The sequence below is a fragment of the Nelumbo lutea genome, chromosome 7 (assembly GCF_056320005.1).
Source record: "Nelumbo lutea isolate HS-2025 chromosome 7, American lotus-T2T, whole genome shotgun sequence".
Taxonomy (NCBI): Eukaryota; Viridiplantae; Streptophyta; class Magnoliopsida; order Proteales; family Nelumbonaceae; genus Nelumbo; species Nelumbo lutea.
This window is the reverse complement of record NC_142690.1, coordinates 45317339-45389427: the sequence shown is the minus strand read 5'-3', so window position 1 is coordinate 45389427 and position 72089 is coordinate 45317339. Positions and strand designations below refer to the sequence as shown.

Sequence of the window (72089 nt, the reverse complement as noted above, 5' to 3'; positions counted from 1 at the left end):
TCGCCTCTTCAGCATGGGCAGATAAGTCCTAGTCTCCTCTTCGACATAGGCGTGCTAAGACCTAGTTGCCTCTTCGGCATGGGTGGTAAAGTCCTAATCACTTTGGCATAGGCAACCAAAAACCCAACTGCTTTAGCATGGGTAAATAAAGTGGAAGGTATGAAGATAGGTTGGGCATATACCCTACAGTGTCTATTCAGTTCGGCTTACAGCGAGACCGAGTAACTCCTACTCGGCCCTATTTATAGTCAACTCGACTAGGTTTCAATGGTTGAGATCTATGCGATCTGACAACTCCTATCAAAATTGGTTGCATGCCTCCTAAGATCAAAACCGAATAAGCATGCATTTTGACATCCACAAAATTTATAAAACAGCGTGACATTCACGCATATCCGGTATGCGATCTCGGCTCTTATCGGTTGAGATAAATGGGTCATGAAGGTCCAATCAAAGAACCACCCTCCAAACCACCTAGAAGTCATGCCAGATCCACCTGGGCTCACCATGAACTCCCCACACCAAGTCAAGACCAAGGCATGGGGAGTGGGGGGCAATTAATGAAGGGTGATTTGGCCCGACCTAGTATGCAAGGGATATGTGGAAACGACCTGCTAGCCAAGTGCCAGATCAACATTTGAAGACACCCTAGTAGAATGGGGGACCTCAGGTGCTCGTTCACTTCGGAGCTCGGAGCACCTCAGTACCCACTTGTGTCGAGGTGTCAAGTTACTAAACTAAGAAGCTCAACAGTCGTCTTCGAACTTCTTGGGATCATGTCATATAATGGGTCAGCCTTATCCTCATCCCGCCTGATCGGAGGGAAATGAATAACCTCAACGATTGGCATGTTACTCTCCTACTAAAGTGGAACTGATCCATAAATCATGGGACAAAGGTCCCAGGAATGTTTCATGAGGCCTATGGAAGCCCATCTATATAAAGGCATCAACACCCAGGACCCAAGTACACGCAATTATTTGATCACTAGCATTTGAGTACTCAAGTATTCAGCTCGCAATCATAATATAGTACTGACTTAAGCATCAGAGCGGCCTCGCCAGGTTAGCCACCTTGGATTCTCTTATTCTCAATCTTGTAGCTTGGTCCAACTCGCCACGTGACTAAGGTCCAAGTCCTCTTCCAGCTAGGAGCTTCCAAATCGCATACTATTTAGAGATTTTGGCCTAACAACGGTTGATGGGTAGGGGAGTTTCCATTGATTTTCGTCATGGATAGTTTGCCTTCAAACAATGTGGGTTTGTGTGGAAGAATACCGGGAGACTGGGGGAGAGGTTAGGTAGAATTTCAAAGGTAGATCTCACTAGCCGGTTGACGGTGAAAGTTCCAATGGTAGACATTTGTAGATAAACGAGAGTGAGAGGGATTGTCTTTCGAGTATGACTCTTGTCTGATGCCGAGAGGAGGATAAACAGTTTAGGTGATGACTACCGATAGCTAATGGAGAAAAATAGGGGGTCCTAACCGGTTAAAAGAGACCAAGAATAGTGAAGGTGATCAGCATAGATCATGCAGGGTGAGAAGAAAGAACAAAATTGGTGAGAAATCATGAAGAAAATAGTAGGAGAACTAGGTGGGTGTTGCGGCTGTGAAGTCTCCTCCGTGGTTAGAGAACAAAGGTGGACGATGACTGAGAGTTATGTGAATAGGGAGAAAGGAAGGGAGAAGAAAAGAAGAGGAGAGAAAGGAAGGAAGAAGAAAGAAAAGGGAGAAAGAGAGAGAAAGAGAGAGAGAGAGAGAAAGGTCAGATGTTGCTGCTTGAAATTGCAATGGTGGGAAGTAACAGGGGAGAACAAAACCAAGAAGAAGAACAAGAAGAAAGAGAGTGAGGAGAGAGGTGTGAGGTAAAGTGGGTTGCCACCACTATCGAGAGGAAAGGGAAGATGAACAATGGTTCTCATGATTTGAAGGGAAGAAGAAGAATAAGAGGGGAGCTAGTGGTATTTTTGTAATTCATGGAGAGTTTAGGGGTAATTTTGTAATTTTATAAATTTGGGTAAAAATAGGTCCAAGGGTGTTCAAGTTGGGTTTCAAATCCAATGGTGGGTGGTTTTGAGTAAAAAAATGGAGGGTTAAGATAGGTCTGACCACAGAGAGGGTTTGTGTGTGGACCCATGAGATTGACCGAAATGGAATCTTTACAGATGAAGGGGTAAATTGGGATATTTTTGGTTGAAATCTAGTAGGTGGGGTTTTTGGATGTTCTGGGTTGATTCGTGGGATCGGATTGGACCAACAAGGCCTGGTGATGCGAATAAAATTTATCGTATTATTATCTATGAAAATTCAGTCTTTCTACACTTAATTTACATTTAAATGGACTCATTACTCTTGTATTTCAGTTCAGGGCATGAAAGAAGGCATCAGGAGAAAAGCAAGGCAAATCGGATGATTTTTCATAGTTTCATCACTGATCAGTAATTGGGGCCTAACTCACGTATCCGAGATCCGATTAGGCTGATTCAAGACTCACTGGAAAGATAAGAGAGAAAGATACAACTTTCATGTTTTGGGCTTTCGCAGATTCGGCCTGCATCGAAGTCAAATCAGGGCCCGAAGTCGGGGAAAATTCGTAGGAAGGCCCAATTCGTAGTTGAAGCCCAACTGGCAGAAAAGACTTGTAGCAGCCCAATTTGCAGAGGAAGCCTAATACGAATAGAAGAACAAGAAACTAAGAAGAGTCCTACCAGATTTAAATTTGTGATATAATTCTAGAAAGTTAAAGATTGAGATCATTAGATAAGAGATAAGATAAGATAGGATAGGAGGAGTTTAACCTGGATTATCTATTCTAGAGATAACTCCAAGTGGTTGTAACAACCCCCCTCCCAAAACTATATCAAGGGTTGGGCGAACTAGCTTTAGGCGTCAATCAATAATTGAATTAAACAATTACTGAAGTCCCTTTGAAGTGAATCAAGAAAATCATCAAGAAACTTCAAGAAGAGAGGAGCAACCAATCAGCAAATCAAGAAATCTTCAAGAAGGAGGTGGCGGCAAGAAGAAGAGGAGATCTTAGCACCATGGGCAAATTCATGAGTTCTTTCTTTCCTCTTGTTTGCTTTATTTCCTTTATCATGAACTGATTTGTTTTTAGCTAGGGCTGTGGAAAGCCTAACCATGATAATGAATATATTTTTATCATTATGATTTATCCAAGATGATGATAGTTTATGAATTATTTGCTTAATGCAATTAGGAGTGGTCATCTCTTAATTGATTCGGTTTATATGAATGAATCAGGAGATAAATTTATATATTCAACCAAATAATTCATGGTGTGAATTGAATGGTATATAGGGATATATACACATGATTCATCTGAATATATGGGTTTTTCTTGCACTTAATGCATTCCTATCATTGAGAACTCTAGTTGAGGGATCGAGGGGTTACATGATAGAAATAGATTTAATATATCTTGGGAAAAAATATTAAATAAATTTGGGAAAAACTTCAACTTATGAAAATGACAAATTATTTTGGTTAATCTCATCCATTAATATTCATTAGAATGGTTAGGTGGACCAATGGTCCTAGCGATTTCACTCATTGCATATTCGATTATTGATTGCCTTTGCTTTTATTTTATTTTTCTATTTTTATTTTCAGTAGTTCTTACTCTTAAATCTAAAATTCTATTGTCCAAATAATTAGGGAAGGCTGTAGTTCTAATACTTATTTTGTTAAATCCTTGTGGGAATGATATTTTTATACTACTTGATAACTAGTGCACTTGCTAGGGTTACCTCCAGCATTTACAAGCCCACAATTCAGGCCAATAATTTTGAAATCAAGCCTGCAATTATCCAAATGATTCAAACGAGTATTCAATTTAGTGGGTTACCAAGTGATGATCCTAATGCACATATTGTTAATTTCTTAGAAATATGTGATAAATTTAAACATAATGGAGTTAGCGATGATGCTATTAGGCTTAGATTATTTCCATTTTCATTGCATGATAGAACTTTATCGCAACCCAAAACTTCACAACCCAACTTCATCACAACCCAGAACTTCATCGCAATCCATAACCTCATCGTAACCCAACTTCATTGCAACCCAAAATTTCATCGCAACCCAGAATGTCATTGCAACCCAGAACTTCATCGCAACCCAGAACATCATTGCAACGCAGAACTTCATCGCAACCCAGAACTTCATCGCAACCCAAAAGCTCATTGCAAAATAGTTCAACCTCATTGCAAATTAGAACTTGCTCATCACACCTCATTCTCGGTCATCGCACCTAGATCACACACATCTACACTTTCCATGCCCGTTTGTCTAATCACACCCTCTGTTGTAGCACGCTAAGTGTCAACTACGACTAGCCTTTAGTATAGCAAAAAAACCGTATGGTTCCCATCTGCCAGGACCCAAATTTTTTTCATTTTTTTTTGTTGGTGTTTTTTCCTTTTTTATTTTGTTTCTTTTACTTCCTCTTCTTTTCCTTTGTGATCTCTCAAAATTTGTAGTTTTTGCTTTCTATATAACTGAATGTGTTTAGCTTAGTTGTGGTTAGTAGAACATTGCATTTGTTTCTTATATTTTTCCTTCTCTTTGTTTTAAAGCTTTGAGAAAACCTAACTTCTACTAGATCCCCAAATGTGAAAACTTAGATGAAGGGATAAGAAATCCATCACATGGATGTCCAAAGATTGCGGAATAAGGGGGCGAATTTCAAAAATTTTTCTCTCCCTTCAATTGGGAATCGAATTCCCCATTTAGAAAATCATATTTTCAATGATCATTCTTGGACCACAAACTGAACCACATCTGAACCAAAACGAGTAGGGAGGGATAATACCTGATACAGAGAAGCAGTATCTCCCAATGGAGGTGTTCACGCCCAAGGAAGGATCCAAAATCTGCTCCCACTGAAGATGGCGCAGTGCAAGGTGGAGCAGAATCCGCAATGTTCTTCCAAAAGAACTTGACCCTTCGTAAGAATCACCTGGACGGCTTGTGAATACAACTCCCACCAATCTTTTCTCCAAAAGATTGATATCAAGATCAAATCCTGATTTCTCCCAAGAACTGGAGATCGAACTACTGTAGGCAGTGGCTGCAGGAAGGAGGCGGCAAGAGAGTATTTGCAGGGTGCAGAATTCTCTCTTCTAGTAATCTCAGCTCTGAAGACAAGGATCTTTGGATTGCTTTTGCATGTCTAAAGGATGCCGCCCCCTCTTCCTTTTATAGACTTAAAAGGGATCAGCTCCTAATCCCATTAGGAGATGCTAACCCAAATCATATTTGGATTAGATGTCCCTTTAAGTGATAAGGGATAACCCTTATCTTATCTGTAGATTAGATCAGTCATCTCCTAATCTAATTAGCAGGTTTCCAGATCTAAATCTTATTTAGATATTGGACTCTCTAAGTGGATATGGTGTGGGCCCAATCCTATCAGCTGATCCATCTCAGAATTTGTCCCTTAAGTGACTAATCAAATTAGCCCAGTTCAAAATGGGCTTAAGGCTCATTTAAGGTTATATATTCATTTAACCTTCCAAGCTGCTACCCAGTTGGGCTTCCTTGTATGGCGTGGGACCCAAACAATGATCTACACATTGGCCACATGGGTTCAGCCCAGCCTTTGTTACAAGGCCTGGCCGAATACACTGTTATGTATAGTGCACCCCCTGAAACCCATCAGATGGGCTCTATGGGCCCAACACTTACCCTAAGTTGTCCTTGGGCTAAGCCACCTTGTAACACCCAGGGACTGTGGGCAGATGCAAGATTAGCCCATCAGGTATTATTGTCAATGGTCTTACACTTAACGTCTCAACCCATAATGATCATACACTGCCCGACAAGAGAGGACCTCTCCCTCGGCTGCAAGGAACAATGTTGCACTCTCTGCTTTAATGGATCCCAGGAATTAAAACCTATTTGCAAATATTTCGAAACAATAATATATATACTTTTATATCTCATATAAAATATATTTTGCAAAACAAATCTCAATGATTGAAATCGGCTACCCGCAGTCTTGGTTTCCATTAGTGAGAGTGCATCCCGACCATTACCTTTGTCCGACAAAGGGGCTGATCCTATCACTATGATCACCCACTGAGATGAATTCTTAGACTGTCCCAACATACCCAGGTTTTGACCCCCGCTAAGGATCTCACTGAATGGTACATCAAAGACAGCCTAATCCGACACCCAGTGCAGTATCATAATCGAGTCTAGGGGTCGGGTGTAACTTTCCAGTTTTTCCCATCAATCTCCAAGGTCTAGGGCAATACTGGAAACCTGGTCCAGTTCAAAGATTCAATTAATCCTACACTGTATGTGCCTAGGGTCTCACCCTGGCAGCTGAGACAGGCCACCCCAACCGACTTGGTGGCATGAGTCTCATTAAGTGTCCCCAAACCGACCCACTGGCTATGAACATTCTAAACTAACACGAGTCTCATTAAGTGTCCAGTTTAAGGGTATTACACAGAAACATACCAAGGAAACATGAATCAAATATGCACTTTTATTCATTTACAATAAACTCATAAAGTACATCATCTTGATTGAACCTAAGGGCATACAAAACTGTCTAACATTAGAAATTTGTAGGATAGCTTGAAAATTTAAACATGTGTTTGCATTCTCCCCTTGCTCTTTTTTGTTTTGTTGCTTTCCTATTCAATTTTCTTGCATGCTTGAACACTCTCAATTACACACACACTCATGTAAATAAAATTAGAATCCCATTTCACCTATTAGAGGAAGGGTAGTAGGTGTGTGCCCCTTGGATTTTGGTCCTTAAAGGCTCCACCAAAACCTTCAAACTAGCCACTAACCAAAGAAACCCATTTGTCCATGGGTGGAGGTTTCAAGGCTAGCAACCTTGTTGGAACCTTAAATTCTAGAACTCCCCCAATAACTTCATGCATTACACCTAGAGTGCCGATAATAGGAGCCTTAGATGGAAGTAGGATAGAAGGGCCTTAGCATAATTAGGACTAGGACAATAAAAGTATTGCTCTATATGGATGCCATCCTTGGAAGTAAGATCAAAACAAACCTTAAATCCCTTAAAAGAATAGACTTAATCTAAAAAAACATCAAAGTACTCTTTAAGATATCAATGTTACACCCAAGGTCTAAGTTTAAAAGCTCAATCAAATCTAAAATCATGATTAAAATCAATTAAGTTCTCCAAATCTAAAGATCCCATTTGAAATACTTATAAAAGAAGAGCCTATCTTGCCGCTCAAGGTGTTGTTCTTGAGGTTATGTAGATGCATGCCCTTATGAGATTAGCTCTTGGGAAGAAACATCAAAAGGCCAATTTTGACCTCTTATGTGCTTCATCATGTGTTCATCTCAAGGCTAAGTAAATGCATGAGCCTATGAGCTCAACTCTTGAGGAGTAGCACCAAAAGACCATTTTGACTTCTACTATTGTTCATCCTATGACCATTTCAAGGCTAAGTAAATGCATAACTCTAAGAGTTCAACTCTTGAGAAGTAGCATTAAAAGACCATTTTGACATTCCTTATTTCTTGGAGTATTTAGTAGGTATGCAAATGGCAAGAGTCTAACCCTCTCTTGACCAATATCAAAAGATACTTCATCTCTTAGTTGGTGCACTTTAACTTTTCCCTATAACTTTTGAATTCTAAGATGACTAGTAGGTATGCATATTGTAAAGGGCCTAACATCCCTTTGATGAATACTAAAAGATATTTTGCAAAACCTTTGTCTAGAGGTATCTAGTAATTACAAATATGACTAAAGGATTAGTCATCCTTTAATTAGTATTAAACGATACTTCATTGGTGTACGGGTTCTTTTATTTAAAAACTAAGGGTGTTACAATAATGGCCTATTAACCCTCTTATTGTTTTTGATAGAAAATGGATCAACCCTTTTCGAATATTCAGGATGTTGTGCACCACTTAAAGACCGAATTCTTGCAAAAGCAGATGACATTAGAGTTATTGGAGGGACACCTGTTGGAAAATGTTATGAACTTATCACTAGTACATTTGGAATTGCCAATGATTAAGGTGGCTTTTGAATGTTGGGATCCAGAAAAAATGGTCTTTTCTTTTGGGGAAATTGAGATGTATCTGACATTAAAAGAAGTAGCTTATCTCTTGCAAATGCCCATCAAAGATAAAATTGCCTTCCCAATTGCCAAGCAGGGGTACAAAGCCGACTTGTGCCAATTCTTAGCATGCAAAAAGCCCTAACTATAGTTGGCAAATGAAGAATTCATTACAGTCCAGTTTCTTCTAAACTACAGCACTCAAGTCCTCAAATTAGATAAGCTAGAGAAAAACAGGGAAGGACGAAAAAATGCCTTGTTCATGGTCATCGTAGGACATCTCCTCTTCCCACCTGGCTGCAAAAGGATTCATGCAAGACTTGTCACAGTGCTGCATCAAATCAAAAAGCATCATCAGTCACCTTGGTTCCCATGATCTTAGCAAAAATTCTAAGGGGTCTAGCCAAATTGCAGAACATGGAGCATGGCCTTTCCATGGATCCCTCTAGACCTTGCAGCTGTGGTTGATACAACATTTGCCGCATTTGGTTATCCACACTGAAAAGTTTTTATCTCAACCTACATACAAAGTAAAAGAAATATTGAACACTAATCCACAAGCAGCAGCCTTGACAGAGAAACAAAACTTGGCGTTATTGCAAAGGGCTGCAAAAGGAAAGGTTAATTGGAACATTGGGTTGTCTATCCAAGAAGGGTGCAATCAACCTCACTTAGACACAAAAGGAAGACAGAGCTTGGTTCTAGCAAGCTTATATGGATCAGCACCATACATCCCAGTACGAGTCCTAAGGTAACTAAGCTTTTTACAGTTCATTCCAACCATTGATGACATCAAAGGGGACATGGTTAATTTCATCACGTATTGTGGGAACATGGAAAGGAGGTTCAAAGAGAATTGGGTTTCTAGTAAAAATCAATTTTGTACCTTGTTGCCAAATTCAAAGCTGATGTGTGATCATACATATAGGGATTGGATTTGCAATCAAATTTTAACGTCACCTCTGGCACCACCACCCAAGTTTCCCACCCCAGTAAGGCCTCCATCCAAAGGTACCATATCAAAGGAATCTCTCAAGAGCCCTTTAGATGATCCATACGTGAAAGCAACACTAGAACTTCTTGAGAAAAATAGGATAAATGAGGAATAGGTAATAAGGATCAGGAGGCACAAAGTTTCTATAAGGAAGCAGATAAGAGAGCACATCAAGCAAAAGCAAAAATTGGAAATAGAAGAGTTAGATTTAAGGAAGGAAATCATGGGATTAAAAGAGAGATTGAAAAGTCAAAGGAAAAAGTTGAGTGAAGCCCAAGCAAGTCATTTTGAAACAGTGAAGAAATTATCAGAGGCACTTCAAGAGAAGCAAGGTTGGAAGTGAAAACCAAGGAAACTTGCCTCCAACTCCATTAACCTAGGAATGAAGCTACTAGTGCCAACATCAGATGTGAAGAGTTAATCAATCGCATGGAAGCATACACAATGCAAGTGCCAAATTGAATGGCGATACTCGAAGGCACTTTGACTTACTATGGCATCGGCATTCCTCCCATCTGATCAAGATTGCTGTATTTCCTTTTCTTTTTGAAAAAAGTTGATGTAATGAACATTAATGAAGGAACTATCTTTTGTTTTGGGCCATTATTGTCTCACTTAAATACTACATCATCAAGTCAGCAAAATCAAAAGTCACAAAATGAAGCATTAAATAACAAAATCATCAAATTCATTGAATCAACTCATCAAGTATCAAATTTGGAAAATTAACTCATCAAGATCAAAATCAAAGTGTCAAAGTTGTTAAATCAACTCATCAAATAGAAAAAATTAAAATCAAAGCATCGAAATCAAGCTAAGTTGTCAAATCAACTCATCCAATCAAAGCATCAAAAATCAAAATCAAGTTTATCAAATTCTTCAAGTCAATTGGTCGAATATAAAAAATCAAAATCAAAGCATAAAAACCAAAATTAAGTTTATAAAATTCATCAAATAGAATCAAAATTAACAAATTCATCAAAATCAAAATAAAAAATCAGTAATAAAAAAAATAAAAAAAAACAAAAAAAAATCAAATAATCTCATCAATTATTGAAAATTGACTACTTTGTCTTCTCTCATGCAACTAGTGAATAATTTTTTACTTACTCCAGGCCAACCCGATGACCAATAGAATTGTGACATGTTCCTTCACCCACACCATGGCAACCGAAGGCATGAACTCAAAGGACTCAAGGCAGTAAGACACAACTAATGTGGAGATGCTACACCCGCTATTGTTTCATATAGTGAATTTCTCCGTCTTCAAGAAAAGCTTTTAGAAATGTCTGCTCAAGTGGATTCACTCTCAGAAAGAAATTCTACCAACCCCCAAACCACTGTCCAAGCTCAAACATTTGCCATCCCAACCACTATTAGGATTCCTACCCCGTTCGTATTCACCATAGGTATCACATTGTCGACTCTAGGCCATAACCTACCGTCTTCATCAAGCAACCTACAGCTCCAATAGTCAACCAAGATGATGACTTTGAAGAAGAAGACCCTCGTGTCTCCCAGTCTATCCTTCCACTTAGATAGCCTCGCTTGTAAATGATCCTATGAGGGAAGAAATGGAGAAAATGAAGGGAGAAATTACTAAAAATTAAAAGGGGTTCATAACTTGGGAACCACAAACTTTAAAGAATTGTGCTTGTACCTTGATGTAGTACTCCAAAAAAAGTTTAAATTACCTGAGTTGGAAAAGTATGATAAAAAAGGTTTCCCTTAAACCCACCATAGGATCTTCTGTGCAAATATGTTCCAATATGGGTAAGATGAGAGGTTCCTTATCCAAGTGTTCCAAAAGAGTTTGATAGGAGATGCACGAACCTGGTTCATCATGTTGGACACTACAAAGAAGAAGTCATGGAATTAAGTTTCTAAATCCTTTTTGGACCATTACTCCTTTAACATGGACTTGGTTCCCAATTAAGCCGACTTAGAAGCCTTATCACAAAAGGAAGGAGAAAATTTTCTTGAGTATGCATATTGGTGGAGGGAGATGGCATTAAAACTAAGGTATCTGATGCCTAAAGAAGAAATGGTAAGGATGTTCATAAAAACATTAGGCGAGTCATATTATTCAATGTTGATTGCCTAGCCTCTTAAGGATTTTAATGAGGTTGTTAGGGGAGCTACCAGGATCGAGGAAGCTATAAGGAAAGGAAGAATCAATCCCTCAATTAAGGGAATTTTCCCATTCCAAACCATTGTTAGAAAACCCCCCATCAAGAAGAAGTCAGAAAATGAAGTGCATGTTGTTTCCCCATCCTCTCACCAACCAATCTGGCCTAACTTTGTTGCATCCACTTACTCTAGCAATCCCCGACTACCATTTTACTTACCTACACCAACACTGCCAATGCCTATCACACCCCAACCATTTCAGCCAGTTCCAAATTCATGACCATACCAACCACCTACTCTCTAGCAGCCACAATTGATAGCCAACCAGAATTCTCATTTCCAAAAAGAGAAGAGGATAGAATTTACCCCATACCATACCCTCACTCTCAATTATTTACTACATTAGTCAAAGAAGGGTACTTAAGCTTGCTGACGTGGAAGCCACCGCTGGAACCTAAGCCAAGAAGGTATGATGAGAATGCCCACTGTGCCTAACACCAAGGTCCAAGGTACATGACCAATAGGTGTTGGCAACTTAAATATGCAGTTCAAAGATTGATTAACAATGGAAACATCACCTTTCAAGCAGAGCAACTGAAGCAACAACTAATGGAGATCACTAGAAATCCCATGCCACCACACAGAGTAGGACCAAGCAATAGCATTCATTGCATTGAAAAAGGTAAGCAGTTCATGGACCCCATAATACCTGTGCCATGCATTCAACCACCGTTCAACACCATTTGCACTATCAGACATCCCTTATGCATCCTAGTCCCTTCCACATAGTCTACTTTCACTCCTTGCACTATATCCAGTAACAACCTCCCGTGAAAAGCCTTTGTCATTCCCTACCCAGAACTTTGTGAAGAAAATTCACCCAAAGTCCCATGGAACTATCACACTGAGACACCAATCTATACTCAGCCTCTACACTTGACCTAGCCATAACCGGTTGCTTCTTGCTTTTCCCAAAGATCAAGTTTCCACCTACGAAGGTGCATTCCCCTGACGTAGATCTCCTATCATCTAAACACCCTACCCATTCTACATTTGTATAGGATTTTAGTTTCGAATTTTCATGGTTTGAAAAAATAATGCCTCTTCCAGGGTGCTTCTTTAAGTATGCAAGTATTCTCTCAATAGCTTTCCAGTGTTGAACCTAAGGTACATGGATATACTGACTCACAACACTGATGACATAGAAAATATCTGGTCATGCCATACACAAATATAGAAATCGGCCTACCATTCTCTGATATCTCCCCACATCTTTTACCAACTCTCCATCCACAACATTAATTCTATGGTTTGGATCAATAGGAGTGTTAGCTGGTTTGGTTCCCAACTTCCCAGTTTCCTATAGTAGGTTAAGAACATACTTTCTCTGAAAAATGAAAATCCTATGCTTGGATCTTGCAACCTCAATCCCTAGGAAGTATTTGAGCTCACCAAGATCTTTGATCTCAAATTCTTGCTACAATAGCCTTTTAAGAGCATTAATTTCTTCTAGATCATTTCTTGTAAACACTATATCATCCACATGTACAATTAGAATTGACACTAGAGTGTCTCTCCTCCTCACAAAGAGGGTGTGATTAGACTAGTTTGTGTGTACCCAAAACGGATAAGTACCCCTCTGAACCTGTTAAACCAAGCCCTAGTTGATTATTTCAAGCAATACAATGATTTTTTGAGTTTGCACACCTTTTCTCTACCAATATTTTCCTAAAAGCCTATTGGAATGTCAATATATACCTCCTCCTACAAATCACCATTGAGGAATGCATTTTTAACATCAAGCTGAAACAGAGGCCATGAGTTGATTGCTGCTAGAGATAACAGAATATGAACTGAACTCATCTTAGCTACTAGTGCAAAAGTTTCCAAATAATCAATGCCATATATCTGAGTATACCCTTTTGCTACTAACCTTGCCTTATACCTCTCTATCCTGTCATCATTCTTATACTTCACAATGAACACCCATCTACATCCCACTATTTCCTTGTCTGGAGGAAGATCAACTATTTCCCAAGTTTGGTTCTTAACCAAGGCTTACATTTCCTCTTGCATGGTTGCTTTCCACTCATGTTTGGAAAGAGTTGATGAACCTACAATCTATCTATAATTTTTTAGGACTGTAGCATGGATTTTTATGCCAATTTTATTAATTTTTGGCTTAATTTAGCTTAATGCTAAGAATAAGTTTCAGGGGTAATTAATTCAAGAAAAGAAAGGAAAAAGGCAAGGAAAGAAGGTTCAAAAAGACCAAATTCAGCCCAGCCCAGTTGTGGAAACAAGAGAAAGCACTTCGTCCCAAGAAGATCAAGTGGACTCCTTGAGAAAATCCAAGAAAAGAAAGCCTAGCTAAGAGTAGAATTCGGCCCATCAAAGAAGGCCCATTCTCAGCCCAAAAGAGCAGCTCAAAGAGAGAGCCTAAGCGCAGCCCAAATAGTAGCCCTTAGGAGGCTTTCAAGAGAGCTCTAGAAAGATCAAGAAAGGGGTATAATACACCCCATTCTAGAGGCTTCAAGAAGGGGCAAGAGCCCCCTTGAAAAACTATATATGGAGGCCTCTAGGAGGGGGGAGAGGTGTTCAATTGCTTGAGAGGAAGGCTCTCCCACTCTTAGAGGTTCAGCCACCTTGAGAGAAGAGAAGAGAAGAAGGCTAAGCGCAAGGAAGAAGAAGAATAAGGGCTGAAGGAAGTTCAAGTCAAGCAAGCAAGAAGAGAAGGTGAGTTCAAAATTGGGGGTTTGTGATTCAGAGATCTTTTGTAATAAATCAATTGTAGCTTTATTCTCTTTTGATTTGAATTCAGTTTCTTTGTTATATTTTCTTTTTTCTTTCTCCTTCTCCCATTCTTCCTTGATGTATTTCAGCTTGTAAAATTTCAGTTCAGCAATCTAATTCTTCTTGATTTGTTCAAATGGTCATGAATTGTACTTGAAGTTTCTTGAATAAGGGTGTTATTGTAGATTAATTCGGCCAACTAACCTTCAAAACTCATATATGAATTCTCTGATCTGAGATTGCAAAATCTGAATTGCTTGAAAGAGAATTCAGATCTGCAAATTTCAGATTGGCCAAATAGATCTAAAGCTTGGAATTCCTAGAGTGCTTGAGAGAGACTCTAGGAATTCAGATCTATTATTCAAGAACTAAATTGGATGCAAGATTAGAGATAACTTACACAATTCAGTTGATGATCAATTTAGTTTTGAATTGATACCTTAGTTGTGTTTGAAGAAATGCATGCATGAGGATTAGATCCTTAATAGAGATATGGGGATCATCACTCATGCATAGATTGAACATGCATCGAAAGAGGCTGTTCATGAGCTTGGGATCTGACCAAACCAAGGCTCAATCATGATTTATTCGAATGATCCAAATTGATAGATTGCTGAATTCTAAGATTAACATTTACTGCTTACTCTTCTAACCTGATTTGAAGGAAATTGGGCCAATGATTTAGATAGATTTTAGTTTAGGATTTTTAGCTTTCATTAAAGTTTTGATTTTTTTGTTAATCAGATAAGAAGTACTCAATTTAGTATTTATACTTATTTCCTAAATCCTCGTGGGAACGATACTTCACTCACTACTTTATTACTTGAACGGCTAGTGCATTTGCTAGTGTCACAATGAGCCACATCAAGAGCCTCAGTAATGTTCCTAGGAATAGACACAGAATCTAGGGAAGAAAGAAAAGTTCGGTAGGAGGGTGATAAGGCACTATAGGAAAGATGGTGTAAAATGCAATGGGCTATACATTTTCTCTTTCCTCTATGAAGAGCAATGGGAAGATCAAGGTCAGTGGGATCAGGTGAAACAATAGTGTTAGTTATAGAAACATTATCATTAGAAGAAATGATAGGCTTAGGCTCAAGGGGAATACCTGGAACTACATCTGGGGAATCTAGAGCTTCAGAAGGACTAATGGAGAGTGGTGCAGTTTGTGGATGTATGGAGTCAACCATCATCTGCTGGTTCTGCTCAGGTACAAAAACTGATGAAGGTGTTGCTAATGGGGATGTTGGTGAAGGCACAAAGGAAATAGGAAAAGGAATAGACTATAAGTTCTCCTCCCCAAAACTCTCCCCCTGAGGAAAACCACTTGAGAAGTAGAAGGTAGATTAAAAAAATGTAACATCCATAGTGACAAATTTGCTCCTCGATACAGGGTCACAATAATACCCAAGGAAAACATATTTGTTGGCCTTAGGATCCAATTTCTTGTGATGGGGGCCAAGAATGTGAATAAATGACACAACCTAAAACCCTCAGAGGAATGTGAAACATCTTTGCATCTAAAAAAAGAAGGTTGAATGGCACCTTAAACCCCAAAATACGTGAAGGAACATGGTTAATCAAGTGTATAGCTATAAGAACTACATCTCTCCAAAAATGGACATGAATTGAAGTGCATATAGTAAGACTTCTTGCTACTTCCCCAATGTGTCTAATTTTTCTTTCTACTATTCCATTCTGTTGTAGTGTATGTGCACAACTACTTTGATGAATTATACCATGCTCCAAAATGTATGTTGTGAAGTCCTCAAAATACTCTCTGGCATTATCCGATCTGAAGGCCTTAGTTCTTATTCCAAATTGTGTGAGAACCATTTGATGGAATTGTCAGACCAAGTTAGGGACTTTATCATAGGATCTCATCAAATATATCCAAGAATACCGTGTGTAATCATCTACAAACAGGAGAAAATAATGGAAGCCACCCATGCAAGGAATATGATACGGTCCCCATACACCAGTGTGAACAACATCAAAAGCAAACACACTTCTTTTATCACTTGGTTTAAAAGAAAGCCTATAATGTTTTCCCAACTGGCAACTCTCACACTCCAAGGTAGATAACTGAACAAACTCAAAAAACTTTGGAAACAAAAATTTTAAAGAACTGAAAGAAAGATGCCCCAGCCGATTATGCTAGAGCATAATCTGACTCATTGATTCAAATCTACTATTGTTGTTGCAACTAATATGATGACTTTGATATCTCAAAATCTCATCCAGAAGGTAGACTCCGCTCACCTAACGACCTCTTCCAATCAACTTCTTCACTCCAAATTCTACAAAACACAATTACCAAGAAGGAAAGCCAGTGAACAATTTAGAATTTTTGTCAAAGAACTAACTGAAAGTAGGTTAGTATGAAGTTTAGGGACATGTAAGATAGAGGATAAAGTAATATCATTGGTCACTTTAACTATTCCCTTCCCAGGAATGGGAATATAATAACCATCTATTATAGAGACTCTATCTCTATCAGAGCACAATTGATAAGAACTAAAGAGGGTAGGGGTTTAGTCATGTGCTCAGATGCTCCTAAGTTGTGGATGGAGTTTTCAACAAGTATCTCTAATATGCTTAGGCTTCTTATAGTAATCACACACCAAGTCCTTATCCTCCATCCTAGTCTCACTGCTCCCCATACACCAAGCCCTTAGCTCCAATCAAATTGATATATCTTTTGACTTTTATTATAAATGAATAAAGTACATAATTGATTCATGCCATTGTGGTGTGTTTCTGCGTAATACCCTTAAGCTGGACACTTATGAGACTCGTGTTAGTTTAGAATCTTCATAGTCGTTGGATAGATCTAGGAGATTTATCCTACCAAGGCTAACACTGATGTGCCGCCAAGTTGGTTGGGGTGGTTTGTCTTAGCTGCCAGGGTGAGACCTAAGGTACATGCAGTGTGGGTTTTCTTGAAACCCTAAACTAGACCAAATTCTAGTATTGCCCTGGACCTTGGAGATAGATGGGCAAAACTGGAATGTTACACCTGACCCCTAGACTTGATTATGGTACTACAGTAGGTGTTAGATTGGGTTGTCTTTAATATGTCAATCAGTGAGATCCTTAGAGGGGGTCAAAGTTTGGGTATGTTGGGACAATCCAAGAGTTCACCTGAGTGGGTGATCATAGTGACAGGATCAGCCCCTTTGTCAGACAAAGGGAACGATTGGGGAATGCACTTTCTCTAATGGAAACCTAAACTGCTGACAGTTGATTTCAAACATTAAAATTTGGTTCTACAATATATATTTATAAAAAGATATACATACATATATATATATATATGTATATATATATTATGGTTTTAAAATGTTTGCAAAAAAGTTTTAATTCTTGGGATCCATGTGAGTAGAGAGTGCAGCATTGTACCTTGCAGCCGAGGGAGAGGTCCTTTCTTGTCAGGCAATGTTTAATCATTATGGGCTGAGAGGTTAATTGTAAGACCATTGAGAGTAATACATGATGGGCTAATCTCGCATCTACTCACAGTTTTTAGGTTTTCATAAGGTGGTTGGGTCCAAGAACCATTTAGTGTAAATGTTGGGTCCATTAAGAACCCATGGTGATGGACTCAGGGGTTCATTGTCTCCTACAGTGAATTCAGTCAGGCCCTGTAACAAAGGTTGGGCTGAACCCATGTGGCTGATGTGTAGATCAATGTTAGGGTCCCTCTCTATACAAAGAGAGCCAACTAGGTAGTAGGTTAAAGAGTAAGTGAGCACATAAACTTAATGGGCCCAAGGCCCTACTCGAACCGGGCTTAAGTTAGTTAAATAAAAGGGGACAAATATAGTTTTAAATTGATTAGGATTAGCTGAAGGATAAGATAAGTCTTATCCATTTATGAGTCCAGATCCAAATATAAGATTTGGATTAGGAAACTCTCTCCTAATTAGGTTAGGAGGCTGATCGAGAGAAGGCTATCAATAGGGGGTGAATTCTTCAGTTTATACACAACACAATAAACTACAAAATTCTTCCCAGTTATTGCCGCCCCTACCCAGTTCAATCTCTACCTATGGATCTGATCAAGAAGAGTTCTTGATATTGTTTCTTGGTAGAAGAAATGAACTAAAGGCATGCTCACTAGCCCTTGCTCGATTCTTGCTGAAGAATTCAAGTTCTTTCTAAAGAACCATCCTGCTGTTCCTGCTTCACTACACAATGTGTCATCTTTAGTGGAAGTGGGTTTTGGTCTTTTCTTTGGGTGTGAATACCTGTGTTGGGAGTTACTACTACTTCATATCAGGTATATCTCTCACTTCCTATTGGTTTCAAATCTGATCTACTTTTGGATTCAAGAATGAACCTTGAAAATGCAGTTTTCTAAATTGGGAAAATGATTCTTGGATGGGAGAAAAGAAATTTTTGAAGTTTTGCGCAACCTTCTTATAGGGTTTGGCCATCCATATAATGGATCTCCCATCGCTTCACCATGGCCGACTGGTCAATCCCAAACTGTCTCAACAAGACATTCCTTCTGTTTTCCTCTCTAGAAACAAAGGCATAGGCTTGAGAGAGTGTCACATTCTCCCAAGAGGATATGCTGGCTTACAATGTTGAATTCAGGGTTCAGCCTTGCCAAGAACTCAAAAACCCTATTTTTCTCTACCAGTTTCTAATAGGTTTCTGCATCATTGACACTTTTTCATATCACAGTTTCTAAGTGGTCTATTTCCTACCACAGGGTTTTCAACATGGAGAAATACATAGCAAGAGGTTTATCTCCCTATTTTATACTAATCACTTGATTTATTAGCTAATAAGCTCTGGCTACATTTTGTTTCTGAGAATAGGTTTCAGTTACTCCATCCCAAATTTCCTTAGTAGTATTCACCCACAAATTTTTTTTTCCAATGTGAGGTAGCACCGAATTACATAGGCAGGACATCACCATGTAATTCTCTTGTACCCACCGAGAGGAATCTATATCTGGTTTCCTTTCCACCCCAATGATGTACCCTAACTTTCCACAGGCACCGATAGCCATCTTGGCAGATTGTGACCATTCTAAATAGTTTGTTCCATCCAGTTTTATACTAGTAATAATTTCAAACCCAAAAGTATCATTACCACTTCCAATACCCAGTCCCATGGTACTGGTGGATGTCAGCTTAGTATTCCAATTCTCCATCTTACTTCAAATAGTTTAATAGACTGAAAGAAGAAAGTTGAGAGCTTCCAAGAACAATTTTAAGACATACATATTGAAACAAACCCGTCCAGGAAAAGAAAAACCCTAATTGGAAGAAATCTCTCTCCTTCTAGTGTCTCCCAACAGAGAGAAGGCTGAAATAACACTCTAGAATGCTAGAAAGGTCCAGAAAACTAACCGCCCTCTACAGAATAATAAAAGAAATCAAATGATACCTGTGCACCCAAAATCAGATCAAGAACAAAGAGTCCAGCTTTTCTAGGACTCTTCCCCATACTCCAGTTCCTCTTGATTTTGATGCCAAGATGAAAATCACCTTCCTAATGACTCGATCTCACCAAAAAATCCAATAACTGGGCAATTAAAAACAAACCGATCAGCCTCTTCTTACTTCATGCAGTTGGCTAATCTATGGCTGCATGAGAGCGATTCAAGAACCCTAAATGAAGCTCTGATACCAAGTCGAAATCTACTGAATTAAATATATATATATATATATAACCATCACTTTGAGCTAGGTTTCAGATTTATCACTACACCTCATTGAGTGTTCAACAACATTTTGTCCCTTTGAACCTTAGCTATCATAATTTTTTTTTCTTTTCTTTCCCCAACTTATTGGTGTGAGTGCATTTTATGCTCCATCTCACACAAGGTATTTTCTTCTTTCTTCTTTTTCTTTTTTTTCTTTTGGTGGGAGTGCATTTTATGCTCTATCTCACACTCTTTTTTTTTCTTTTGGTGTGAGGGATTTTTATGCTCCATCTCACACTGGTCACAGGCTTGAGGCAGATAACAATACTCATATTCCAAGTTGCTAGTTTTACTATTCAGCTCGGAATAGCAGAGTCAATTCTTTTGCAGTTGTTGAATCTCATGCATTAACAGTTTAGATGTGAACTAGCTCGAATGACCATTAATAATGCAATCAAGTCCTCATACATATAAAAGTAGTTAGGGCTGATTATGACGAAAGTCATATTCAGCTCCCTTAACCTCAGGCATTGTGCTAAGTTGGATCATTCACAAGAATAAAAACTGACACATACAATGGTCTCCCTCAATTCATTCTATTCCCTCTTTGGCTTATCATTGCATGTATACAAGTGTTGGGCTGATTGAGGTGTATGGCTACAGCCCAACTCGCCCACACTTAAGATGAACATTGTTCTTAATGTTCCTAGTGTTAGGGAGCAACAGTAAATCCAACAATGAGGTTAAGTGCATAAAGAGTAGTCTCAAGTAAGGAGGGGGTTTAGAGAACTTCCCTGAAGTTCCTTTTGAATCCTACAATAGCTCTTTTGATAGGAAGCCTCTAGCTGCTAAGAATCACATCAAACTAGAAAGAAACTTCAGCAATTTTTTTCAAATAACATCCTAAAAAAATAACTAACTAAACTCAAATGCTATGAATGAGAAAAGTAGAAAGCAAATAAGACAATTTATGACTAAGCATCTGAATTGGAATGTCTCCCAACAGCCTCTTGTTCTCTTGGATTCACCATGGTGTTGCTTGGTAGAGTGCTCGGTACCTTGCTGAAATCATTTGTGCCAACTACCCAACTTGATTCTCCAAGTTCTTTATTGATGCTTCGTTATTCTGAAATCTTATTTCAGTACTAGCTATGAACTTGGTCATCAGCTCCTCTATGTTAGATTTATGTTTCAGCAAATGGAAATTTTGGTGGAAGGGCTTCGGTACATGTTGATTTGGCCATGGCTGGTTCGGGTGGCCTCTCCATCCGGGGTTGAAGGCATGATGGCACTGACTGTATTGCTGCTTTGCAAAGTTGCCAACAAAGTCTACCTATTCCATGGACTATTGATGAGACTGAAAAGAACCCTATTTTTGTCCCCTAATTTTCATCATTTTACACTACTTTAGCAGTTAAATGTACTCATTACTCTTGTATTTCGATTCAGAGCAATAAAGAAGGCAATTGGAAGGAAACAAGCCAATTCGGGTGATTTTGCACAGTTTCGGTGACAGTCAGTGATCTGGGCCTAACTCACAATTCCGGACTCCAAATTTGGAAATTCAAAAAGCATTAGAAAGAAGAAAGAAAGGCCCACAAATTTTGTGTTTTGGATTTTGACCAATTCGGTCTACATCGAGTACGAAACTGGGCCCGAAGTCGGAGTAAGTTCGCAGCCAGGCCCATTTAATAGTTGAAGCCCAACTCGCAGAAGAACCTGGAAGCAGCCCAAGTAGCAGAGAAGCCCAACTCGGATGCAAGAGTCTAGAGTCCTAATTCGAATGTAATCTCCCAAGAGGGAAAGAGTCTTATTAGATCTAAACTTTGAATGTAATACTATAAGGATAAGAAGGTTGAGGATTAGATAAGAGATAGGATAGGATTAGTTCAAAGAAGATCAAGACTCCCTAAAGATAAGATGATCTCTTAGAAGGAGTTGGAAAACAGCCCACTCCTTTGGCTATATAAAGAGGGGGGCAAACCAGCTCTAGTATCACTTATTCTATGATCCAAGAGATCATCAAGAGGCCAAGAAGATCAAGGAAGCAGTTCGGCTATGGAGAAGAAAGGCATGGAGATTGCGAAGATCATGAATAGTTAAGCTTCTTTTTCTGGTTCAAGGAGGGAGGTTTGATTATGTCATTGTAATGTTCTATAGTTACTTTATTTTCTTGATTTCTAATTCAAGTATTCATTGATTCTTGTGCATATTCTTATTGGATGTTGATGTTAATTAGTTTCACAAACTGAATTAATGTTGATTTTCCTATTGCTATCCATGATTTCGGTGATCCGTAATTGTCACGAATAATGGTACAAGTAGCAATTAGGTTGATATCTTTTTGGGTCAATTGTTCATGACAGCCTTTGACCAATGTTTTATCATGGTTCAACCTAAAGGAATTGATGGAACAAAATTCAATAATTGCAGCTATCTCAATTATTGTTATTTTGGTTTAACTGTTTTCATAAATCTTAATGCTATCATTGTTTAACATGGAACACTATGTACCCAGTTGAGTAGTGATAAGTGTTGATCGAATGCTGGGTTTGGTCAACTGAATTAGGAAAACACAAGGTTTATTATGGCTATCCTAATAAATCTAAGGTTAAATGCTTGAATTGCAAGAATTCTGAAATGTACCTAGGATTGATGTCCAATCGATTCAACCTGAACCCTTGAACCAAAATTCGGTAAGACTGATTTTCTCTTGTTTGCTTAGTTTGTTATTCTTTTAATTTTAGTTATTAAATTTTCCCACACAATTACTTTATCCATTCAGCTAAGAGATTACTGATTTGCTCCTTGTGGGATTCGACCTAGTACTACTTTTACTAAAAATATTTTATTGTGGGACTAGTACTAATTTTGAGGGCTTCGACAAACCCATCAACTATATAAACTGATTGCCCACTTGGCATTCAGTGCTGATATGGCCTCCCCCACACTTGTCACAAGTCATGGACTGCACATGCATGGTTGCCATCTGTATCCCATCAATTTTCTTGCTAAGTGCACCTATTTGTGCAAATAGAGTTGTGTATGTGTCCACATTGTGAAAACCATGCTACTTCCTCACTTGTGCTCTTTCTGAATGTCATTGGTAATATTGGCTACCATCTCCTCTATAGGTGCATGGGCCACTTCAAGGGTCTTATTGTTGATGGAGCCCCTGACTGCAACATCTAGGATGGTCTTGTTGGCTTCGATTAGGCCATTGTAAAACATTTGCACTTGCAAACATATAGGAAGTCCATGGTGGGGGACATTCCTTAACATCTCCTTATAACGCTCCCAAGACTCATTCAAAGACTCCATCTTGTTGAAATAAAATAGTGATGTCATTTCTCATCTTTGCTGTCTTGGATGGAGGAAAGTATTTGGAGGAGAATCGGCTAACATCTCATCTCAAGTGGCTATAGATCCGGCTGGTAATGAATTCATCCAAGCTTTGGCCTTGTCTTTCAATGAAAATGGGAATAACCTCAGCCAAACAGCATCATCACTCACTCCATTATTTTTGAAAGTGTCACAAATCTCCAACAAATTGGCTATGTGAGAATTCGGGTCTTCATGAATCATGCCACAAAATAGAACTGTGTTTTGGATCATCTGAATTATGGCTGGTTTGGTCTCAAAATTATTAGTAGTTATGGTTGGTCTTACAATGCTTAAAGCACCCCCAGTAAGGGTTGGTTTGGCATAATCCATCATAGTCCTTGGTTCGGCCATCTCTTCAATTTCAACTCTAACTTGTCTAACAGCTCTTAGGCAGATGTGGAGGGTTCTTTCAATCTCCAGATCGTAAGGGACTTCCTCCAGTTCAGGTCTGCTTGTCATAAACTGCACAAGTCAAAGCAATAAAAAGACTAATGTACACAAATCAGAAATGTAAATATTTAACCAATTAGCAATCCTAAGAAAAGGGTACTGTTAAACACTAATATAACAACAATTTACAAGGCAAAGAGAACAGAATGCTATCTCAAATGAAAAGCTTCAAGAAAAAGATCAATCGGCCGGCTGAAAACTATAGTAGACATATCTAAAATCTGATGTACAAGATTGCAATCAGAGAATTAACCTATCAAATCAAGAAAAGTGCATACTACCAGAATTATAACAGTAACCTAAGATAGAGAAAATCAGCAAGAAGCACAATCAGCAATCTACAAAACATAAAAGCTGAATGCCAGCTAAAAGGAAAAGAAACCTACAAAATTCTATTAAATCAGAAATCTATCAACTCAGAAATGAAATCTATAACAGCAGCCTATAGAATTCTACCTTCAAAACACAGATCTCACTTCTATCAAATCAAAAAAGTAACCTATAGCATCAAGAAGCTACATTCTATAGAAACAAAAATAGCAACCTAAACTAGATGCCTTCAGCGATGAGCAAGAAATTTGTAACTACTGAAACTAGAATAGCAAACTAAGATAAAGGCAATTAACAATAAACAAAAAATCTACTTCTATCAGTAAGGGAAATACTATATCTACAAATCTGAACCTAATATATAGAAAAAAAAATCAATTTAACTAGTAGAGAATTAGAAGCATTCGGCAAGAAAAAAGAGATTACCTAAATCAGTAATGTAGGTTAATGTGTGCAGATCTGAACTGTAATGTATAGAACTAAAAATCAGCTACACTACTGAACTAGAATAGTAGACAATCAAGTATAAGAAATAAAACTACCTAAATCAACAATAGAGGTTAATGCACACAAATTTAAACTACAATCCACAGAGTTAGAAATTAGATTAACAGTGGCTAATAGTTCCTAATATTGCTACAATAAGTCCCCAGAAATGGCACCAAAAACTTGATGTATAATTGCTACACTAGCAAATGCACTAGCCGCACAAGTAATAGAGTGATGAATAGAGTATCGTTTCCCATGAGGACTTATGCAGCAACTACTAATAATATATCAGCCTACTCTTATCTGATTAGCCGAATTGTAAAACTAATGCAAATCTAAAATCCTAACTACAAAATTATCTCTAAAGAATTGAATCAAACACCTTGCGTGCAAACTGAGAAGACAAGTTAAATATGCACAGAATTGATAAAACAATTAGTTCTCTATGTCATTCGAGTAGATTAGGATTCAGCCTTGGATTGGTGAAACCCCAAGGCAATGAATAGTCTCTCTCAAGCGCATGTTCACTCTATGCATGAGTGATGATTCTTATATCTCTATCAAAAATCTAATCCCCATGCATGCATTAAGATATATCAATTCTAGGGCATCATTTCAGCTGAATGAATACCAACCGAATTGTGCAAATTATCTCTAACCTTGCACTCAATTCGGTTCTTGATTAGCATATCCGAAATCCGAGAGTCTTTCTCAAGCAATCTATAACTTCCAAGAATCAAGAACAATTTGGCCAAGCAGAATTAAGATTGCCTAAATTCTTTCTTAAGCAATTCAGACTTTACAAAATCAAGATCTGAAATTACAAATCAACAGTTTGGCTAGTTGTTCTACAATCAAATTTCTATTCAAGAAACATCAAGATTGCATCTAATCCATTTGAATGAACCTAGAAAGCTAACTACAAATCTGAATTTATAGAAATCATGCTTCAACTACAACAAGAAAGAAAATTAATGGAGAGTTGAACATGAAACCTTAGCTGATTTCAATTAGCAATGGCGCAAAATAAAAGGAAGAAGACAACCTAGATTGTTCTCCTCCAATGGATTCTTCTCCCAAATTTGATTTCAGCTTCTTCTCCTCTTGAAGTTGCTTGAATCTCCTTTCTTCTCCTCTCTTGCACCTATCTCTCTCTTCTCCCTCCAAGAATTTGACTCAAAGAGTTTTCTCCACAAAAGGGCTTGAATCAAAAAAATTTCCTACCTTCTCCCAACTGGGAATCATATTCCCTAAATTTAGAATACAATATTCAAGGATCCTACTTGAACCATAATCAAACCAGATCTGTACCAAAAGATAAATGGGAGGAATATACCTGATCCGGAGAAGCAGTATCTCCCAAAGTTGGTGTTCACGCCCAAAGAATGCTCCAAGATCCGTTCCTACTGAAGATGACATAGCTGTGAATGGAACAGAACCAGCAGGGTGCATCCTACACACTGGATCCTTCACAAGAATCCTCTGGAAGTACTAAACGCTGAATCTTTTTCAGTCTTTCTTGCAAGACTGATGTCAAGAACAGATTTCTTGACTTTCTTTTCTGCAAAGATCTAATCTTGCAATGGCAGATGACAGCGGCAGGAGGAGATCTGCAAAGATCTACCTTCTGAATCAGGACGTCCCCTCTACCAACGATCTCCCGCAGTACATGGTACTTTCTCTCGATGTGCTTCGACTTCGAGTGAGCCCGAGGCTCTTTAGCCTGGGTGATCGCTCCATTGTTGTCACACAACAACGGGATGGGAGATGTGCTGGATGGAATCGCTCCCAATTCGTGTATGAACTTCTTCATCCACACGGCTTCCTTGGCAGCTTCACTTGCGGCAATGTACTCGGCCTTGGTTGTGGAGTCTGCAGTGGACCCCTGTTTGCTGCTTTTCCAGCAAACAGCACACGATCCTATCGTGAAAACATACCCAGATGTAGACTTTCTATCATCTAGATCCGACTGCAAATCGACATCAGTATACCCTAGCACTTGTAGTGAACTACCATCGAATACCAGACAAAACTCTTTTGTCCTTCGAAGGTATTTGAGTATGTTCTTCACAGCAGTCCAATGCTCCTGCCCTGGGTTTGCCTAGAATCTGCTTACCACACTCACCGCCTGAGCAATGTCAGGGCTAGTGCACAGCATGGCATACATGATGCTCCCTACGGCTGAGGCATAGGGAACGTCTCTCAAGCTCTCAATCTCCTCAGAAGTCTTGGGAGACATCTTCTTGGAGAGAGTGACTCCGTGCCTGAAAGGAACGTTTCCTTTCTTGGAGTTCTCCATGCTGTACCTCTTGACAATTTTGTCAATATAAGCAGCCTGGGATAATCCAATTATCCGCTTCGATCTATCTCTATAGAGTCGAAGACCCAGTATGTATGAAGCTTCTTCAAGATCTTTCATGGAGAACTGCTGTGATAGCCATACCTTGACCGAAGTCAACATTCCTACATCATTCCCAATGAGTAGGATATCGTCCACGTACAACACCAAAAAGGTGATCTTATCCCCACTGGACTTCCTGTAAACACAGGGCTCATCCGGATTCTGCTCAAAGTCAAACGTTTTGACTGCAGAATCAAAACGGATGTTCCAACTCCTAGAAGCCTGCTTAAGTCCATATATGGATCTATTAAGTTTACATACCATGTGTTCCTGACCAGCAGCAATGAAGCCTTGCGGCTGCTGCATGTAGATATCTTCACTAAGATCTCCATTCAGGAACGCGGTTTTGACATCCATTTGCCAAATCTCATAGTCATGGTACGCTGCTACAGCTAGCAGGATCCTAATGGATTTAAGCATGGCCACGGGCGAAAAAGTTTCCTCATAGTCGATGCCTTCTTTCTGAGTATACCCTTTCGCCACCAAGCGAGCTTTAAAGGTCTCAATCCTGCTATCGGGGCCCTTCTTCCTCTTGTAGATCCATTTGCAACCAATTGCTTTTACCCCGGGGGGCGGATCCACTAGAGTCCAGACTCCATTGGTCTCCATTGAGTCCATTTCAGCCCTCATGGCCTCCACCCACTTCTGGGAGTCTATGTCTAACATAGCTTCTGCGTAAGTCACGGGATCCTCATCACTAGTCAAGGTTTCCACCAGGTAACTATCCTGGTCATAACCATATCGGACTGGTGGTCTGGATACCCGAGTGGTTCTTCTAGGTTGGTAATTACCTGGAATTTGTGGGACATCTCCCACTGCTCCTGAGCTCTCCTCATCAAGAACTATTTCCTGACGATGGGTGTCCAGGATGTAATCGGATTCTAAGAACTGGGCGTTTCGACTGCAGAACACTTTCTGCTCACTCGGGTCATAGAATAGATAACCCACTGAATCCTTTGGGTAGCCTATAAACAGGCAACGACTGGTTTTAGATTCCAACTTGTCCGCACTTGTTCTTTTAACGTGTGCAGGACAACCCCAAATCTTCAAGTGTCTTACACTTGGCTTCCTTCCGGTCCAAAGATCATATGGAGTTTTCGGAACTGATTTGGTTGGAACCCGATTCAGCACGTAGATAGCAGTCTCTAATGCATATCCCCAAAAGGATGTGGGTAATTGTGAGCGTACGAGAAGTGACCGGACCATGTCTAACAAGGTCCTATTCCTCCTCTCTGAAACACCGTTGAGTTGAGGTGTAGTAGGAGGAGCTAATTGTGACACTATCCCATTGGCCTTTAAGTAGTCCCTGAATTCGTCAGAGAGATATTCGCCACCTCGATCTGAACGAAGGGCCTTAATTTCTCTCCCTAACTGTTTCTCGACTTCCTGTCTGAACTCTTTGAACTTTTCAAATGATTCAGACTTATGTCTCATTAGGTACACGTAACCATATCGTGAAAAATCATCTGCAAAGGTGATGAAGTACACGTGTTGATTGTGTGTCCTAACACTCAGGGGACCACATACATCAGTATGTATTAGGTCAAGTGTGCCTTCAGATCTTTCAGGCTTACCATCAAATGGCCACTTAGACATCTTACCTTGAAGGCAAGGTTCACTAGTGGGAAGATTTTCTATAGTTAGAAAATCCAAAGGACCATCCTTTACCAACCTTGTGATTCGGTCAATACCGATATGGCCAAGTCGGTAATGCCAGAGGCACGTGGGACTTACTGTATCACGATTCCTTTTCTTGGGAATTTTGACCGACGTAGTTTCGGTTAAGTTAGTTTCCAGAGAAGGATGTAGAACATAGAGACCGTTCTCTTGTTCCCCGCATGCGATGAATTTATTATTCCGTTTAACAGTAATCACATTACTAAAATAAACAGTATATCCATCAGCACACAGTTTTGAAACAGAAATTAAATTTCTTCTCAAGTTCTGTACATAAAGACAATCTTTAAGTACAAGTATTCCTTCTTTAAAAACTAATTCTACGGTTCCTATTGCTACTGCTACAACACTTGCAGTTGTTCCCAAGAATAGTGTCACTTCACCTTCACTCAACCTTCTGCTAACTTTGAACCCTTGCAGTGAGTTACACGCATGAGTTGAAGCCCCGGAGTCAACACACCAGGACACAGAAGTAACTAACATGTTAGTTTCTATGACACAAGTTTCGATGTTACCTTTCTTAGATTCCAGGTAGGCAGGACAATTCCTCTTCCAGTGGCCGGTCTGCTTGCAGAAGTGACAGACATCAGATGCCTTGTTCCTCTTCTGCTTCTTAGGATTGGCAGCCTTCTTCTGAGGCTTCTTTGCCTTTCTCTTTTTCTTGCCCGATTTGTTAGCTTCAGCAAGCATAACTACAGGCTCATCCTTCTTGAGTAGATCCTCGGCTCTTTGCAACATATTGCTGAGTTCCTGGACGCTGACATTCAGCTTATTCATATTGTAGTTCATTGTGAACGTATTGAAGGAAGAGGGCAAAGAATTGAGGATGGCATCCACTTGTGTGCCAAGATCTAGCCCGGATCCAAGAGCTTCAAGTTCATTAATGTAACCCATCATCCGAAGAAAATGGTCATGAACATTCTGCCCTTTGGTCATCTGCGCGGTCATGAACAATTTCAGGACCTTCTGTCGAGTAGAACGGTTCTGCTCTTCATACATTGTTCTTAGACTATCCAATATGTCCTTGGCTAGTTTGATCTGATCGAACTGCCTCCGTATTGAGTTGTCTAATGAGGCAACGACAAAGCAGCGGGCTAGGGAGTTCTTATCCTCCCACCCTTGGTAGTCCCTTCTACGGGCCTCAGAAGCCCTATCACCCGGATGTTCCGGGGCAGGATTTTTCACTAGCTTGTCTAACTTTTCGGAAGTTAGGACCAGCATAAGATTTCTGTACCATTCGGCGTAGTTTGGTCCCTTTAGCTTGTTATCGTCCAGAAGCTTTGCAAATTGACCGTTTGCCATTTTCTGATAAAATAGCAAAATCATTAGTCCACAACCTTAGTTTGATTCATGTTACCTACATAGATATGGATTTTAATCTATGTTCCATTCCCATTTGTTCATCTCTGAGATTTCCCTCCTTTCTCAGTGATGGAGATCACGAAATGTCTCTGGAAATGTGGGAAATCACATGGGGTGCATGAAGCCAACTGTTTCAGCTGCATAACCTCACCACCTTTCTGTGATGGATCATATCCACTCATCAAATGAGTTTTCCTTTGGCCTCTGTCAGACAAGGTTCAGAGCCGTTTTCAGGTAAACCTTTCTGTCCAGTGAGTGCTTACCCATCATATTCAGGTTACGCCAAGGTACCGTGAGAGAGTTCCCATTTTCTGGTGAAGCCCCTCCCACAACGGTCTATGACACCCCTATCATCTTATGAAACGCTCTAATAGATCCAACAGCAAATGGATAGCCCAATTTTATGGTGCGTTTCCTCATTACTGAAGGACCCATCATTGTGCTAATGACGGAAGGCCTTTAGAGAGTCCATCATATGGGTCTCCCTATCACATGCATTCATATTTGCTAGAGGGAACAAAAACGCCCTAGTTTTAATTTAGGTCAAACCAGAGTGGCTCCCACTAACATTCATAAAGTCAGATTTCTGGTGGGCCTTAATCGGCTAGGGGTTCCGTACGCATCCCTTTTCAGGGTTATGGGGCCCACCAAGCAAAGAGGGGTCATCCAATGACCTTGAAGGACACTATGGCAATGATGTGCATTTAGCCATGGTGTGTGCAAAAGCCACTAACGAGTCTTCATGGGCCAAGTACTTATGGCCCATGGTCGCAGCACATCAAACATCCAAACATCACATGTAAAGGAGGAATTGATCCAATCAATTAACTGCTGTAAAGGCCATTGAACAGCCCATTTAAAATATAAGTCATTAACAATTAATGACTACTAGGTGTATGGGCTGAATCGCAGATAGCAGTTCAGCCCATACAACTTATCTCACAGTAATGGGCCTTTTGTAGTTTTAACCCTTTAAAACTGGGCTTTACAGGTGGGCCGAAGTAATCCTTGTAATTGAACATCAGATTTGGAACAGAAAGTGTGAGAAATACTGACTGAAAAATAGTCCCTATCGAACCCCAGATTTGGTCCAAACAGTTTTGGTCCAATCTAGTCCGAAAGGATCCAAAACTGATTTTCAATTCAAGAATTAATTCATGAAAGATCTGAAATTAATAATTTTGATTTCAAACAATCACAATTCAAACTATGGACTGTTCGCACCACCTGCAAAACAGAGGTTAATCACAAGGGTTGCAGTTTCACAAACTGCAAATCGCAAAAAGCGATTTCTTCAACTGCAAATCTCCAGCGCCGCCTTCTTCTTCCTTCTTCTTTAATCAAGAAAAATAATAGAAATCCTATTTCTATTAATTACATTCTTGATCAAATCCTATACATTCAGTCTAAAATAAAAAAAATTATTTACAAACCGAATATAAATAAATAGAAAGAAAAAGTGTGCGCAGACTATCTGCGCCAAATCTGCACTGTGATCTCCAGGTTCGAACTGTCCATTAAATCAAAATAAATAAAGAACAATTCTAAATAAATTTTGGATTTAATAAAATTATTTTCAGATCAATCACCCTTAACAAGAAACAGTTTCTTGAAATAAAGAAAACAATCTGCGCAAATCCTGAAAGAACACCTTCTATCCATCTACGCAGGGTCAGATCTGATTTTCTTTTGGTTCAAGATTCGAACCTGTGGCTCTGATACCACTGAAAGAATGGTAGGATCCATCTAATGGACGCCATAAAGGTTGCGGAATGGGTGGGCGAATTTCAAAAAAATTTCCTACCTTCTCCCAACTGGGAATCATATTCCCTAAATTTAGAATACAATATTCAAGGATCCTACTTGAACCATAATCAAACCAGATCTGTACCAAATGATAAATGGGAGGAATATACCTGATCCGGAGAAGCAGTATCTCCCAAAGTTGGTGTTCACGCCCAAAGAATGCTCCAAGATCCGTTCCTGCTGAAGATGACACAGCTGTGAATGGAACAGAACCAGCAGGGTGCGTCCTACACACTAGATCCTTCACAAGAATCCTCTGGAAGTACTAAACACTGAATCTTTTTCAGTCTTTCTTGCAAGACTGAAAAAGATTCAGTGGCTCATTGTGACACTAGCAAGTGCACTAGCCGTTCAAGTAATAAAGTAGTGAGTGAAGTATCGTTCCCACGAGTATTTAGGAAACAATTACCAGTACTAAATTGAGCACTTCTTATCTGATCAGCAAATAAATCAAAACTTTAATGAAAGCTAAAAAAAATCCTAAATTAAAATCTATCTAAATCATTGGCCCAATTGCCTTCAAATCAGGTTAGAAGAGTAAGCAGTAAATGTCAATCTCAGAATTCAACAATCTATCAATTTGGATCATTCGAATAAATCATGATTGATCCTTGGTTTGGTGAAACCCCAAGGTCATGAACAGCCTCTCTCAAGCGCATGTTCATCCTATGCATGAGTGACGGTTCTTCTATCTCTAGCAAGAATCTAATCCCCATGCATGCATTTCTTCAAACACTTCTAAGGCATCATTTCAAATCTGAATTGATCACCAACTGAATTGTGCAAGTTATCTCTAACCTTGCACTCAATTCAATTCTTGAATAGTAGATCTGAATTCCTAGAGTCTCTCTCAAGCACTCTAGGAATTCCAAGCTGTAGATTAATTCGCCCAATCTGAAAATTGCAGATCTGAATTCTCTTTCAAGCAATTCAGATCTTGCAATCTCAGATCTGAGAATTCAGATCTGAGTTTTGAAGGTTAGTTGGCCAAATTGATATGCAATAACACCCTTATTCAAGAAACTTCAAGTACAATCCATGATCATTTGAATGAATCAAAAAGAATTAGATTGCTGAACTGAAATTTTACAAACTGAAATACATCAAGGAAGAATGGAAACAAGGAGAAAGAAGAAAGAAAATATAACTAAAAACTGAATTCAAATCAAAAGAGAATGAAACTACAAATGATTTATTACAAAAGATCTTTGAATCACAAACCCTCAATTCGAACTCACCTTCTTCTTCTAGCTTGCTTGTCTTGAACTTCCTTCATCCCTTCTTCTTCTTCTTCCTTGCGCCTAGCCTTCTTCTCTTCTCTTCTCTCAAGGTGGCCGAACCTCTAAGAGTGGGAGAGCCTTTCTCTCAAGCAATTGAACACCTCTCCCCTACTAGAGGCCTTCTTATATAGTTTTTCAAGGGGGCAAAAGCCCCTTCTTGAAGTCTCTAGAATTGGGTGTATTACACCCCTCATGAACCTTCTAGAGTGCTCCCTCCTCTTCAAGAAACATCTAGGAGTTGCCGCCCCTATCTCCCTTTGGGCTGCTATTTTGGCTACAACTTAGCTTGCTTTTGAGCTCAAGTGGGCTACACTCTAGGCTGTTATTTGGGCTAAAAATGGGTTGGGCCGAAATTTCCTTCTTGCTAGGCTTCTTCCCTTAGATTTTCCAAAGAGTTTCACTTGCTCTTCTTGGGCCGAATGAAATTCTCTTGTTCTCATGGCTGGGCCGGGCTGAACTTGATAAATTTTGGGTTTTCTTTTCTTGCTTTTGCCTTCTTTTTGTTGATTTGGCTCCCCCTGAAATCTTTCTTGCAATCAAGCTAAAATAGGGCAAAATCTAATTAAACCAGCATAAAATTTCATGCAAAAACCTCATAAAATATAGATAAATTGTAGGTTCATCAAATACCCCCACACTTAAGCTTTTGCTTGTCCTCAAGCAAAGACATCAGCCCTAAACTTAACATTCCCCCCTTCTGTTCTCACCATTTACCTGGTGAACTTTTTAAGATAGAAATGCATTGAGTAGTCGGGGAACTTTTGTAAGTGCTCAACTCTTATTCTTGTAAATTACCATTTAAGATATGTATCAGATCCAAGGAAAGGAGAATATGAATTTCATCATAGTCTAGCCTTCACTCCTAATTCATATATAAATCAGCTCCTTAATTGTCAAGGTTAATAATCAATTTCACTAAGTTTAACATCTGTAACTAAATCTCAATGAGAGTTCAACTTTAGAGTGCCCCTTTGAACCTCGGTTGTCACCACAATTACTTATTTCTAAGGGTGAGTGAATCTTATGCTCCATCTCACCCTTTTTTTCTTTTTTTTTCTCTTTTTTTTTTTTTTTTCGGTGTGAGTGCATTTTATGCTCCATCTCACACACTTTTCTCTCTCTTTTTTTTTATTTATTTTTATTTTTTTTTATTGTTTTTTTTTTGGTGTGATTGCATCTTATGCTCCATCTCACATTGGTCACTTACTTGAGGTAGGACTCATGTTCTGAGCTGCAAGTTTTACTATTCAGCTCAAAATAGCGGAGTCAATTTGGGATTTTGTCCTTCTTTGCAATTATTGAACCTCAAGAATCAACACTTCAGATGTGCACTTAGCTTTCTTGACCATTAACAATGAAATCAAGGGCTTCCATACACATGAAGGAAGTTAGGGCTAGTCATGCTGAAAGGCATATTCAGCTCCCCTTTTCTCATGCATATATCAAATTGGGTCATTCACAGGAATAAAAACTTAACAAGTACATCAGTCTCCCTCAACTCATTGAATTCCTTCTTAAAAATAAAAAAATCATCAAATAAATAGTAATGAACTTGAGGGGTTCCAGTCTTTTTTATTTTTGGTCATGTCATTGCCTGCATATGTGTGTTGGGGTGCATGGTTTCAGCCCCCATACCCTAGCCTCGGGCTCACTCCCCCACACTTAAGATGAACATTGTCCTCAATGTTCATAGTGTTAGGGTTCACACTTGTTACAGCAAACTGAAGAAAAGAAAATGATGAACTGAGTCCTTAAAGAATTGGAATTTTGAGAAAAAGATCTTTATTTTACTAACTAATATTCTAAAAAGATAAATGACAAAAAAATTCCTTAACCTGTTCATGAGCAAGACAAAAGATTATTGGTTATCAAGATAAACAGTGGATGGAGGGGGTACAGTACCACCCATTAAATATGGTTTCAGGCGCTGAGCATTTACTTTAAACGTGCCCTGAACTGGGTGGGTGAGTTCTATAGCCCCATGGGGAAAAACCTGTGAAATGGTAAAGGGTCCAGACCACCTGGATCTAAGCTTACCTGGAAACAAGCGGAGATGGGAATTATATAACAATACCTGTTGGCCTACATAAAAATCTCGTCTCAGCAAGTTCTTATCATGCCAGTTATTTATTCTTTCTTTATAAACTTTGGCATTCTCATAGGTGGTAAGTCTGAATTCATCCAATTCATTCAATTGCAACCGCCTTTTAGCCCCTGTGGCCTGAATGTCAAAATTTAAGAATTTAAGAGCCCAATAGGCCTTGTGTTCCAATTCAACTGGTAAATGGCATGCTTTACCAAAGGCCAATCTGTAGGGGGACATGCCAATGGGTGTCTTAAATGCAGTTCTGTATGCCCATAATGCATCATCTAATTTGATGGACCAATCTTTTCTGGCGGATGCTACGATCTTTTCCAGAATTCTTTTGAGTTCCCTGTTAGCCAACTCCACTTGGCCACTGGTTTGAGGGTGATAAGGGGTAGCTAATTTATGTGTAATTCCATATTTCTGCATTAACCTCTCAAATTGGCTATTGCAGAAGTGAGTTCCCCTATCACTAATTATAGCTCGCGGAGTGCCAAATCGGGAGAATAGCTTCTTTAGGAAGTGTACCACCCTTCTTGAGCCATTTGTGGGTAAAGCCATGGCTTCTACCCATTTGGATACATAGTCAACTGCAACGAGGATGTACTTATTCCCAAAAGAATTCGGGAAAGGTCCCATGAAATCTATACCCCAAACATCAAAGATTTCACAGATTAAAATATTGGAAAGGGGCATTTCATTCCGTCGGGAAATGTTTCCCGATCTTTGGCATTTGTCACATGTGGACACATACCTATGGGCATCTTTGAAAAGTGTGGGCCAATAAAAACCTGATTGCAAAACCTTGGCTGCGGTGCGACTAGCTCCAAAATGACCTCCTGCTTCTTTATCATGGCAAAATTGGAGTACCGACTCCATCTCCTCCTCGGGGACACATCTCCTTATGATCTGATCTGCACACAATTTATACAAAAAGGGTTCCTCCCATAGATAGTATTTTACATCAGAAAGGAATTTCTTTTTCTGTTGATATGAAAGGTTAGGAGGAAGGACTTGTGCAGCTAGATAATTAGCGAAATCAGCATACCAAGGATATGAGTATTTCTGTATTGAGTACAACTGCTCATCCGGAAATTCTTCTCGAATGTTGCTGGTTATCTCCTCTTTTGAGCTTACCGTGTCCAACCGGGAGAGATGGTCAGTAGCCAGGTTTGCAGCACCCTTCAGGTCTCTAATCTCAATGTCAAACTCTTGCAATAAAAGGATCCACCTGATCAGTCTTGGTTTTGAGTTTTGCTTGGTAAGCAAGTGCCTTAATGCCGAGTGATCTGTGTGGACAACAACCTTGGATAATATTAGATATGAACGAAACTTATCAAATGCAAATATTACTGCTAGCAGCTCCTTTTCTGTGGTGGTGTAATTGAGTTGGGGTCCAGTCAAGGTTCTGCTAGCATAGTAAATTGGCTGAAAATGTTTGTTCATTCTTTGTCCTAAAACAGCTCCTATAGCAAAATCACTCGCATCACACATTAATTCAAATAGGAGGGTCCAATCTGGTGTTACCATGATAGGTGCATGGATCGATTTGTCTTTCAAGATGTTGAAAGCATGAAGGCAATTAGTTGAAAATTCAAAAGGCACTTCTTTCTGAAGAAAGGTAGATAATTGCTTGGAAACTTTTGAGAAATCTTTAATAAACCTTCTATAGAATCCGACATGTCCTAAGAAACTTCTCAAAGAACGAACAGATGTTGGGGTTGGCAATTTTTCAATTGCCTCCACCTTGGCCTTGTCGACTTCTATACCTCTTTGAGAGATCTTGTGTCCAAGCACTATGCTTTCTTGCACCATAAAATGACATTTCTCCCAATTCAACACAAGATGTGTTTCTTTACATCTAGTAAGCACCTGTTCCAGATTATTCAAACATGCATCAAATGAAGAGCCAAAAACTGAAAAATCATCCATGAAGATCTCAATAAATTTTTCAACCATATCAGAAAATATAGACATCATACATCACTGAAAGGTTGCTGGGGCATTGCATAACCCAAAGGGCATCCTTCGGTATGCAAAGGTTCCATATGGGCAAGTAAAAGTGGTCTTTTCTTGATCTTCTGGTGCAATTGGTATCTGGTTATACCTTGAATATCCATCCAAGAAACAATAATACTCATGCCCGGCTAGCCTCTCCAACATTTGATCCATAAATGGGAGAGGGAAATGGTCCTTCCGGGTGGCTTCATTTAATTTTCTATAGTCAATACACACACGCAATCCGGTAACGGTTCTAGTAGGGATGAGTTCATTTTTCTCATTTGGAACAACAGTCGTACCCCCTTTTTTGGGCACAACTTGCACAGGGCTTACCCAAGAACTATCAGAAATAGGATAAATGATCCCAGCATCTAACAACTTAATTATTTCAGCCTTTACTGCTTCTTTCATGTTGGGGTTCAGGCGCCTTTGGGGTTGAACGGAAGGCTTGCTGTCCTCTTCCATCAAAATTCTGTGAGTGCAGATTGATGGATTAATGCCTTTGATATCTTCTACCTTCCAAGCTATAGCATTTTTGTGTTCCCGTAGCACTCTTAATAATTTTTCTCTTTGTAAGGGATTCAGCGCTGCGGAAATTATCACGGAGAGATCTGATGGTTCCTCAAGGAAAGCATACTCTAAATGGGATGGTAATTGCTTCAGTTCAAGGGTGGGGGGTTCTTGGGGTGATGGCTTACCTGATGGTCCAGGCAATTTGCCTAAGTTCTCTAATTTAAGAAACCCCTTTCCCTTGAATTGAGGCTTATCGTTCAGGTATGCTATAATGAGGTTTATTTTTTCATTTTCTCCTTCTTCAAGTTCTCCCTGCTGGAGGCAGAGTTCAAGAGGATCAGTTATTCTACTTACCTGGAAGCATTCATCAATTGTCAATTCAATGGCATCAATCATAAAACAAGAATCATCACTAGAGGGTGCATGTTTCATAGCATTAGACATTTTAAAAATTATCTCCTCATCTTGTATCCTAAGGCTGAGTTGTCCTTGTTGGATATCAATCATTGCTTTTCCGGTAGCCAGGAAAGGTCTCCCTAGGATAAGCGGGACCTCCACATCTTCTTGCATGTCTAACACAATGAAATCAACTGGAAAAATGAATTTGTCAACTTTAACTAACACATCTTCTATGATCCCCCTAGGATGTCTAATGGATCTATCAGCCAATTGTAATGCCACTCTAGTGGGTTGGGGTTCATTCAACCCCAATTTCTTGAAGATAGAATATGGCATTAAATTGATGCTAGCTCCTAGGTCACATAAAGCTTTTTCAATTTTTAAACTGCCAATGGTACAAGGAATAGTGAAACTCCCTGGATCTTTGAGTTTCTGAGGCAGCTTGTTCAGAAGGATAGCAGAACATTCCTCATTTAATGCAACTGTAGCCACATCTCCCAGTTTCCTTTTGTTTGCCAATAATTACTTCAAAAACCTTGCATAGTGTGGCATCTGGGCTAAAGCATCAGCAAAAGGAATATTAATATGTAAACTTTTAAATATTTCAAGAAACTTACCAAATTCCTTCTCCAATTTTTGTTGCTTCAGCCTGTTAGGGAATGGAACTTGTGGTTGTTGGTGCATCCCTTGTTGTGCTTCTGGTTGTTCCGTCTTCTGTTGTCTGGTCCCAAGGCTTGTTTCTGCCTTGGGTTCAGCCCAATTCTTCTTTTCTACCTCAGGCAACTCTTTTCCACTTCTTAAGGTAATAGCTTGCACCTGCTCTCATGGATTCACTTCAGTGTTGCTTGGAAGAGTTCCCGGCAATCTGGAAGAGATTAATTGTGCCAATTGCCCCACTTGGTTTTCCAGGTTTTTGATTGAGGCTTCCTAGTTTTGGAACCTAGTTTCTGCACCTGCTATAAATTTTGTCATCAGTTCTTCCAAATTGGATTTTGGTTCAGGCTGATGATAAGTCTGGTGGAACGGCTTGGAAGTATGCTGATTTGGCCAGGGCTGGTTTGAATGTCCCCTCCATCCTGGATGAAAAGTATGGTGACTCTGGTAACCCTGTTGTCTTGACGAATTGCTGACATAGTCAACTTGTTCAGTAGATGGTCTGAACTGATTGCCAACTTGGCAGTCTGTACTGATGTGGCCTCCCCCACACAATTCACAATTAAGAGGCTGCACATGCATGGCAGCTATCTGCATTTCATCTATTTTCTTACTGAGTGCTCCTATTTGTGCAGATAGTATTGTATAAGTGTCAACATTATGCAAGCCTTGCTGCTTCCTAATTTGAGTTCTTTCCGAATGCCATTGATAGTTGTTGGCTGCCATTTCCTCAATAAGTGCATGGGCAACCTCAGGAGTTTTATTATTTATGGATCCTCCGGCTGCAGCATCTAATATGGTCTTATTTGAGTCAGTAAGACCATTATAGAAGGGGGAAAATATTTAGAGAGAAAACGGCTGGCCATTTTGTCCCACGTAGCTATTGATCCTGCCGGTTGATGAACCTACAATTTATCTATATTTTATGAGGTTTTTGCATGGATTTTTATGCCAGTTTTATTAATTTTTGCCTTAATTTAGCTTAAAGCTAAGAATAAGTTCAGGGATAATCAATCCAAGAAAAGGAAGGAAAAAGGCAAGAAAAGAAGGTTCAAAAAGACCAATTTCAGTCCAGCCCGGTTGTGGAAGCAAGAGAGAGCACTTCGGCCCAAGAAGAGCAAGTGAAACTCTTTGAAAAATCCAAGGGAAGAAGCCTAGCAAGAAGGAAATTTCGGCCCAGCCCATTTTTAGCCCAAATAACAGCCTAGAGTGTAGCCCATTTGAGCTCAAAAGCAAACTAAGTTGTAGCCCAAATAGCAGCCCAAAGGGAGCTAGGGGCGGCAACTTCTAGGAGTTTCTTGAAGAGAAGGAGGGAGCACTCTAGAAGGTTCATGAGGGGTGTAATACACCCCATTCTAGAGGCTTCAAGAAGGGGCAAGAGCCCCTTTGAAAAACTATATAAGGAGGCCTCTTGGAGGGGAGAAAGTTGTTCAATTGCTTGAGAGGAAGGCTCTCCCACTCTTAGAGGTTCGGCCACCTTGAGAGAAGAGAAGAGAAGAAGGCTAGGCGCAAGGAAGAAGAAGAAGAAGGGCTGAAGGAAGTTCAAGACAAGCAAGATAGAAGGAGAAGGTGAGTTCGAATTGAGGGTTTGTGATTCAAAGATCTTTTGTAATAAATCATTTGTAGTTTCATTCTCTTTTGATTTGAATTCAATTTTTTTGTTATATTTTCTTTCTCTTTTCTCCTTGTTTCCATTCTTCCTTGATGTATTTCAGCTTGTAAAATTTCAGTTCAGCAATCTAATTCTTTTTTATTCATTCAAATGGTCATGCATTGTACTTGAAGTTTCTTGAATAAGGGTGTGATTGTAGAGTAATTCGGCCAACTAACCTTCAAAACTCAGATCTGAATTCTCAGATCTGAGATTGCAAGATCTGAATTGCTTGAAAGAGAATTCAGATCTGCAATTTTCAGATTGGGCGAATTAATCTACAGCTTGGAATTCCTAGAGTGCTTGAGAGAGACTCTAGGAATTCAGATCTACTATTCAAGAATTGAATTGAGTGCAAGGTTAGAGATAACTTGCATAATTCAGTTGGTGATCAATTCAGATTTGAATTGATGCCTTAGAAGTGTTTGAAGAAATGCATGCATGGGGATTAGATTCTTGCTAGAGATAGAAGAATCGTCACTCATGCATAGGATGAACATGCGCTTGAGAGAGGCTGTTCATGACCTTGGGGTTTCACCAAACCAAGGCTCAATCATGATTTATTCGAATGATCCAAATTGATAGATTGCTGAATTCTGAGATTGACATTTACTGCTTACTCTTCTAACCTGATTTGAAGGCAATTGGGCCAATGATTTAGATAGATTTTAATTTAGGATTTCTTAGCTTTCATTAGAGTTTTGATTTATTTGTTGATCAAATAAGAAGTGCTCAATTTAGTATTGGTAATTGTTTCCTAAATCCTCGTGGGAACGATACTTCACTCACTACTTTATTACTTGAACGGCTAGTGCACTTGCTAGTGTCACAATGAGCCACACATCAAGTTTTTGGCGCCGTTGCCGGGGATTTAGAGAAGCAATATTAGGAAACATTGAGCATTTTTAATCTGGTATCATTCAGCATTGCATTCCTAGTTGGTTTAATTTGCTTAACTTTACATTTTAGCTTTGGACTGCAACTGCTGTACTATTGTAGTTATGTTTCTTCTTTCTTAAGTAGATTACTTTCTTTTTCTGGTTTCAGTTTCATTTTAATAAAGGCATATTTGATTTCTATTCAATCTTGGTGTTGTTCCCTTCAAAAAGAAAAAAAAAAAGAAAAAAAAAATTCACATAAACACGAGTGTTGCAGATCTGAGTTGCATTCGGCACTCAGATCAGCAGATTTCAGATCTGCAGCACTCAGCCGAAAATAGTTGCTTGTGTTTCAGACTTTATTATTTTTTTTTTCTTTCATTACAAAAAGAAAAAAAAAAACAAATGAAAAAAAAAGGGGAGATCTTTTGAACAACAAGAGGAGCAATTGAGAATTCGGATCAGAATTCAGATTTGAATTCAGATCTGAATTCTGCTATTGCAGATCTGCAACAGTTCAGGTCTGAGTTCAGAGGAACTCAGATCTGAACTGATGAAATTTTGAGGGGAATTGAGTGTCATCACCACCCCAATTCACCCTAGGGCACTTCTGCTATTCCCCAAAAACAATTTGGTAGCAATAACTGAAGGTAAGGCAATTGAGAATTCAGATCCAAACTCAGACTTGAGTTCAGATCTGAATTCTGCTGTTACAGATCTGCTCAGTTCAGATCTGAATTCCTCTGAACTCAGATCTGAACCGATGCAAGTTTGAGGTGAATTGGGTGCCATCACTACCCCAATCCACCCTATGATACATCCAACCTGCCTCAAGGGTGAATGGATAGCAAGGAATGAGAGAAATTCAAATCTGAAATGCAGTTGATATGATGTGAGGACTGAACTGATACAGAGCATTCTATGAATTCTGGGTGGACTGAATTCTTGGCTTTACCCACTTGTAACCGAGCTACATTAGCTAAGGAGGTGTATGTTTGGATTGAATAATTGTTATGCCTCAGTTACTTAAGAAAAATTAGCACTTTCCAAGTATTTCTATTAGCATTCAGATCTGTAGCAGGGCTGCTATAGTGCAACAGTTAGCAGACCTGATTTCAGATTTCTACAAAAGTTGTATGGACCGAATAGCTTGTAATACCAAACATTGCAGACCCATTTTTCAGGTCTTAGCAAGTGTTTGATATGCATCAGCTATACAGGTTTGAGCTTCAATTGTATAGTTTAAAATCTTTAACCCAAGCCTAACTCAGGACTATTTTTTTTTTTCAGATCCTTTTAAATTATTTTTCAGATCAGATCTGATTTCAGCCCTAAAGCATCACAGATTTGATTCCAACCTTAATGGATGTATATTGTAGTGTATACCAATGAGTGTGTATGAGATATACAGCTCAGATCTGAATTATTATTTGTTAATATCTCTAGACTAACAATACCAAAGACTTGTAGATCTGAACTCAGATCTAAATTGGGTCTGAATTCAGATGTTGCAATCGATGGAAGTAGATAAAGGAACCTTGAATAAGATGATTGGTTTAAATCTGCTTTTAGTATAATCGGCTTCATTTATTCATGATAGGATGTAGGTTTTGTATTCCAATACTTCACTTTACATTTTCAGTGTGATAGGATTAGTTATTTATTTTCTTTTGTGAATATTGGCATTTTTATTGCTTTGACTTTAACAGTTTATGACAAGCAGACCTGAACTGGAAGAGATCCTTTACGACCCGGAGATTGAACGGACTCTCCGTGTCCGTTTGAGAGCTGCTAAGCAAGTCAGACAAGAAGCACAAGAAATGACTGAACAAAGAACTATGATGGATTATGCCAAGCCTACCCTCACTGGGACTGTCTCCAGCATTATCAGGCCAACTATTGCTGCCAATAACTTCGAAATTAAACCGGCCATAATCCAAATGATACAAAATACGGTTCAGTTTTGTGGTATGGCCCATGAGGATTCGAATGCCCATATTACTAACTTCTTGGAAATCTGTGACACCTTCAAACACAATGGGGTAAGTGATGATGCCATCCGGCTGAGGTTATTCCCATTTTCTTTGAAGGATAAAGCCAAAGCTTGGTTGAACTCATTACCGGCAGGATCTATAGCCACATGGGACGAAATGGCCAGTCGTTTTCTCTCTAAATATTTTCCCCCTTCTAAAACTGCTAAAATGAGGAATGACATCACTACTTTTTTCCAGCAAGAGGGGAAATCTCTCTATGAGTCCTGGGAACGTTACAAGGAGCTACTAAGGAGGGTTCCTCACCATGGCCTTCCGATTTGGCTGCAGGTGCAAACATTTTATAATGGTCTGACCGATTCAAACAAGACCATCTTAGATGCAGCAGCTGGGGGCTCCATAAACAATAAGACTCCCGAGGTTGCCCATGCACTCATCGAGGAGATGGCAGCCAATAACTACCAATGGCATTCAGAAAGGACACCAGTTAGAAAGCAGCATGGCCTTCATAATGTGGATACATACACAGCTCTCTCTGCACAAATAGGAGCACTTAGCAAAAAATTTGATGAGATGCAGATGGCAGCTATGCATGTACAGTATGATAAGTGTGGGGGAGGCCATGATAGCACTGAATTCCAAGTTGGCAGTCAGACTTTTCAGTCCACAGAACAAGTAGACTTTGTTGGCAACTTTACAAGACAGCCAGGAAATCAGTACCATCATGCCCATAACCCCGGATGGAGAGGCCACCTGAATCAGCATGCACCTAAGCCTTTCCACCAAAACTTCTATCAGCCAGAACTGAAATCTAACTTGGAGGAGCTAATGACCAAGTTCATAGCTAGTGCGGAAAATAGATTTCAGAAAAACGAAACATCGATAAGGAACTTGGAAACTCAGGTTGGGCAGCTGGCACAGATGATTTCAGAAAGGGCTCCGGGTACCTTACCTAGTAACCCCATGGTAAACACAAGGGAACAAGAGGCTGTTGGGAGAATTCCCAATTCAGATACTTAGTCATAAACTGTCTTACTTGCTTTTTGTTTTTATTTTTCATAGCATTTAAGTTTAGTTAGTTTTTCTTAGAATTTAATTGAATAAAGATACTGATCTCCTCTTCTAGTTTGCAAGTGATTTCTAGCAGAAGAAGTTTTCCACCGACAACATATTGCAGAATTTAAGAATGATCTTCAGGGAAGTCCTCTAAATACCTCCTATTACTTGATGATGCTCTTGCTAGTTTTTACTGCCTAACACTACGAACATTGAGGACAATGTTCATCTTAAGTGTGGGGGAGTGAGCCCAAGGCTAGGGTATGGGGGCTGAAACCATGCACCCCAACACACATATGCAGGCAATGACATAACCAAAAAAAGACTGGAACCCCTCAAGTTCATTACTATTTATTTGATGATTTTTTTTAAGAAGGAACTCAATGAGTTGAGGGAGACTGATGTACTTGTTAAGTTTTTATTCTTGTGAATGACCCAATTTGATATATGCATGAGAAAAGGGGAGCTGAATATGCTTTTCAGCATGACTTGCCCTAACTTCCTTCATGTGTATGGAAGCCCTTGATTTCATTGTTAATGGTCAAGAAAGCTAAGTGCACATCTGAAGTGCTGATTCTTGAGGTTCAATAATTGCAAAGAAGGACAAAAGCCCAAATTGACTCTGCTATTCTGAGCTGAATAGTAAAACTAGCAGCTTAGAACATGAGTCCTATTTACCTACCTCAAGCAAGTGACCAGTGTGAGATGGAGCATAAGATGCACTCACACCAAAAAAAAAAAAAAAAAAAAAAAGAAAAGTGTGTGAGATGGAGCATAAAATGCACTCACACCGAAAAAAAAAAAAAAAAAAAAAAAAAAAAAAAAAAGAAGAAGAAAAGGGTGAGATGGAGCATAAGATGCACTCACCCTTAGAAATAAGTAATTGTGGTGACAACCGAGGTTCAAAGGGGCACTCTAAAGTTGAACTCTCATAGAGATTTAGTTACAGATGTGAAACTTAGTGAAATTTGATTATTAACTTTGACAATTAAGGAGCTGATTTATATATGAATTAGGAGTGAAGGCTAGACTATGGTGAAACTCATATTCTCCTTTCCTCGGATCTGATACATATCTTAAATGGTAATTTACAAGAATAAGAGTTGAGCACTTACAAAAGTTCCCCGACTACTCAATGCATTTCTATCTTAAAAAGTTCACCAGGTAAATGGTGAGAACAGAAGGGTGGAATGTTAAGTTTCTGGTTGATGTCTTTGCTTGAGGACAAGCAAAAGCTTAAGTGTGGGGGTATTTGATGAACCTACAATTTATCTATATTTTTATGAGGTTTTTGCATGGATTTTTATGCCGGTTTTATTAATTTTTGCCTTAATTTAGCTTAATGCTAAGAATAAGTTCAGGGATAATCAATCCAAGAAAAGGAAGGAAAAAGGCAAGAAAAGAAGGTTCAAAAAGACCAATTTCAGTCCAGCCCGGTCGTGGAAGCAAGAGAGAGCACTTCGGCCCAAGAAGAGCAAGTGAAACTCTTTGAAAAATCCAAGGGAAGAAGCCTAGAAAGAAGGAAATTTCAGCCCAGCCCATTTTTAGCCCAAATAACAGCCTAGAGTGTAGCCCATTTGAGCTCAAAAGCAAGCTAAGTTGTAGCCCAAATAGCAGCCCAAAGGGAGCTAGGGGCGGCAACTCCTAGAAGTTTCTTGAAGAGAAGGAGGGAGCACTCTAGAAGGTTCATGAGGGGTGTAATACACCCCATTCTAGAGGCTTCAAGAAGGGGCAATAGCCCCTTTGAAAAACTATATAAGGAGGCCTCTAGGAGGGGAGAAAGTTGTTCAATTGCTTGAGAGGAAGGCTCTCCCACTCTTAGAGGTTCGGCCACCTTGAGAGAAGAGAAGAGAAGAAGGCTAGGCGCAAGGAAGAAGAAGAAGAAGGGCTGAAGGAAGTTCAAGACAAGCAAGCTAGAAGAAGAAGGTGAGTTCGAATTGAGGGTTTGTAATTCAAAGATCTTTTGTAATAAATCATTTGTACTTTCATTCTCTTTTGATTTGAATTCAGTTTTTAGTTATATTTTCTTTCTTCTTTCTCCTTGTTTCCATTCTTCCTTGATGTATTTCAGTTTGTAAAATTTCAGTTCAGCAATCTAATTCTTTTTGATTCATTCAAATGATCATGGATTGTACTTGAAGTTTCTTGAATAAGGGTGTTATTGCAGATCAATTTGGCCAACTAACCTTCAAAACTCAGATCTGAATTCTCAGATCTGAGATTGCAAGATCTGAATTGCTTGAAAGAGAATTCAGATCTGCAATTTTCAGATTGGGCGAATTAATCTACAGCTTGGAATTCCTAGAGTGCTTGAGAGAGACTCTAGGAATTCAGATCTACTATTCAAGAATTGAATTGAGTGCAAGGTTAGAGATAACTTGCATAATTCAGTTGGTGATCAATTCAGATTTGAATTGATGCCTTAGAAGTGTTTGAAGAAATGCATGCATGGGGATTAGATTCTTGCTAGAGATAGAAGAACCGTCACTCATGCATAGGATGAACATGCGCTTGAGAGAGGCTGTTCATGACCTTGGGGTTTCACCAAACCAAGGCTCAATCATGATTTATTCGAATGATCTAAATTGATAGATTGCTGAATTCTGAGATTGACATTTACTGCTTACTCTTCTAACCTGATTTGAAGGCAATTGGGCCAATAATTTAGATAGATTTTAATTTAGGATTTCTTAGCTTTCATTAGAGTTTTGATTTATTTGTTGATCAGATAAGAAGTGCTCAATTTAGTATTGGTAATTGTTTCCTAAATCCTCGTGGGAACGATACTTCACTCACTACTTTATTACTTGAACGGCTAGTGCACTTGCTAGTGTCACAATGAGCCACACATCACCGATAATGAGTTCAACAAAGCTTTGGCTTTATCCTTCAAAGAAAATGGGAATAACCTCAGTCGGATGGCATCATCACTTACCCCATTGTGTTTGAAGGTGTCACAGATTTCCAAGAAGTTAGCAATATGGGCATTCGGATCCTCATGGGCAATACCACAAAACTGAACCGTATTTTGTATCATTTGGATTATGGCCGGTTTAATTTTGAAGTTATTGGCAGCAATAGTTGGCCTGATAATGCTGGAGACAGTCCCGGTGAGGGTGGGCTTGGCATAATCCATCATAGTTCTTTTTTCAGCCATTTCTTGTGCTTCTTGTCTGACTTGCCTAGCAGCTCTCAAACGGACACGGAGAGTCCGTTCAATCTCCAGGTCGTAAAGGATCTCTTCCAGTTCAGGTTTGCTTGTCATAAACTGTTATAGTCAAAGCAATAAAAATGCCAATATTCACAAAAGAAAATAAATAACTAATCCTATCACACTGAAAATGTAAAGTGAATTATTGGAATACAAAAACCTACATCCTATCATGAATAAATGAAGCCGGTTATACTAAAAGCAGATTTAAACCAATCATCTTATTCAAGGTTCCTTTATCTACATCCATCGATTGCAACATCTGAATTCAGACCCAATTTAGTTGAGTTCAGATCTACAAGTCTTTGGTATTGTTAGTCCAGAGAAATTAACAAATAATAATTCAGATCTGAGCTGTATACCTCATACACACTCATTGGTATACACTACAATATACATCCATTAAGGTTGGAATCAAGTCTGTGATGCTTTAGGGCTGAAATCAGATCTGATCTGAAAAATAATTTAAAAGGATCTGAAATAAACTAAAACCAGTCCTGAGTTAGGCTTGGGTTAAGGATTTTAAGCTCTACAATTGAAGCTCAAACCTGTATAGCTGATGCATATCAAACACTTGCTATTCGGTCCATACAACTTTTGTAGAAATCTGAAATCAGGTCTGCTAACTGTTGCACTATAGCAGCCCTGCTACAGATCTGAATGCTAATAGAAATACTTGGAAAGTGCTAATTTTTCTTAAATATCTGAGGCATAACAATTATTCAATCCAAACATACACCTCCTTAGCTAATGTAGCTCGGTTACAAGTGGATAAAGCAAATGTTCAAGTCACCCAAAATCCAAAAATGTGCTCTGTATCAGTTCAGTCCTCAACTATAGTTCAGATCTGTATCTGATGAACTTACAATTTATCTATAATTTTTGAGGACTTTAGCATGGATTTTTATGCCGGTTTTATTAATTTTTGCCTTAATTTAGCTTAATGCTAAGAATAGGTTCAGGGATAATCAATCCAAGAGAATGAAGGAAAAAGGCAAGAAAAGAAGGTTCAAAAAGACCAATTTCAGTCCAGCCCGGTCGTGGAAGCAAGAGAGAGCACTTCGGCCCAAAAAGAGCAAGTGAATTCCTTGAGAAAACCCCAGAAAATAAAGCCTAGCTATGAGGAGAATTCGGCCCAGCAAGGAAGGCCCATTTTTAGCCCAAATAACAGCCTAGAGTGTAGCCCACATGAGCTCAAAAGCAAGCTAAGTTGTAGCCCAAATAGCAGCCCAAAGGGAGCTAGGGGCGGCAACTTCTAGGAGTTTCTTGAAGAGAAGGAGGGAGCACTCTAGAAGGTTCATGAGGGGTGTAATACACCCCATTCTAGAGGCTTCAAGAAGGGGCAAGAGCCCCCTTGAAAAACTATATAAGGAGGCCTCTAGGAGGGGAGAAAGTTGTTCAATTGCTTGAGAGAAAGGCTCTCCCACTCTTAGAGGTTCAGCCACCTTGAGAGAAGAGAAGAGAAGAAGGCTAGGCGCAAGGAAGAAGAAGAAGAAGGGCTGAAGGAAGTTCAAGACAAGCAAGCTAGAAGAAGAAGGTGAGTTCGAATTGAGGGATTGTGATTCAAAGATTTTTTGTAATAAATCATTTGTAGTTTCATTCTCTTTTGATTTGAATTCAGTTTCTTAGTTATATGTTCTTTCTTCTTTCTCCTTGTTTCCATTCTTCCTTGATGTATTTCAGCTTGTAAAATTTCAGTTCAGCAATCTAATTCTTTTTGATTCATTCAAATGATCATGCATTGTACTTGAAGTTTCTTGAATAAGGGTGTGATTGCAGATCAATTCGGCCAACTAACCTTCAAAACTCAGATCTGAATTCTCAGATCTGAGATTGCAAGATCTGAATTGCTTGAAAGAGAATTCAGATCTGCAAATTTCAGATTGGGCGAATTAATCTACAGCTTGGAATTCCTAGAGTGCTTGAGAGAGACTCTAGGAATTCAGATCTACTATTCAAGAACTGAATTGAGTGCAAGGTTAGATATAACTTGCACAATTCAGTTGGTGATCAATTCAGATTTGAATTGATGCCTTAGAAGTGTTTGAAGAAATGCATGCATGGGGATTAGATTCTTGCTAGAGATAGAAGAACCGTCACTCATGCATAGGATGAACATGCGCTTGAGAGAGGTTGTTCATCACCTTGGGGTTTCACCAAACCAAGGCTCAATCATGATTCATTCGAATGATCCAAATTGATAGATTGCTGAATTCTGAGATTGACATTTACTGCTTACTCTTCTAACCTGAATTGAAGGCAATTGGACCAATGATTTAGATAGATTTTAATTTAGGATTTCTTAGCTTTCATTAGAGTTTTGATTTATTTGTTGATCAGATAAGAAATGTTCAATTTAGTATTGGTAATTGTTTCTTAAATCCTCGTGGGAACGATACTTCACTCACTACTTTATTACTTGAACGGCTAGTGCACTTGCTAGTGTCACAATGAGCCACACATCAAGTTTTTGGCGCCGTTGCCGGGGATTTAGAGAAGCAATATTAGGAAACATTGAGCATTCTTAATCTGATCTCATTCAGCATTGCATTCATAGTTGGGTTAATTTGCTAATTTTTTTATTTCAGCTTGGACTGCAACTGCTGTACTCATGTAGTTATGTTGCTTCTTTCTTAAGTAGATTACTCTCTTTTTCTGGTTTCAGTTTCATTTTAATAAAGGCATATTTGATTTCTATTCAATCTTGATGTTGTTCCCTTCAAAAAGAAAAAAAAAAAGAAAAAAAATTTCACAAAAAACATGAGTGTTGCAGATCTGAGTTGCATTCGGCACTCAGATCAGCAGATTTCAGATCTGCAGCCCTCAACCGAAAAGATTTGCTTGTGTTTCAGATTTTATTATTCTTTTCTTTCATTACAAAAAGAAAAAAAAAACAAATAAAAAAAAAAAAAGGGGGGAGATATTTTGAACAACCAGAGGAGCAATTGAGAATTCGGATCAGAACTCAGATCTGAGTTCAGATCTGAATTCTGCTATTGCAGATCTGCAACAGTTCAGATCTGAGTTCCTCTGAACTCAGACCTGAACTGATGAAATTTTGAGGGGAATTTGGTGTCATCACCACCCCAATTCACCCTAGGGCACTTCTGCTATTCCCCAAAAACAATTTGGTAGCAATAACTGAAGGTAAGGCAATTGAGAATTCAGATCCAAACTCAGACTTGAGTTCAGATCTGAATTCTGCTGTTACAGATCTGCTCAGTTCAGATCTGAATTCCTCTGAACTCAGATCTGAACCGATGCAAGTTTGAGGTGAATTGGGTGCCATCACTACCCCAATCCACCCTAGGATACATCCAACCTGCCTCAAGGGTGAATGGATAGCAAAGAATGAGAGAAATTCAAATCTGAAATGCAGTTGATATGATGTGAGGACTGAACTGATACAGAGCATTCTATGAATTCTGGGTGGACTGAATTCTTGGCTTTACCCACTTGTACCCAATCTAAATTTGGTGAGGATGTGTGTTTGGATTGAATAATTGTGATGCCTCACATATTCAATAAAAGCAGCAGTGCATTCCACTAGCATTCAGAGCTGTAGCAGGGCTGCTACAGTACAGCAATTAGCATGAAACTCCACTGCTGATCTAGTTAGCTCTCTTTCCCATTGTTGACCTACTTCATATTTGATTGTTGATTTAGTGTAGCTGGTAGATGTAGTTCTTCAGCATTGCATTCATAGTTGGTTTAATTTGCTTAATTTTTCATTTTTGCTTTGAATGCAACTGCTGTATTACTGTAGTTATGCTTCTTATCTCTTTAGTAGATTACTTTATTTTCCTTGTTTCAGTTTAATTTTAATAAAAGGAGACCTGTTTTGCTTTCTATCATGAAGTTATTACCCTCTAAAAAAAAAAAAATCACAAAATCATGAGTGTTGCAGATCTGAGTTGCATTCGGCACTCAGATCTACTATAGCAGAACTGCAGCACTCAACCGAAAAAAAAAAAAAAAATTTAAAATGAGTTCAGATCTGAATTGCATTCATCAATCAGACCTGCACTCATCCAAAAAGATTTTGGTTGCATTGCTGTATTTTGTTTTAGATTTATAAAAAAAAAAAAAAGAAAAAAAAATAGATAAAGAAAATAAAAAGAAAACAATGAAAAAATAGCATGTGAGTTTTCAAATCTGAAACTCAGATTTGAAGTTCAGATCTGAGTTCAGCCAGTTGCAGGACTGCATTCTGCTAGGTTCAGATTTGAGTTCATCTGAACTCAGACTTGAACCCACTTTATTTTGATGTGAATTCGGGTAGTGACAGCACCCAATTCACAATTTGATGCATCAGACTTGCCTCATTGATGAAAATTTAAGCCATGAATGATAAAATCAGTTCTGAAGTGCATGAGAATCAGAGGCAGTATGAGTACATGATCTGAAATTTCTTTGAACTTGATGTTTTGTTATCTTTTAAATCACTTGCACCCAATCTGAATTGGTTGTATTGGATTAGGACTAATGTTTGTGAGGTCCAAAAAGAGCTTCATATTTTTGATGTAATGGTATTCAGATCTGAATCAAGGCTGCTTTCATTATAAAATTGCAGATCTGATTTCAGGTCTGAGGCATACAAGACATTTAAGTTGGGACTTGAAAGAGAAGTCTTAAGCTCTTGGGATCAAACTTATTTCAGACCTAACTGCAACAGATTTTAGACCTACTTATTGATATTAGGTTTGGAGTTTTTGTAAGTGACTGTTCTCAAAAGTCAAGTTCTAACCAAAAAAAAAAAAAAAAAAAAAAAAATCAAATAACTTTGGTAGTGTGCTGATTTCAAGAACTCTTAGACTTCTAGGCTAGTTTCAATCTTGTAAATCACTTGTTTATCACTTGCATATCAGATTCCAAGAGATATTTATATTGGCTTTTGATCTTGTTTTTTTTTATTTATTTATTTATTTTGTTAGATAGAATTCAAACTTCTTGGCCTTGTAAGTTTCTGTTGTGTATTACAAACTGGTTAAATTATTTACATTGTTTGGAATTGTGTATAGTAGTCTTTTTATTATTTGGTTTAAATTATTTTTAGTTAGAACAAAGCTACTGATCTCCTCTTCTAGTTTGCAAGTGATTTCTAGCAGAAGAAGTTTTCCACCGACAACATATTGCAGAATTTAAGAATGATCTTCAGGGAAGTCCTCTAAATACCTCCTATTACTTGATGATGCGCTTGCTAGTTTTATTGTTACTGCCTAACACTACGAACATTGAGGACAATGTTCATCTTAAGTGTGGGGGAGTGAGCCCGAGGCTAGGGTATGGGGGTTGAAACCATGCACCTCATGCACCCCAACACACATATGCAGGCAATGACATAACCCAAAAAAAGACTGGAAACCCTCAAGTTCATTACTATTTATTTGATGATTTTTTTTAAGAAGAAATTCAATGAGTTGAGGGAGACTGATGTACTTGTTAAGTTTTTATTCTTGTGAATGACCCAATTTGATATATGCAAGAGAAAAGGGGAGCTGAATATGCCTTTCAGCATGACTAGCCCTAACTTCCTTCATGTGTATGGAAGCCCTTGATTTCATTGTTAATGGTCAAGAAAGCTAAGTGCACATCTGAAGTGTTGATTCTTGAGGTTCAATAATTGCAAAGAAGGACAAAAGCCCAAATTGACTCCGCTATTTTGAGCTGAATAGTAAAACTAGCAGCTCAGAACATGAGTCCTATTTACCTACCTCAAGTAAGTGACCAGTGTGAGATGGAGCATAAGATGCACTCACACCAAAAAAAAAAAAAAAAAGAAAAGTAAAAGAGAGAGAAAAGTGTGTGAGATGGAGCATAAAATGCACTCACACCGAAAAAAAAAAAAAAAAAAAAAAGAAAAGAAAAGGGTGAGATGGAGCATAAGATGCACTCACACCAAGAAGAAAAGAAAAGAGAGAGAAAAGTGTGAGATGGAGCATAAAATGCACTCACACCGAAAAAAAAAAAAAAAAAAAAAAGAAAAAAAAAAAAGAAAAGGGTGAGAAGGAGCATAAGATGCACTCACCCTTAGAAATAAGTAATTGTGGTGACAACCGAGGTTCAAAGGGGCACTCTAAAGTTGAACTCTCATTGAGATTTAGTTACAGATGTGAAACTTAGTGAAATTTGATTATTAACCTTGACAATTAAGGAGCTGATTTATATATGAATTAGGAGTGAAGGCTAGACTATGAGGAAATTCATATTCTCCTTTCCTCGGATCTGATACATATCTTAAATGGTCATTTACAAGAATAAGAGTTGAGCACTTACAAAAGTTCCCCGACTACTCAATGCATTTCTATCTTAAAAAGTTCACCAGGTAAATGGTGAGAACAGAAGGGGGGAATGTTAAGTTTATGGCTGATGTCTTTGCTTGAGGACAAGCAAATGCTTAAGTGTGGGGGTATTTGATGAACTTACAATTTATCTATAATTTTTGAGGACTTTAGCATGGATTTTTATGCCGGTTTTATTAATTTTTGCCTTAATTTAGCTTAATGCTAAGAATAGGTTCAGGGATAATCAATCCAAGAGAATGAAGGAAAAAGGCAAGAAAAGAAGGTTCAAAAAGACTAATTTCAGTCCAGCCCGGTCGTGGAAGCAAGAGAGAGCACTTCGGCCCAAAAAGAGCAAGTGAATTCCTTGAGAAAACCCCAGAAAATAAAGCCTAGCTATGAGGAGAATTCGGCCCAGCAAGGAAGGCCCATTTTTAGCCCAAATAACAGCCTAGAGTGTAGCCCACATGAGCTCAAAAGCAAGCTAAGTTGTAGCCCAAATAGCAGCCCAAAGGGAGCTAGGGGCGGCAACTTCTAGGAGTTTCTTGAAGAGAAGGAGGGAGCACTCTAGAAGGTTCATGAGGGGTGTAATACACCCCATTCTAGAGGCTTCAAGAAGGGGCAAGAGCCCCCTTGAAAAACTATATAAGGAGGCCTCTAGGAGGGGAGAAAGTTGTTCAATTGCTTGAGAGAAAGGCTCTCCCACTCTTAGAGGTTCAGCCACCTTGAGAGAAGAGAAGAGAAGAAGGCTAGGCGCAAGGAAGAAGAAGAAGAAGGGCTGAAGGAAGTTCAAGACAAGCAAGCTAGAAGAAGAAGGTGAGTTCGAATTGAGGGATTGTGATTCAAAGATTTTTTGTAATAAATCATTTGTAGTTTCATTCTCTTTTGATTTGAATTCAGTTTCTTAGTTATATGTTCTTTCTTCTTTCTCCTTGTTTCCATTCTTCCTTGATGTATTTCAGCTTGTAAAATTTCAGTTCAGCAATCTAATTCTTTTTGATTCATTCAAATGATCATGCATTGTACTTGAAGTTTCTTGAATAAGGGTGTGATTGCAGATCAATTCGGCCAACTAACCTTCAAAACTCAGATCTGAATTCTCAGATCTGAGATTGCAAGATCTGAATTGCTTGAAAGAGAATTCAGATCTGCAAATTTCAGATTGGGCGAATTAATCTACAGCTTGGAATTCCTAGAGTGCTTGAGAGAGACTCTAGGAATTCAGATCTACTATTCAAGAACTGAATTGAGTGCAAGGTTAGAGATAACTTGCACAATTCAGTTGGTGATCAATTCAGATTTGAATTGATGCCTTAGAAGTGTTTGAAGAAATGCATGCATGGGGATTAGATTCTTGCTAGAGATAGAAGAACCGTCACTCATGCATAGGATGAACATGCGCTTGAGAGAGGTTGTTCATGACCTTGGGGTTTCACCAAACCAAGGCTCAATCATGATTCATTCGAATGATCCAAATTGATAGATTGCTGAATTCTGAGATTGACATTTACTGCTTACTCTTCTAACCTGAATTGAAGGCAATTGGACCAATGATTTAGATAGATTTTAATTTAGGATTTCTTAGCTTTCATTAGAGTTTTGATTTATTTGTTGATCAGATAAGAAATGTTCAATTTAGTATTGGTAATTGTTTCTTAAATCCTCGTGGGAACGATACTTCACTCACTACTTTATTACTTGAACGGCTAGTGCACTTGCTAGTGTCACAATGAGCCACACATCAAGTTTTTGGCGCCGTTGCCGGGGATTTAGAGAAGCAATATTAGGAAACATTGAGCATTCTTAATCTGATCTCATTCAGCATTGCATTCATAGTTGGGTTAATTTGCTAATTTTTTTATTTCAGCTTGGACTGCAACTGCTGTACTCATGTAGTTATGTTTCTTCTTTCTTAAGTAGATTACTCTCTTTTTCTGGTTTCAGTTTCATTTTAATAAAGGCATATTTGATTTCTATTCAATCTTGATGTTGTTCCCTTCAAAAAGAAAAAAAAAAGAAAAAAAATTTCACAAAAAACATGAGTGTTGCAGATCTGAGTTGCATTCGGCACTCAGATCAGCAGATTTCAGATCTGCAGCCCTCAACCGAAAAGATTTGCTTGTGTTTCAGATTTTATTATTCTTTTCTTTCATTACAAAAAGAAAAAAAAAACAAATAAAAAAAAAAAAAGGGGGGAGATATTTTGAACAACCAGAGGAGCAATTGAGAATTCGGATCAGAACTCAGATCTGAGTTCAGATCTGAATTCTGCTATTGCAGATCTGCAACAGTTCAGATCTGAGTTCCTCTGAACTCAGACCTGAACTGATGAAATTTTGAGGGGAATTTGGTGTCATCACCACCCCAATTCACCCTAGGGCACTTCTGCTATTCCCCAAAAACAATTTGGTAGCAATAACTGAAGGTAAGGCAATTGAGAATTCAGATCCAAACTCAGACTTGAGTTCAGATCTGAATTCTGCTGTTACAGATCTGCTCAGTTCAGATCTGAATTCCTCTGAACTCAGATCTGAACCGATGCAAGTTTGAGGTGAATTGGGTGCCATCACTACCCCAATCCACCCTAGGATACATCCAACCTGCCTCAAGGGTGAATGGATAGCAAAGAATGAGAGAAATTCAAATCTGAAATGCAGTTGATATGATGTGAGGACTGAACTGATACAGAGCATTCTATGAATTCTGGGTGGACTGAATTCTTGGCTTTACCCACTTGTACCCAATCTAAATTTGGTGAGGATGTGTGTTTGGATTGAATAATTGTGATGCCTCACATATTCAATAAAAGCAGCAGTGCATTCCACTAGCATTCAGAGCTGTAGCAGGGCTGCTACAGTACAGCAATTAGCATGAAACTCCACTGCTGATCTAGTTAGCTCTCTTTCCCATTGTTGACCTACTTCATATTTGATTGTTGATTTAGTGTAGCTGGTAGATGTAGTTCTTCAGCATTGCATTCATAGTTGGTTTAATTTGCTTAATTTTTCATTTTTGCTTTGAATGCAACTGCTGTATTACTGTAGTTATGCTTCTTATCTCTTTAGTAGATTACTTTATTTTCCTTGTTTCAGTTTAATTTTAATAAAAGGAGACCTGTTTTGCTTTCTATCATGAAGTTATTACCCTCTAAAAAAAAAAAAATCACAAAATCATGAGTGTTGCAGATCTGAGTTGCATTCGGCACTCAGATCTACTATAGCAGAACTGCAGCACTCAACCGAAAAAAAAAAAAAAAATTTAAAATGAGTTCAGATCTGAATTGCATTCATCAATCAGACCTGCACTCATCCAAAAAGATTTTGGTTGCATTGCTGTATTTTGTTTTAGATTTATAAAAAAAAAAAAAAGAAAAAAAAATAGATAAAGAAAATAAAAAGAAAACAATGAAAAAATAGCATGTGAGTTTTCAAATCTGAAACTCAGATTTGAAGTTCAGATCTGAGTTCAGCCAGTTGCAGGACTGCATTCTGCTAGGTTCAGATTTGAGTTCATCTGAACTCAGACCTGAACCCACTTTATTTTGATGTGAATTCGGGTAGTGACAGCACCCAATTCACAATTTGATGCATCAGACTTGCCTCATTGATGAAAATTTAAGCCATGAATGATAAAATCAGTTCTGAAGTGCATGAGAATCAGAGGCAGTATGAGTACATGATCTGAAATTTCTTTGAACTTGATGTTTTGTTATCTTTTAAATCACTTGCACCCAATCTGAATTGGTTGTATTGGATTAGGACTAATGTTTGTGAGGTCCAAAAAGAGCTTCATATTTTTGATGTAATGGTATTCAGATCTGAATCAAGGCTGCTTTCATTATAAAATTGCAGATCTGATTTCAGGTCTGAGGCATACAAGACATTTAAGTTGGGACTTGAAAGAGAAGTCTTAAGCTCTTGGGATCAAACTTATTTCAGACCTAACTGCAACAGATTTTAGACCTACTTATTGATATTAGGTTTGGAGTTTTTGTAAGTGACTGTTCTCAAAAGTCAAGTTCTAACCAAAAAAAAAAAAAAAAAAAAAAAAAAAAAAAAAAAAAAATCAAATAACTTTGGTAGTGTGCTGATTTCAAGAACTCTTAGACTTCTAGGCTAGTTTCAATCTTGTAAATCACTTGTTTATCACTTGCATATCAGATTCCAAGAGATATTTATATTGGCTTTTGATCTTGTTTTTTTTTATTTATTTATTTATTTTGTTAGATAGAATTCAAACTTCTTGGCCTTGTAAGTTTCTGTTGTGTATTACAAACTGGTTAAATTATTTACATTGTTTGGAATTGTGTATAGTAGTCTTTTTATTATTTGGTTTAAATTATTTTTAGTTAGAACAAAGCTACTGATCTCCTCTTCTAGTTTGCAAGTGATTTCTAGCAGAAGAAGTTTTCCACCGACAACATATTGCAGAATTTAAGAATGATCTTCAGGGAAGTCCTCTAAATACCTCCTATTACTTGATGATGCGCTTGCTAGTTTTATTGTTACTGCCTAACACTACGAACATTGAGGACAATGTTCATCTTAAGTGTGGGGGAGTGAGCCCGAGGCTAGGGTATGGGGGTTGAAACCATGCACCTCATGCACCCCAACACACATATGCAGGCAATGACATAACCCAAAAAAAGACTGGAACCCCTCAAGTTCATTACTATTTATTTGATGATTTTTTTTAAGAAGAAATTCAATGAGTTGAGGGAGACTGATGTACTTGTTAAGTTTTTATTCTTGTGAATGACCCAATTTGATATATGCAAGAGAAAAGGGGAGCTGAATATGCCTTTCAGCATGACTAGCCCTAACTTCCTTCATGTGTATGGAAGCCCTTGATTTCATTGTTAATGGTCAAGAAAGCTAAGTGCACATCTGAAGTGTTGATTCTTGAGGTTCAATAATTGCAAAGAAGGACAAAAGCCCAAATTGACTCCGCTATTTTGAGCTGAATAGTAAAACTAGCAGCTCAGAACATGAGTCCTATTTACCTACCTCAAGTAAGTGACCAGTGTGAGATGGAGCATAAGATGCACTCACACCAAAAAAAAAAAAAAAAAGAAAAGTAAAAGAGAGAGAAAAGTGTGTGAGATGGAGCATAAAATGCACTCACACCGAAAAAAAAAAAAAAAAAAAAAAAGAAAAGAAAAGGGTGAGATGGAGCATAAGATGCACTCACACCAAGAAGAAAAGAAAAGAGAGAGAAAAGTGTGAGATGGAGCATAAAATGCACTCACACCGAAAAAAAAAAAAAAAAAAAAAAGAAAAAAAAAAAAGAAAAGGGTGAGAAGGAGCATAAGATGCACTCACCCTTAGAAATAAGTAATTGTGGTGACAACCGAGGTTCAAAGGGGCACTCTAAAGTTGAACTCTCATTGAGATTTAGTTACAGATGTGAAACTTAGTGAAATTTGATTATTAACCTTGACAATTAAGGAGCTGATTTATATATGAATTAGGAGTGAAGGCTAGACTATGAGGAAATTCATATTCTCCTTTCCTCGGATCTGATACATATCTTAAATGGTCATTTACAAGAATAAGAGTTGAGCACTTACAAAAGTTCCCCGACTACTCAATGCATTTCTATCTTAAAAAGTTCACCAGGTAAATGGTGAGAACAGAAGGGGGGAATGTTAAGTTTATGGCTGATGTCTTTGCTTGAGGACAAGCAAATGCTTAAGTGTGGGGGTATTTGATGAACTTACAATTTATCTATAATTTTTGAGGACTTTAGCATGGATTTTTATGCCGGTTTTATTAATTTTTGCCTTAATTTAGCTTAATGCTAAGAATAGGTTCAGGGATAATCAATCCAAGAGAATGAAGGAAAAAGGCAAGAAAAGAAGGTTCAAAAAGACTAATTTCAGTCCAGCCCGGTCGTGGAAGCAAGAGAGAGCACTTCGGCCCAAAAAGAGCAAGTGAATTCCTTGAGAAAACCCCAGAAAATAAAGCCTAGCTATGAGGAGAATTCGGCCCAGCAAGGAAGGCCCATTTTTAGCCCAAATAACAGCCTAGAGTGTAGCCCACATGAGCTCAAAAGCAAGCTAAGTTGTAGCCCAAATAGCAGCCCAAAGGGAGCTAGGGGCGGCAACTTCTAGGAGTTTCTTGAAGAGAAGGAGGGAGCACTCTAGAAGGTTCATGAGGGGTGTAATACACCACATTCTAGAGGCTTCAAGAAGGGGCAAGAGCCCCCTTGAAAAACTATATAAGGAGGCCTCTAGGAGGGGAGAAAGTTGTTCAATTGCTTGAGAGAAAGGCTCTCCCACTCTTAGAGGTTCAGCCACCTTGAGAGAAGAGAAGAGAAGAAGGCTAGGCGCAAGGAAGAAGAAGAAGAAGGGCTGAAGGAAGTTCAAGACAAGCAAGCTAGAAGAAGAAGGTGAGTTCGAATTGAGGGATTGTGATTCAAAGATTTTTTGTAATAAATCATTTGTAGTTTCATTCTCTTTTGATTTGAATTCAGTTTCTTAGTTATATGTTCTTTCTTCTTTCTCCTTGTTTCCATTCTTCCTTGATGTATTTCAGCTTGTAAAATTTCAGTTCAGCAATCTAATTCTTTTTTATTCATTCAAATGATCATGCATTGTACTTGAAGTTTCTTGAATAAGGGTGTGATTGCAGATCAATTCGGCCAATTAACCTTCAAAACTCAGATCTGAATTCTCAGATCTGAGATTGCAAGATCTGAATTGCTTGAAAGAGAATTCAGATCTGCAAATTTCAGATTGGGCGAATTAATCTACAGCTTGGAATTCCTAGAGTGCTTGAGAGAGACTCTAGGAATTCAGATCTACTATTCAAGAACTGAATTGAGTGCAAGGTTAGAGATAACTTGCACAATTCAGTTGGTGATCAATTCAGATTTGAATTGATGCCTTAGAAGTGTTTGAAGAAATGCATGCATGGGGATTAGATTCTTGCTAGAGATAGAAGAACCGTCACTCATGCATAGGATGAACATGCGCTTGAGAGAGGCTGTTCATGACCTTGGGGTTTCACCAAACCAAGGCTCAATCATGATTCATTCGAATGATCCAAATTGATAGATTGCTGAATTCTGAGATTGACATTTACTGCTTACTCTTCTAACCTGAATTGAAGGCAATTGGACCAATGATTTAGATAGATTTTAATTTAGGATTTCTTAGCTTTCATTAGAGTTTTGATTTATTTGTTGATCAGATAAGAAATGTTCAATTTAGTATTGGTAATTGTTTCCTAAATCCTCGTGGGAACGATACTTCACTCACTACTTTATTACTTGAACGGCTAGTGCACTTGCTAGTGTCACAATGAGCCACACATCAGTATCAGTTCAGATCTGAATTTTCTTTTTCATTCTTTGCTATCCAATTACCTTTGGGGTATGTCGGATTTATCATAGGGTGAATTGGGGTGATGATGGCACCCAATTCACCTTAAACTTGTATCAGTTCAGGTCTGATTTCATCTGAACTCAGATCTGAACTGAGCAGTTCTGCAATAGTAGAATTCAGGTCTGAACTCAAGTCTGAGTTCGGATCTGAATTCTCAATTGCCTTACCTTCAGTTATTGCTACCAAATTGTTTTTTTTTTCATTTTATATATATATTTTTTCTTTTTGTAATGAAAGAAAAGAATAATAAAGTCTGAAACACAAGCAGTTCTTTTTGGCTGAGTGCTGCAGATCTGAAATCTGCTGATCTGAGTGCCGAATGCAACTCAGATCTGCAAAACTCATGCTTTTGTGAATTTTTTCTTTTTTTTTTTTTTTTTTTTTTTGAAGGGAACAACACCAAGATTGAATAGAAATCAAATATGCCTTTATTAAAATGAAACTAAAACCAGAAAAAGAAAGTAATCTACTTAAAAAAGAAGAAACATAACTACAGTAGTACAGCAGTTGCAATCCAAGCTGAAATGAAAAAGTTAGCAAATTAACCAAACTATGAATGCAATGCTGAATGAGATCAGACTAAGAATGCTCAATGTTTCCTAATATTGTTTCTATAAATCCCTGGCAACGGCGCCAAAGACTTGATGTGTGGCTCATTGTGACAATAGCAAGTGCACTAGCCGTTCAAGTAATAAAGTAGTGAGTGAAGTATCGTTCCCACGAGGATTTAGGAAACAATTACCAGTACTAAATTGAGCACTTCTTATCTGATCAGCAAATAAATCAAAACTTTAATGAAAGCTAAAAAAAATCCTAAATTAAAATCTATCTAAATCATTGGCCCAATTACCTTCAAATCAGGTTAGAAGAGTAAGCAGTAAATGTCAATCTCAGAATTCAGCAATCTATCAATTTGGATCATTCGAATAAATCATGATTGATCCTTGGTTTGGTGAAACCCCAAGGTCATGAACAGCCTCTCTCAAGCGCATGTTCATCCTATGCATGAGTGACGGTTCTTCTATCTCTAGCAAGAATCTAATCCCCATGCATGCATTTCTTCAAACACTTCTAAGGCATCAATTCAAATCTGAATTGATCATCAACTGAATTGTGCAAGTTATCTCTAACCTTGCACTCAATTCAGTTCTTGAATAGTAGATCTGAATTCCTAGAGTCTCTCTCAAGCACTCTAGGAATTCCAAGCTGTAGATTAATTCGCCCAATCTGAAAATTGCAGATCTGAATTCTCTTTCAAGCAATTCAGATCTTGCAATCTCAGATCTGAGAATTCAGATCTGAGTTTTGAAGGTTAGTTGGCCGAATTGATCTGCAATAACACCCTTATTCAAGAAACTTCAAGTACAATCCATGATCATTTGAATGAATAAAAAAGAATTAGATTGCTGAACTGAAATTTTACAAGCTGAAATACATCAAGGAAGAATGGAAACAAGGAGAAAGAAGAAAGAAAATATAACTAAGAAACTGAATTCAAATCAAAAGAGAATGAAACTACAAATGATTTATTACAAAAGATCTTTGAATCACAACCTCAATTCGAACTCACCTTCTTCTTCTAGCTTGCTTGTCTTGAACTTCCTTCAGCCCTTCTTCTTCTTCTTCCTTGCGCCTAGCCTTCTTCTCTTCTCTTCTCTCAAGGTGGCCGAACCTCTAATAGTGGGAGAGCCTTCCTCTCAAGCAATTGAACACCTCTCCCCTCCTAGAGGCCTCCTTATATAGTTTTTCAAGGGGGCTATTGCCCCTTCTTGAAGTCTCTAGAATTGGGTGTATTACACCCCTCATGAACCTTCTAGAGTGCTCCCTCCTCTTCAAGAAACATCTAGGAGTTGCCGCCCCTAGCTCCCTTTGGGCTGCTATTTGGGCTACAACTTAGCTTGCTTTTGAGCTCAAGTGGGCTACACTCTAGGCTGTTATTTGGGCTAAAAATGGGCTGGGCCGAAATTTTCTTCTTGCTAGGCTTCTTCCCTTGGATTTTCCAAAGAGTTTCACTTGCTCTTCTTGGTTCGAATGAAATTCTCTTGCTCTCATGGCTGGGCCGGGCTGAACTTGATACATTTTGGGTTTTCTTTTCTTGCTTTTGCCTTCTTTTTGTTGATTTGGCTCCCCTTGAAATCTTTCTTGCAATCAAGCTAAAATAGGGAAAAATCTAATTAAACCAGCATAAAATTTCATGCAAAAACCTCATAAAATATAGATAAATTATAGGTTCATCAATGTCAAGAACAGATTTCTTGACTTTCTTTTCTGCAAAGATCTAATCTTGCAATGGCAGATGGCGGCGGCAGGAGGAGATCTCCAAAACGAAAAAAGCTGAACTACTTTTTCTCTTTTTCTGGAGAGTATGAGATCTGATCTCAATTCGCAAGAGATTTTCTATCTTGCGATTTTTTCTTGGTTCTAAATCTCCTCCTTTCTTCTTGATTAAGAAACCTCCTTATTAGGAGTTATCCCAATCCAAATCAGTATTTGGATAGGGGATAATCTTAATCCTTTCTGCAGATAGAGTTAGTTTACTCCTGATCTTATCAGGAGGTTACCAGATTCAAATTTAATTTGAATTTGGTCTCTAAGAGTGGATAAGGCTAAAGGCCCAATCCTTTTACTAACTTTAATCTCAAATTCGCCCCATGGATGGGTGATCATATCATCCCACCTCGAAATGGGCTTTTGGCCCATTAAGTGTTCAGTGTCTAATTACTTTCCAATCTGTTGCCCAGTTGGGATTCTTTGTATGGCGTGGGACCCAAGCATTGATCTACACACCAGCCACATGGGTTCGGCCCAACCTCTAAAACAAGGTCCAGCCGAATTCACTGAAAAACTCAATGAACCCCTTGAGTCCATCATATGGACCCTATGGGCCCAACACTTACATTAAGTGGTCCATGGGCCAAGCCATCTTATAAAAACCCAGGGACTGTGGGCAGGTGCAAGATTAGCCCATCAGGTATTATCCTCAATGGTCTTACACTTAACCTCTCAGCCCTTAATGATCAAGCACTGCCCGACAAGAGAGGACCTCTCCCTCGGCTGCAAGGAACAGTGCCGCACTCTCCTCTCACATGGATCCCGGGAACTAAAACCATTTGCAAACAATTTGAAACCGTACATATATATATATAAATATATTAATTTTGCAAAACAAAATTCCAACGATTGAAATCAACTGCCGGCAGTTTGGTTTCCATCAGAGAGAGTGCATTCCCGATCATTACCCTTTGTCCGACAAAGTGGCTGATTCTGTCACTATGATCACCCACTCAAATGAATTCTCAAACTGCCCCAACATACCTAGGTTTTGATCCCCGCTAAGGATCTCACTGATTGGCATATCAAAGGCAGCCTGATCCAACACCTAGTGAAATGTCATAATCGAGTCTAGGGGTCAGGTGTAACTTTCCAGTTTTGCCCATCTATCTCCAAGGTCCAGGGCAATACTGGAAATCTGGTCCGGTTCAAGGATTCAAGTAATCCCATACTGCATGTGCCTCGGGTCTTACCCTGGTGGCTGAGACAGGCCATCCCAACACTTGGTGGCACACCAGTATCAGCCTTGGCAGGATAAATCTCCCCAGACTTATCCAACGGCTGTGAACATTTAAAACTAACATGAGTCTCTATAAATGTCCAGTTTTAGGGTTTTACACAGAATTAAACCAAACAACATGAATCAAACATGCACTTTATTTATTTCCACTAAATAAAAAAAGTACATCAAATCAGATTGAAACTAAGGGCATACAAAACTGTCTAACACTTTCTTCCAAGAAACCTCCTTAAATAGTTTTTCCTTCAGCTCTCCAAGAATTCTGGAAGCTACCGCCCTTAGCCTCTCTTGAACCTTCTAGAATTTGCTGCCCTTAGTCTTCTCTTGAAATTTCTAGAAATTGTCACCCCTAACTTCTCTTGGGCTGAAATTCGGGCTGCTCTTGAGCTGCAAATGGGCCTCCTCCTTTCTGGGCTGAATAGGCTCCCTTAGAAGGTTGTAGCTAGGATCTATCTTTGGGCATCTCCCAAAGAGTGCAGCATGGGCTGCATGGGCCGAATGACCCTCACTTACCCTCTCAGTTGGGTTTTTGTTCCAACTAGGCTGAATTACCTCCAAGTTAGCTCATCTTTCTTGGTTTTTTTGCTTTCTTTTCTCTAAACTACTCTCCATTGATGATTTCCTGAAATTAAGCTAAATTGGGGAAAAAACTCACACAAACCAACATAAAAACCATGCATAAAGCCTCATAAAATATGTATAATTTGTGCACTCATCAAATACCCCCACACTTAAGCTTTTGTTTGTCCTCAAGCAAAGACATCGGCCATAAATAGATCATCCCCCCTTATTCTCACCATTTACTGGATGAATTTTTAGGAGGAGAGTGCACTGAGTGGTCAGGAAACTTGTGTACGTATTCTGCTCTATTCCTATGAACTACCATTATCACATACATAAAAGCCAAGGAAGGGGAGAATATGAGATTCATCAAGTTCCAACTTTCACTCCCAATCAATATGTAGATCATCTCCTTAACCGCCAAAATTAACCATCACTTTGAGCTATGTTTCAAATCTATCACTACACCTCATTGAGTGTTCAACTGCATTTTGTTCCTTCAAACCTTAACCATCACAATTTTTTTTTTCTTTTCTTTCCCCAATTTTTTGGTGTGGGTGCATTTTATGCTCCATCTCACACGGGGTGTTTTCTTCTTTCTTCTTTTTCTTTTTTTTCTTTTGGTGTGAATGTGTTTTATGCTCCATCTCACACTGGTCACAGGATTGAGTCAGATAACAATACTCATATTTCAAGTTGCTAGTTTTACTATTCAGCTCGGAATAGTGGAGTCAATTCTTTTGCAATTGTTGAATCTCATGCATTAACAATTTGGATGTGAACTAGCTCGAATGACCATTAACAATGCAATGAAGTGCCTCATACATATGGAGTTAGTTAAGGCTGGTAATGATGAAAGTCATATTCAACTCCCTTAACCTCATGCATTGTGTTAAGTTGGATCATTCATAAGAATAAAAACTAACACATACAGTGGTCTCCCTCAACTCATTGCTATCCCTCTTTTAATTCACCTAATAAACAATAATGATCTTAAGGGGATTTTCACTTTATTTGGCTTATCATTGCATGTATACAAGTGTTGGGCTGATTGATGTGTATGGCTACAGCCCAACTTTGATTTGTGAACAAATTTTACATATTTTATGAGGCTTTATTCATGGTTTTTATGCTAGTTTTGTGAGTTTTACCCCAATTCAGTTTAATTTTAGGAAATCTTCAAGGGAAACCAATTCAAGAGAATGAAAGCATAAAACAAGGAAAAATGAGCTAAATTGAAGGTAATTCAACCTTGCTGGAACAAAAGCTTAGCTGAGAGGTCAAGAGAGGGTCATTCGGCCCATGTAGCGCAGCCTTCCAAGAGAGCCTATTCAGTCCAGCAAGGAAGAGGCACATTTGTAGTTCAAAAGCAACTCAAGAGCAGCCTAAGAGAAGCTAGGGGTGGCAACTTATAGAAAGTTCAAGAAAAACTAGGGGCAACAACTTCTAAAAGGTTCAAGAGAAGCTAGTGGTGACAACTTTTAGAATTCTTAGAGAGCTGAAGAAAAAACTATTTAAGGAGGTTTCTTTGAAGGAAAAAAACCTCCTTCTTTGGTTTAGCACCTTGTGATTCAAGCCCGTTTGGGGAGAAAACTCTTTGAGTTGAATTCATGGAGGGAGGAGAGAGTGATAGGCGCAAGAGAGGAGAAGGAAGGAGATTCAAGTAACTTCAAGAAGAGAAGCTGAATTCGAAAGGAGATTCAAGCAACTTCAAGCCACTGTTAATCTGATTTCTAACTCTGTGGATTGTAGTTCAGATTTGTGTGCATTAACCTCTATTGTTGATTTAGGTAGTTTTATTTCTTATACCCGATTGTCTCTAACATAGATTGTTGTTCTAGTTCAATAGTGTAGCTGATCTTTAGTTCTATACATTACAGTTCAGATCTGCAAACACTAACCTACATTACTGATTTAGGTAACATCTTTCTTCTTGTCGAATGCTTCTAATTTTGTACCAGATAATCTGATTTTTTTTTCTGTATATTAGGTTCAGATCTATAGATAGAGTAACTTCCTCTACTGATAGAAGCAGTTTTTACTTATTGTTCATTACATTTATCTTATTTTGTTGTTTTAGTTTCAGTAATGTAGCTAGTTTCAGTAGTTTCAGATTTCTTGCTCCTTGCCGAATGCATCTAGTTTAGGTTGTTGTTCTTGTTTTTGGTAGTATAGCTTCTTGATTCTAAAGGTACTTTTCTGAATTGGTAGATTTCAGATATGAATTGGTAGATTTCATTTCTGATTTGATAGATTTCTGACTTGATAGATTTCTGACTTAGTAGTTTTCTTTCCTATTGCTTATTTGCTTAGTTTTTTGTTGTTGTTCTAGTCTTGGTACTGTAGCTGAATTTTTGTTCTGTATGCTCTATAAAAATATTGTAGTTCAGATCTGTACACATTAACTTTCATTGCTGACATCAGAAATCAGATCTGTGCACACACAAAAATAGCTGATTCTTGTTTTCGGTAGTGTAGTTTCTTGATAGTATAGGTTACTTTGCTGATTATAGAATTCAGACCTGTGTTTTGTAGGTAGAACTCAATAGGTTGTTATGGATTTCAGATGTGAGTTGATAGATTGCTGATTTGATAGAATTCTTTAGGTTGCTTGTCTTGTTAGTCTTGGTTGTTGTTCTATAGGTTACTTGGCTGCTTTGATAGAAGTAGTTTTATTTCATATTGCTAATTTACTTAGTCTTAGGTTATTGTTCTAGTCTTGGTAGTGTAGTTGATTTTCAGTTCTGAATAGTTTATAAAAATTTTATAGTTCAAATCTGTGTACATTGACCTTCAGTACTGAAATCATAATTCTATAGGTTGCTTTTTCTTTTTAGCTAGTGATGGAGGGTGATTTGACCCCACCTATGAAACGGTGACACATGGACACTGAATCAGCACGAGCGACAACTCAGCATTGTAACCTGGTACGACCAAGTGATGGGCCTACAAAGTAGCTCACTACATTGTAGCTCGCGAAAGGAGTTCACCACAACACGAACCCTGGGCTCCCTAAGCTACCTTTGAAGGGATACTCTGAGGCAATTTTAGCAAGTGAGCTAAAGTCATTAGTTCGTCTGAGCTCCCAAGAAGACAAGCCATCCCCAGGGCCAATTCTACTAAGGGTAACCCTGGAGTGTTCCAAGTTCGCTACAGAATAGCTCACGAATGAACTGCACGAGCACGCCCCAGGAAGCTTCCGACTGACAGACCATATCGGTCAAACTGTGCCATATCCTTTACTGACGGTGCAGTCCCAGTCCTTTTGGCAGTCTATGTCCATGTCTCATAGCAGGCGAAGGTGTGCCTGTCACTCCAGAGACGTGTCATTCACCCGGGCAAGATGTACGCCACAACGGCCACCTGTGCAGCCCTAGCAGGTAACGGCTGTGGTAGGAGCCCGGTACCAGTTATGCCCAACCTGACGTAAATGTCCTTATAAAAGCCCTCAGAGCAGAAGAGAAACTACTTCTTGAGACCTCTAATCTCTCAAGTATAGTGAGAGCGCGCTATCTGCACTCTTAGCCTTCGTCTCCTTCTTGCTTCTCCTACATAGTACTAACTTAAGCATCTGAGTATCCCCACTTGGTAAACTCCCCAGGGATTCTTCTTCCTCATCTCAGGTACCTTCCAGGAGCCACGTGAGTGCCAGCTAGGAGTGATCGGATCGTGCTACATCATTTGGTGTCATCTGTGGGAAACGCTTCGAAAAGCCTTTCTCTAAACTTTCACATCTTTCTACTCTCCAAAAACTCAATGCTCATGGCTTCCTCTAGCAACATCGGATGAAGCACGGAGATGAATAACTCCATGGAACAGCCCAAGCTCCCCAATAACTGTGTCGGACAGTTCACCGTCTCCCTCTCAGCGGACGGGATCCCTAGTTTGAACATGCCTCTTGCTGGGGCACCCATCATTGCTCCACTCCCTACCACAGTCAGAACAACCTTCTCTGAACCCTCAGTTGTGGCCCCAATGGCCAGCCTGAACCAGTTGGAAGATTTGGTGTAGTGCATGTGGGCCATGCAGGCTCAAATGCAACAGTTTTAGCAGTTTCAGGTCTATCAATAGCATGTGCTGCACTAGGTCTCTCAGTACCAGTATCAGCAGCAATTTACCCTGCTGCCGTAACCTTAGCTTTAGCAATCACAACTTCCTCCTCAGCACCCAGCCTCACAGCAGGCTAGGTCCCATCGTCAAGAGCAGCACCTTTCCCACCAAGGAAAAGCCCCCTGGAACCCTCCAAGGAACCAAGCCTCCTCCCGCAACAAACAGGAAAGGCCGACCACTCCGGCCTCACCATGGGAGGTCAGGTCGAAAGGACCCCAGCTCGCCAATCCCACATCATCTCAGCCCTCGAAGCTCGATACCTCATTCTTAGAGAACCGGTTTGAGATCCTGGCCGCAGGCTCCTAGCAGGAGCCCTCTGTCCATAGCCATCACCAGTGACCTGAGTTGCTTCCTGCACACACCGTTCCTAACAATACAGAAGTGAGCAGCACAAACGTTGAGCTCGCCAAGAAGCAGAGACGCTGCCGCCAAACTCGCCGGTCTACCTCCCATGACCTGTCCAAGCTCAGAGGCAAAGAAGAAGTAAGCTCAGGTGAAGTCAAGGTCCTCATCCCGAGCTCCTAGCAGTCCCAATGCCTAAAGACTTTAAGCTCCCCCCTCTTGACAAGTACAGCGAGTTGTTCGACCCAAATGATCATGTAGATGCCTTCCAATCGCAGATGCACCTGGCAAGAGCCAGCGAGTCATGCATGTGTGTGGTCTTCTCCACCACTTTTAGAGGAGTAGCCCATACGTGGTACCAGAACTAGGCACCTGGGTCAATAAGAAGTTGGGCGCAGTTCGCGCAAGCCTTCACGTCCCACTTCGTCACCAACAAGCGGTGTCCACAAACTGAAGAGAGTCTCCTCAGCATAGCGCAAAGAAAGGGAGAGTCCATCCGGGGCTACATCAAGCGGTTCAATGATGCTTGTATGTAGATACCACACCTGGACTCCACCGTGTGCCTTGCAGCAGCTATGAAAGGCATAACGCATAAGGAGTTCAAGTGGCACATGGTCGTCAACCAACCAACGACCATAACCGAATTCCTTAAGCTCGTGAACAGGTTTATAAAAACCAAGGATTAGATCAACCAGAAGGGCGAGGGTGCACCTGAAAAGAGGAAGAGGGAAGGAGAGCCTTCCAGTCAAGGGGACAACCAAAAGAAAAAGGATACAGCTCGGGGGGCCAAGCCGGGTCAGCCGTTTCGAGCCTCCTGTAGTGGACCGAACTGATTACACTCCATTGAATGTGAAGCGCGCTGAAATCCTGATGGTGATCAAGGACGCCCCATATGTGAAATGGCCACCTTGTTTGAGGGGGAATCCCAATGAAAGAAATAAGACTCTGTACTATAGTTTTCATAGAGATCACGGTCATAGTACAAAAAATTATAAAAAACCTCCATGACGAGATTGAAGAGCTCATTTGTCGTGGGTATTTAAGAAATTTTGTACATAATGGTAATAGTAGTAATAAAGCAAGTCGGCAAGGGGAGCACGGTAAGGATGCTCCCGAGTCCAGCAACAGGCCAGCCGAACAGCCATAGAGGCAGCCTCTGAAAGAAAGGCCGGTTCGGGGGACCATCCACATGATAGTGGGAGGCTCAATCATTGCAGGTTGTACTTCAGCAGTGGCTCGAACATCAGTTCGTGAGGCTACCCGAGAAGAATAGAACCCTCCAAAGTGGCTGAGGATAGAAGAGCCAATTTTCTGCATAGAAGATGATGTGCGAGGGGTTCACTACCCCCACTTTGATGCACTTGTGATAAAGCTGAGGATCAACGACTTCGAGGTTAGACGCGTACTTGTCAACTCAGGCAGTTCGGCCGACATCCTCTTTAAAGCTGCATTTGACCAACTTCAGCTGTAGAGAAGCGACCTGATGTCTGCGGACACTCCTTTGGTGGGCTTTAGTGTAGAAGAAGTCCGGCCCCTTGGGAAAATAATAGTACTTGTGGAAGTTGACATGTGGCCTTGCATAGTCAAATTCAAACACGACTTCCTGGTGGTCGCGACCCCCTCCCCCTACAATGCCATAATCGGTTGACCGATCACCCATGTCCTACGGACGGTGGTCTCCACCTTCCATTTGGCTATGAAGTTCCCAACAGACTTCGGTGTGGGGGTAGCGCGGGGCAACCAGCTCGAGTCCCGCAAGTGCTACGTCACCACCCTAAAGGGAAAGACCAAGGTGGCCGACGACCTTGAATTGGAGTGGCCTACGGAGAAAAGCGAGGAACGAGCCATGCCCATGGAAGAAACAGTCGCAGTAGGGTGAAGTTTTCTTAGGTTGATGTTATAAATTTGGTAGTGTACAGTTCTTTTTTATGTGATATGTTATGATCTGGTAACTTAGGTAATGTAGCTGATTGTTAGTTATGTATATTCCATGAAAATATTACAGTTTAGATCTGTTCACATTTACCTTCATAGCTTAAATAAAAAATCCTCCTTCTTCTGGCCAACTGTATATATATTAGGCTGCTAGTATTGTCCAATCTTGTATATCAGCTCAGTAGGGTGAAGTTTTCTTGATTTGAGAGGGTACTTCTTAGATTTCAACCATGTATATCAGATTTCAGATCTGTCTATATTCGGCTTGCTGATTGTTCTTGTTCTTGAGGTTTTTCTTGTTAGATAGCAATCAGATTTCTTTGCCTTGTAAATTGCTGTTATATTAATCTTTAATAGATCCTCTTTATTAGGATTGCTAATTGGTTAAATATTTATATTTCTGATTGGTGTACATTAGTATTTTTTTTATTCTTTGACTTTTAGAGTTTATGACAAGCAAACCTGAATTGGAGGAAATCCCTTACGATCCAGAAATTGAAAGAGCCCTCCGCATCCACCTTAGAACTATTAAACAACTTAAAGCTGAAACTGAAGAGATGGCCAAACCAAGAACTATGATGGAATATGTCAATCCAAACCTTACAGGGCTGCTTCAAATA

General features: G+C 39.1%; 2 non-coding genes and 1 pseudogene across 2 annotated transcripts; 1 reads left to right on the top strand and 2 right to left on the bottom strand.

The window, feature by feature from the left end:
• Window positions 1-22741: 22741 nt before the first annotated feature.
• On the bottom strand, window positions 22742-69107 carry LOC148846234 (uncharacterized; annotated as a pseudogene).
• LOC148846236 (small nucleolar RNA R71) lies at window positions 22917-23021 on the top strand. Its single transcript, XR_016102670.1, has one exon. It is a non-coding gene; the product is annotated as a small nucleolar RNA R71 (small nucleolar RNA).
• Window positions 43223-43329, bottom strand: LOC148846235 (small nucleolar RNA R71). Its single transcript, XR_016102696.1, has one exon. It is a non-coding gene; the product is annotated as a small nucleolar RNA R71 (small nucleolar RNA).
• Window positions 69108-72089: the final 2982 nt, after the last annotated feature.